Raw genomic sequence first — 72089 nt, 5'->3', positions numbered from 1 at the left:
TCAAGACAGCCTTGACCACATCCCTGGTATTGGTGTTGCCTTCGGGTCCGGGGTCTTATACCGTATACTATTATGCATCACGTATTGGTCTTGGCGTAGTGTTGATGCAGGACGACAGGATAATTGCCTATGTGTCTAGACAGTTGAAGGCGCATGAGAAGAACTATTATGTCCACAACCTCGAGTTAGCAGCTATTGTTCATACCTTGAAGATCTGGTGGCACTATTTATATGATGTCCCTTATGAGATCTACACTGATCACCAGAGTCTACAACATCTGTTCAAACAGAAGGATCTTAACTTGCGGCAGTGAAGGTGATTAGAGTTGCTTAAGGACTATGATATCACCATTCTATATCATCCCGGGAAGGCCATTGTGGTGACCTATGCCTTGAGTCGCAAGGCGGAGAGTTTGGGCAGCTTATTCATATCTACCAGTAGCAAAGAGGCCATTAGCTTTGGATGTTCAGGCCTTGGCCAACCAGTTTGTTATATTGGATGTTTCTGAGTCAAGCCGAGTATTGGCTTGTGTGGTTTCTCGGTTTTCTCTTTATGATCATATCAGAGAGCGTCAGTATGACGACCCCCATCTGCTTGTCCTCAAGCACACAGTTCAGCACGGCGATGCCAAGGAGGTCACTATTGGAAATGATGATGTATTACGGATGCAGGGTAAGCTGTGTGTGCCCAATGTAGTTGGTTTGTGTGAGTTGATTCTCTAGGAGGCTCACAGTTCCAGGTACTCTATTCATCCGGGTGCTACCAAGATGTATCAGGACTTGAGGCAGCACTATTGGTGGAGACGGATGGAGAAGGACATAGTGGAATATCTAGCCCGGTGCCTAAACTGTCAGCATGTGAAGTATGAGCATCAATGTCCTGGTAGATTGCTTTAGAGGTTAGATATCCCATAGTGAAAATAGGAGCGGATTACTATAGATTTTGTTGTTGGGCTCCCACCAACTTAGAGAAAGTTCATTGTAGTTTGGGTGATTGTGGATAGGTTGACCAAGTCAACTCATTTCATTCCAGTGGTGACTACTTATTCTTTAGCACAGCTGGCTCGGGTTTATATTCGTGAGATTGTGAGGCTTCATGGCATGCCGGTATCTATCATCTCTGACAGGGGTACGCAGTTTACATTGCGATTATGGAAGGTCATTCAGCATGAGTTAGGTACTAGGGTTGCGTTGAACACAATATTTTACCCTCAGATGGACGGGCAGTCCGAGAACACTATTCAAATATTGGAGGATATGCTTCGTGCATGTGTGATGGAGTTTGGGTGTTCTTGGGATCAGTTATTGCCGCTTACGAAGTTTTCCTATAATAACAGTTATCAAACGATTATTCAGATGGCCCTGTATGAGTATTTGTACAGTAGACGGTGTCGGTCCCAGTGGGTTAGTTTGAGCCTGGCGAAGCTAGGGAATTGGGTAAAGACTTGGTTCAGGATGATTTGGAAAAGGTTAAAGTGATTCAGGATTGACTTCATACAGCCTAATCCGAAAAGAAGAGTTATGCAGATCAGAAGGTTCACGACGTTGCATTCATGATTGAGGAACGGGTCTAGCTCCGAGTTTCTCCCAGGAAGGGTGTTATGAGGTTCGGTAAGAAGGGAAAGTTGAGCCCTAGGTATATCGGGATTTTTGAGATTCTTTAGAGGATTAGAGAAGTGGCCTATAGTCTTGCTCTACCACCTAGTCTAGATGCAGTTCATCTAGTGTTCCATGATTTTATGCTCCTAAAGTATCACAGTGATCCGTCTCATGTGTTAGACTTTAGCTCAGTCCAGTCTGACAAGGATCTATCTTATGTTGAAGAGCGGGTGGCCATTTTGGACAGGCAGGTTTGAAAGTTGAGGTGGAAAAACATTGCTTTAGTGAAGAGGTCAGCCAGTCGAGGAGGAGCTTCTTGGGGTTAGCAGGTTATTATCGTTAGTTTGTGGACGGCTTCTCATCTATTCCAGCATCTTTGAATAGATTGACCCAGAAGGGTGCTCCGTTCCGATGGTCCGGTGACTGTGAGGTGAGCTTTCAGAAGTTCAAGACCGCCTTGGCTTTAGCACCGGTGTTAGTGTTGCCTACCAGTTTAGGCATGTATACTGTGTATTGCGACGCTTCACGTGCTGACCTGGGTTGTGTATTGATGCAGGAGGGGTGAGTTATTGCATATGCTTCACGTCAGCTGAATCCCCACGAGAAGAATTACCCTGTGCATGATTTGGAGTTGTCCGCGATTGTTCATGCTCTTAAGATCTGGAGGCATTATCTTTATGGGGTGTCCTGTGAGGTCTACACCGATCATCACAACTTACAGTATTTGTTCAAGTAGAGGGATCTCAATAGCTTTGGACATTTAGTCCTTGGCTAACAGACTGTGAGGTTGGATATCTCAAAGCCCAGCCAAGTTCTTGCATTCGTCGTCGCCCAGTCTTTACTATTTAAATAGATCATGGCTTGCCAGTATGACGATCCGCACTTATTGGTTATCAGAGAGACAGTAATATATGGTGGTTCTAAGGAGGTTACTATCGGTGAGGATGGTGTTCTGAGACTCCAGGGTCATCTATGTTCCCCTAATGTTGATGGATTGGGGGAAAAGATTCTAGAGGAGGCCACAGTTCTCAGTATTCTATTCATCCTAGAGCTCAAAGATGTATCGCTACTGGAGGCAGGATTATTGGTGGCGGCGTATGAAGAAGGACATAGTTGAGTATGTAGCGAGGTTCCTTAATTTCCAGCAGTTTAAGTACGAGCATCGGAGTCCAGGTGGCCTACACTAGCAGATGGTTATACCTGAGTGGAAATGCGAGTGCATTACTATAGATTTCGTAGTTAGGTTGCCGCGGACCTTGCGGAAGTTTGATGCAAGTTTGGGTCATTGTCGACAGGTTGATCAAGTCAGTACACTTCATTCCGGTGATGACCACGTATTCTTCAGAGAGGTTGGCCAAGATTTACATTCAGGAGATTGTTCAGTTGCATGGTGTGCCTGTCTCCATTATATCAGATAGAGGCCCTCGGTTTACTTTGTATTTCTGGAGGGCAGAACATAGTGAGTTGGGGACCCGGGTAGAGCTCAGCACATACTTTCAGCTGCAGACCGATGGGCAGTCAGAGCGGACGGTTTATATCTTAGAGTATATTCTCAGAGAATGTGTTATTGACTTCGGAGGGCAGTGGGATCGGTTCTTGCCTTTGGACGAGTTTTGTTACAACAACAGTTATCAGTCCACCATCGAGATGGCTCCATTTGAGGCTTTTTATGGTCGGCGATGTCATTTTTCCATCGGATAGTTTGAGCCCGACGAGGCTAAGTTATACGGTACTGATTTGGTGAAGGATGCCTCGGAAAAGGTAAAGTTGATTCAGGAGCGACTTCGCACAACAAAATCTAGACAGAAGAGTTACGCAAATCAGAAGGCACGTGATTTATCATTTATGGTGGGCGAGAAGGTTTTCTTGAATGTCTCGCCGATGAAGGGAATCCTGAGGTTGGGGAATAAGGGAAAGTTGAGCCCAATGTTTATATGTCCATTTGAGGTGCCGAGACGAGTTCGGGAGGTTGTTTATGAGCTTGCTTTGCCTCCTAGTCTATCGGGAGTTCATCTGGTCTTCCATGTGTCTATGCTCCGGAAGTATTATGCTGACAGATCACATGTGTTAGACTATAACACGGTTAAGTTAGATGAGAGCCTGGGATATGAGGAGGAGCCATTTGCCATTGTTGACAAGCATGTTCGCCAGCTGAGATCCAAAAGCTTTCTGTGGTAAAATTTCACTGGAGGGGCCAACCAGTCGAGGAGGCGACTTGGGAGGCCGAGGAGGAAATGTAGTGCCGATACCCACACTTATTCGGCACTCCAGATATGATTCTAAATCTAATCGAGGATGAACATTTGTTTAAGAGGTGAAGAATGTAACGACTCGACTAGTCATTTTGCTTTCTAGATCCTCAGTCCCCTAATTAAGACCCCCACATATGTGCTTTTACTGTTTCAAGACTTGTGGGTATGGTTAGTTCGTGTTTTGAAGGGTTCAGGTTGAAATCGGAACACTTACTTTCTTAATATTGGCTTTAAAAGGGTAAGTTTGACTTGGGTCAACATTCCTAGTAAACGAACTAGAAGTCGGATTTGACGGTCCCAATAGGTTTTTATGTTAATTTTGGACTCGAGCGTGTGTTCGGATCACGTTTTGGATGACCCGGGAGCATTTCGGTGCCTAAAGTTTAAAGTTGGCTTATTAAAGGATTTAAAGTTCTTTAAATTTGGTTTGGAGTAGGTTTTGATATTATCAAGGTCTGTTTGGGATTCCGAGCCTGGAAATAGTTCAGTATGGTTATTTAAGACTTGCACGCAAAATTCGGTATCATTCTGAGTAGCTTAAGTATGATTCGGAGCAAGTTAGAAGAACTTGAAGTTCACAAGTTGATTCGATTTGGTTTGGAGTGTGATTCTTAGTTTTGGTGTTGTTTTTCGTGTTTTGTGAGGTCGAGAAGGTCCGTTTTATGATTTTGAACTCGTTGATATATTTAGTGAGGTCGAGGATCTAGCCGCAGGTGTGAGCTCATAGAAGCGAGCCAACGTCCGCAGAAGCGGCCGGGCGTGGGATGCCCAGGGATCGTAGAAGCGGAGCAAGAACCGCACCTGCGAAAGCGGAGTTGCGAAGAAGGCAAGTGCAGGAGAGGGCAAGGCCGCAAGTGCAGCACGTACGCCATAGACGCGGGTTCGCAGAAGCGGGCCATTGTCCGCAGGTGCAGAAGTATGCCAGCTGAGGTAGAGCCGCATCTGCGATGCATTTTCTGCAGATGCGGAGCCGCAAAGCGGCTAATCCTCCGCAGAAGCGGAAAACGCTAGAGGCAAAATGGTTCATTTAATACGGGACGTAGGCCATTTTCGCTCATTTATTTCACTTCTTGGGCGATTTTTGGAGCTTCTTAGAGAGGGGTTTCACCTAACTATTGAAGGTAAGTAATTTCTATCAAATGTAAGTTAAATACATAGATTATGGGTAGATTTTAATATGAAAAATTGTAAAAATTATGGGTTTAGTTGAAAAATCTAGGTTTTGATTAAAATGGGATTTAACCATGAAAATTATTATGGAATTGGGTAAAAATTAGATATTTGAGTTCGTGAGGTTATGGGTAACATTTATTTTCGAAAACTTTCGGAATCCAGGCATGTGGACTCGGGGGTGAATTTTAGGAATCTTCCAATTTAGGTTGGGTAATTACTCTAATAGTTAAATTATGAACTTTTGAACATGTATTGATTAATTTATATAACATTTGACTAGTTTCGGATGGTTCGGCACCGAGTTGAGGCTTTAGAACGAATTGTGGGTCCGAAAGTGAACTTTAAGACGAGGTAAGTCTCTTGCCTAACCTTGTAAGAGAGAATTTTCCCCATAGGTGGTTTAAATTACTATTTGCTTCTAATTGTGGGGGCTACGTACGCACGAGGTGACGAGAGTCCGTGCGTACCTACTAATTATGCTTATGTTCGAGTAGTTTATGATCCAAATCATGAAACACTTGAAATGTATGCACCCTACTCGTTAATTAAAGTGCCTAAATTATATTGGAACTTGATAGAGGAATTTAAAAAGACTGAATTTCACTTACTTGAATTTTGGCGTTTACTTGACCGTTAATAGAAATTCTGCTTCTTTGTGTATTAGCCTTGTAATAGCTTTTATATCTGATGTTCATAAAGTATCCTCTATTCTTGTGGAGCGGGTCGAACGCCTAGGTAGTATAATAGATACCTCTATGATTCGTGACACTCGACCCTCGATAGTGTACACATTATTCTGGTTCGGGCCGTACGACCTCGGCATAAATGGTGCGTAATAATATCCGGAGTCTAATTATACTTGATATTATTTTATGGCTTGAGAGGTTATAATTATTTAATGACAGAAACATGACTTGGGATTTACTATTAGTGAAATACTTGTTTATTCACTGCTTGTTATTGAGTTATTATTATTATTCACATAACCCATGCATATATAGAATTTATGTATTTTATTGTTAGCCCATAGTAAGTGTCGATGTCGACCCATCGTCACTACTTCTTCGAGGTTAGACTAGATACTTACTGGGTACATGTTGTTTATGTACTCACGCTACACTTCTGCACTAATCGTGTAGGATCTGAGGCAGGTGCATCTGACGGTCATATCAGTGTGCACCCCCATTACCCCGAGGCCTAGTGGTGAGCTACTTCCTAAGCCGCTCTGCAACACCTAGAGTCTCTCTTTTGCATCTATTTTCTGTCTACTTTTATTTCAGACAGTATTTAGAGTTTTGTATATTCTACTAGTTGCTCGTACACTTGTGACACCAGGTCTTGGAACACATACTAGTAAATTTTATGGCTTTAGAGTATTTATGTCACCGTATTTGTTTACTCATTAGCCTTCGTTTTACTTTATTAAATTTTTTTACTCCTCATTTTCTTAATAAATGGAATTCAACTACTTGAAAATTTTATTAAAAAGAGCAATTACATGATCAGTTCACCGTTGACTTGCCTAGCGACGACGTTGGGCGCCATCACGGCTTATAGGAGAAACTGGTCGTGACATCTACACTGGAATGCTATATAGTATGTTTGCTTCGTACCATGTAAAGGAATTTTATTTGCATAGCTATGATTTTATTTAATGTGAAGAGCAAATTAATCATATTTAGTTGTTGTGATAATCTATTTGTATTTATTTGTAGTGTCAAACATTTTACTACAAGGAAAGCTTGGTATATCTGGTCATGCTATACTTCACTTTGAACCGTTGTACTTGAGCAAGTCTACAACAATGATATTGGTTCATGGAGAGGATTAATTTATATTGAGTTTTTTTATGTGCTTTCGGGTAAAACATTGTCTCCTCCTAATATTCTTTTAATTAGACTTTGATGTTCCTCCCTATAAAGATGTTCATTCCGGAGAATTCATATAATACACTAATTATAGAAACAAAGTTACGTTTCTAAATAATTTCATCACCATACTCACCGGTGTTGATCTGAGATTAAAAGCATTATAGCTGTAAAGAAATATTTCAACGGTAACTGTTATTTGCACTCTATGCATGTGGTAAGAAATTAAATGTCAATTTTCACCGTTTGAACTCAACCGTTTTTAATCATCTTTATTTAATTATAGTTTCTTACTCTTCGGAACCTAATGATTGGTCTTAAATCTTCCTCTTGGCAGTGATAGAATTGATATTATTTTATCAGTCTATGGATACTTTTTGGGTAGTCAGGTAAAAAAATCATTTGGCTCTTTATGATATTTCGGTGATTCTGTCACTTGAATGTAGTAGTTATGCTACGGATTATTAATGTTTTTCACTGTTATTTGGTGCTATTTTAATTTATCGTATTTAATTCTTGATTATATGTATACTTATTTTTTTAATAAAAAAAGGAAATAAAGTCAACTACTCAATTTAATTTACTTGTATTATATATTTGTAGAGGCTAATCTTTTTCATCTGCGGTTTATCTTTCATAAACTGTATTTTAATTTAAAAATAAAATAAAATTATATTACGAAAAATAATCATCGTTCTCTTAATTTTATTCCTTTATAGTTTATGTATGGTTGTTTATCAAAACTAAGTAAAAGAAGTAATTTTTTATTTCTTTAACAACATGTGGAATTGGTCGGAGTACTCCATTGAAATATGGGATGCATAGCATATATTGCTTAGAATAATTATCGGCACATTATTGGATCGTAAAAGCAGGACCTCTTTTTACTACATATTAATGTATGAAAACTTTGAGCTGGTTTTTTTTAATGCAGATTTAGAAGATATTCCATCATTTTGGGTTCAACACCCATGCCACTAAAATGAGATTAACATTTCATCTTTTGAATTTGTACTTTTTCCTTTAAGTTCTGTTTAAACCTAACATATATTTTAATAATATTATGTTATTTTAAATATTTATACTGATTGATATGGAATACGTGAGCATAAACTAATCAATTAAAAGAAGCAACACAATCCCATCTACTGGATCATCAACGGTTGAAACCCATATTTGACCCATGTGCTGTCCATATTCTATGATAGATAATAATATGATTTGATTCGTATTTGATTCACTTTTTAAATAGGTATCCAACTCATTAAAAATGGGTTGGGTCGAGCGGATAATTATAAATTTTAACCATTTTGCTACTCCCGCTCTAGATCATCTAGACTAATACAATTGAAACTATCTCAAGTAAACCTAACAAATATTAGTTAATTGAAAAACTTCATACAACTAGGAACAATTGATAAACAACATTTAGGCCTCTGAACAACTATAGACTCCTTTAAGGTTGTTGTTTATCCGTAAAACGGTACAGATAAATTTGTTACATGGTTTATAGATAAGTGAACTGATTTGATCCAACAATGATAAAGAAATAAGATTAAAAATAAGATTTAATAATTAAAATTGAAGAAGATGACAAGCCTGACTCCGAGCGCAATGCCTCCGAGGACAAAGGTGAAAGCAATGATAAAGAGTGAGTAAAGTTATTTAATTGAGAGCAAAAGTAAAATATAGCATATGTTTGCAAAGAATTCCTTGCGTCTTACAATGGTTGTTGAGCCTACTATAGCCTTACCCAGGGAAACAAGATCCTGGATCAAACTCATCGTAAATAATAATAAAAGAGCCATTGATGAGCATATAACGGCATGCCATGAATGCAAATATTCTCTGCAACGGTCGCTCATTTAACGTTAGAAAATATTCCCTCATTGAATGTTATCCGATGGCAAATATTTGATCTTCTCACGTTGACCGTGCTCCCTTCGGAATTTTCCCGATGTCGGTTGAATTTGTTGTATCCGGTATTGGTCGTTACTTGACTTGACTTTTACTTATCTTTGGTTCCACGTGTCATGCTACCATTTGACCATTTATTATAAATCAATTTTACTCCATACAGATAATCCCCCTACTTTCGGGTGACATATTTTTGTGTTACCGAAAAGTTGGTGAAGATCCCTTTCTTGGCGGGAAAGTTCCTGAACAGTCTCTGATGCTTGAAAGGACGTCTTCTTACATTTAATACCCTGAACACGTGTTGCCCCATGATTCAGAAAATATTTTCGCCGATTTTCAAGGTAATCATGACCACGATTTTTATCATCTATAACTTCCCTTCTACTCAATATTTGCACTTCTTTACTTCCAAAAATTTTCATAAGCCATACTTCCTCTTTACATCTTCCTTAGAAAAAATTTCATCTTCTTCAACTCTCTTAGCAAAGTTTTACTGACCCTTTATTACCATGGCCTCTTTCACCGCACTATTTGTAAACTATGGCCTTCTCTTCGGTGGAGGTCCAAAGAAAAACAAGGACAAAGAAGCTGATGTCGGTTTTGAATCTCCCACTATAAGCACCATTATACCAAAACATCTCAGTACTGCTAACGGCTCTCAAGAGAAGACCACCTCTACATCTTCACGGACTTAGTCTGTTAGTAGGTATCCCTCCTTCATTCGCTCTTCTAGTATCCCAACTATAAAGGAAGACTGTAACTGTCCCAATCTTGAAATCCTCGGCCCGGATATGATAGAGCGGGTTACCTTCACCAAGGAGGTTTTTATGTATGTCTATATGTATCCCTTTTACCTTGGGTCCATTCTCCATACGGTCGAATGAAGGGCTCGACCCCATAATTTTAGAGTTTTGCCACCGGTATCGGGTCTGCTTAGCGCATGTAGGCCCATCTATATGGCGAATGGTGGCTTGCTTTCGCCAACTGTGCACGAAAATCGGGGTAACCCTTACCCTTGCACACATGATGAATCTTTACTCTCCCAAACTTTTCCGTGGGGGAGTAATATACTTCCGCAAACATAGACACCACACTCTTCTCACCAGCGTGGATGATGACAATAATAGCAGGTGGATGGAGCGATTCGTCATCATCGCTACTATGGACATCATGCCGGCCACATCTCCGTCTTTTCTTGAGTCGTGGAATCGCTTTCGTAAGTTTTCAATTTATTAATTTCCTTCCTTCATGAAAGATTATTTTTTGTTGTCGCTGATGTTCTTGTTTCTTTTGTTCCAGCTACCCGATGGAAACCACCATGGGTTCAAGGCCTGGAATAGTGGATTCAGAAAATTCTGGAAATCATGACACTAGAATTCCGCCGGTGGAAGAAAATGGCCCTCAAATACGGGTGAAAGGCCAAAAATCATAGTAAACCAAGTCCTTCTTCCGTTTATCCTTGTGCGAACACAGGCAATTTTATGAAAAAATTGCTAACTTGTTATTTTTTTCTCGATACAGGCCTTCTGTAAGGCTCTGTCATTTGCCTCAAAATCAATATTTTAGAGGACCCCGAGGAGGCTAGAAGGGTGTGGCAAGGTGCCCTTACCTGAAGCAGAGCTCGCGGATCTGCTTCCGGTGAGGGTGGCTCCTCTCGAAGTCCTAAGCCTAAGAACAAGAAACCAAAAAGATGACGCTCTTCCTCGATTGGGACTCAATATAATAAGATTTAAAAAAAAAAGCAAAAATTGAGCCAGCCGCAGTGGTCCTCATTGATGAAAGAGAAGCTAGTGGTGAAGAGGCTCCTCTTCAAAGGAGGAAAAGATCTTCACCAGCTCAATTGTATGCTCTGTCGGGAGATCTTCAAAACCCAACATCGGATGAAGTTGCCGCGCTTTGGTGCAAGATGAGCATGACTGAGAATGTTGATTCTCGTTGCCCAACCCCCTTTGTTGTCTCCGGTCTATGGGGTTTAGACCCTGGGCTTCTTCTACTTCCGACCACTAAGCCAATAACAATAAACACTTCTTCTGCCACCCCCACTTCTTCACCTTCTACACTGACGGGTTCACGCCCATCGACACCAGTTGCACCTTCACCACTAGCAGCAACCATATCTCCTTCACCGGCAGCAGACGACCGAGAAAGGAATGCTTCCCCTCCTCGGTCTCCTATCCACGGGAATTTGGGGCATGATTACTCAACCCTTTTCCCCGGATCCTTGAGGGAGGAGAAGTGTCACTCTTTCGATTTCAAAAGAGTATCATCTTTTGACAAAGCCGGTAGAGCTTGCAAACGGAAAAATATTGGAAGAAAATGTGCTCCATTTCGGGAGAATGCTTGTTAAACAATGCCATGCATAGCGCGACACAAGTACCGTACTTATTTTCTTACAACTTCTTTTCCATATAGCTGCTGCAATAGAAATCCTAACTTCGATATTCTCTTTTACATGCCAACTTTCTCGCTTTTGAAGGCCTATAGAGATTAATCCTCGATAATCAAGGACATGCTTCCGAGCGGGATCAACTGTTGGCCGAAAGGAATTAACTTTCTGTGCGCCTCCCGGTGTTGGAGGCAAAAGTTGCCGAGATGGGTGAGATTGAGGCTCGGTTGTAACAAAGAGAACAAGATAAACTAGCCCACAATTAAGAAGCCACTCAACTACACGAACAACTTCAAGAGACTAAGGCTAAGTGGGTTGAGTTCCATGATGTTGTGATTTTTGTTGTTGAGCGTGAGTCTGCCTTTGAGGAGCAAATACATAATTTGATGGCAGACTTAAGCTCCAAAGTCGAGGAGTCCAATGTTGTCGAGGAAAAGAGGTCCAAGATGGAGGAGAGCTCAAGAGGGCCATGGATCAGCACCGGATTCACTAAACTACAAATGTTGAGATCGATTCTTGCCTTAGTGCCATGAGATCCAAAAGGGATGGCCTTTAGGCCAAAATTGATAGGCTCCAAGCAAAGTTCCAGGACCAACAATATTCCCTCATTTTTGAGAAGACTTATGCTATATATCATATGAGGAGGAAAACCTTGGAAGAGGCCAAAGTAAGCATCGCTAATATAGATGATTGTATTGCTCAGGCCCGAGAACTGGAGTTATCTTCTCATGAACGCCTTCCCGCTCGGCCCGCTGTAACTGACTCCTCGAGTACTGGTTCTGAATATTCGGGGAATGAAGGGGAGATTGAGGAAGATGAAGATGAAGATCCCGAACCGGTAGCTGATATGCTTTCCTCCACTTGGAGGGAAACTGTGATCCCTCTCTCCCTTCGAATTCCGGTAGCAATGATGCATAGTTTCTTTTGTCTCTTCTTTTTCACCTTTTTGTACTTTTTAATTATGCAAAACATTTCCCCAAGTTTGGCACTTTGATAAATAATTTTTTTTTGCTTAAGTGTTGTGCAAAATATATTCCTTTAGCGTTGAATTGGTTAAAGCTTCGGGTATATTTTCATCCGATAACTTTTGATTCCGAGAACAAATTCTTTCGGAATCAACCCTTTATTATGAGGGTTTCATAAGAGAGTACCCTCTTATATTTACGGTACTCTTTAAGAGAATGTCTTATGTTCATTCTGGCACAAGCATTTGATGTTCTTGTTAAATTTCAAATGATAAAATTAACTCATCATTTAGACAACAGATAAAATAAAAATAAAAGGACTTTATTTTATTCCTTTTATCTTTATAAGTACATAAGCATTCAATTTCTATAGTAAAAACTACCAATATATGTGGCTAACTTATACAACTTATTTTTACGGGGCTGATCTTGCAGTCCCCAGTCCTGATGAAATATTGATCCCAAATCTCGTAGTCCTAGTTTTCATGGCACTCCTAGTGTCGTATCAGATATTATTCCCCCTCTAGTGTTCAAATGAGAAGCATGCGAATTTGAAGACCGGAAGTCTTACGTCACCGGTGGAAACGACTTATGAATGGTTAGATAATCCTTTTCTAGTGATGGAAGGCAAAGCTTGCCATCGAACGAAATATTATTTCACCATCCATATAGTCGTTCATCATCAATGTGAAACTTTTGGTGGCTTAGTGTCTAAAGGTATTACCTTTTGCCAATTGAGCTCCCTTCGTAGTATGTTTTCCATTGTTGTCTCATTAAAAACCTTACTATAAAAACCCGATTGGAACAAAAACTAGTCGAAGGGAAAAAGAGTATATCACATATTTTCAGTATTGGTAGCATCATCGGCAATAATACCTTTTGAGGTGAGTCACATTCCAATTGTTGGGAAACTTGACTCCATCTTGATTCTCCAACTCGTACGACCCTTTATCGGTAATAGATAAAACCCGATAAAAGACCTTCCCATGTTGGACCCAGCTTCCCGGCATTGACTTCTCGAGTGCTCTGAGTCACTTTTCTCAAAATCAAGTCTCCTACTTTGAATGTAACGGAGATTGGCCCTCCGATTAAAATATATTTCCATCATTTGCTTTTACGCCACCATCCTCACGTACGCCAAGTCCCTGTGTTCGTATAGCAAGTCCAGCCTAACCAGTAGCACTTCATTGTTTGATCAGAAAAACCTTATATTTGGTTCCCCTACTTCCGTCGGTATTAGAGCTTCCACTCCACATACGAGAGAGAAAGGTTTTTCTCATGTGCTCGACTTTGTCATTGTCCGGTATGCCCATAGTACATCTGATAGGCCATATTCCTTTAGCACCTTCTAGATTCTTTTTAAGGCTTTCGATAGTCACCAAATTTGTCGATTTCGCTTGTCCATTAACATTTGGATGGTACGGTGAAGATGTAATCCTCTTGATTTTCAAATCTTTCAAAAAGTTTGTGACTTTTAAGCCTCTGAACTACGGCGCGTTGTCACAAGCAATCTCTTTTGGTATTCCGAACCGGCAAATTGTGTGGTCCCATATGAAGTCAACCACTTTACGCTCACCGATTTTCTGGTAAGGACCTACCTCAACCCATTTGGTGACGTAATTAGTTAAAACCAAAAGAAATCTTACCTTTCCGTGGCCCAGTGGCAGAGGGCTGACTATGTCCATTCCCCATTTCATGAACGGCCCAGTGGCAGAGTAACCTGGCCAAACCAGCTTTAGAACTAACGAATCTGCACCGGAATAGTTCACACAAATTCCTTTGTGGACTTATTTCATCACGTAGTCCGACTCCGAGGCTCCCAGACAACGGTCCAATGGTCCTTGGTATGATCTTCTATATAATTTCCCATTTACAAGGCAGTAACGAGTTGCTTTGGTTCGTAGTGCCCGGGACGCCTTCGGGTCTTAGGTTAACTTTTCATACCGAAGGTACTCGACGAACTCACTCCTCTAGTCCCAGACTAAGTTGGTTGAATTGACCTTGCAGTAACCATCCACATCCAATATCGAGTGCAAAAGTTGAATGACTGTACCGGAGTCAGATCCCTTCATCTACGTGGATAAACCCAAATTGGCCAATGCATCTGCTTTCACATTTTCTTCCCTTAGGATATATATGATTGACCATTCCATGAATCGTGCAAGCAATGTTTGAACCTTATTCAGGTATTGTTGCATGCGCTCTTCCTTCACATCGAAAATCCCATACACTTGGTTTACTACCAGTTGGGAGTCACATTTTACTTTGATAACCTCGAAGCCTAGTCCTCAAGCTAGTTCAATCCTGCTACTTATGAGACCGCTAGATAGATTAGTAGTTGCTCGCCTTCTTTCGATATTGACAGTAACGGGGTTGATAGGTATCATTTTAGGTCTTTCAAGGCATGTTGGCATTCCGGAGTCCATTTAAAATGGTTCTTTCTATTTCAGCAGTGAAAAGAAGTGATGGCACTTTACGGAGGAACTCGAGATGAATCTACTTAGAGCCGCCAATTTTCCGGTCAGCCTCTGTACCTCCCTTACATTTGTAAATAGGTCAGGAATGTCCTAGATAGCTTTGATTTTGTCGAAAATTACCTCGATACCTCTATGCGAGACGAGGAACCCCAAGAATTTTTCTGAACCGACCCCGAACGCACATTTTTCCGGGGTGAGTTTCATGTTATACTTCCTCAAGATATCGAAAACTTCTTGAAGGTATTTCAAATGATCTCCTGCATTCAAAGAGTTGAATAACATGTCATTAATGTATACATCCATTGTCTTGCCTATCTGGTTTTCGAACATTTTATTAACGAGCCTCTGATAAGTGGCTCCGGCATTCTTAAGCCCAAATGAAATCACATTATAGCAATATGTGCCAATGCTCATTATGAAAGAACTATTTTCCTGATCCTCCGGTTTCATCTTGATTTGATTGTACCAGGAGTAAGCATCAAGGAAACTCTATAACTTGTGTCTGGTTGTAGCATCAATCATTTGATCAATATTTGGAAATGAAAATGACTCTTTGGGGCACGCCCTATTTAAATCCTTACAGTCTACGTGTATGGGGTAAAATTAGTTTATAATAAATGGTCGAATGGTAGCATGACATATGGAACCAAATATAGGTAAAAGCCAAGTCAAGTAACAACCAATACCAGATTCAACAAATTCAACAAAAAATGGGTAAATCCCGAAATGAGCACGATCAATGAGAGAAGATCAAGTATTTGCCATCGGATAGCATTCAATAAGGTAATATTTTCTAACATTAAATGAGCGACCGATGTGGAGAATATTTGCATTCATGGCCTGCCGTTACATGCTCATAAATGGCTCTTTTATTATCATTTAAGATGAGCTTGATCCTAGGATCTTGTTTCCATGGTTAAGGCTATAAATAATAGGCTCAGCAGACATTGTAAGACACAAGAAATTCTTTACAAACATATGTTGTATTTTACTTCTTCTCTCAATTAAACAACTTTACTCTCTCTTTATCATTGCTTTCACCTTTGTCCTCAGAGGTATTTCGCTTGGAGCCAGGCTTGTCATCTTCTTCAATTTCAATTACTAAATCTTATTTTTAATCGTATTTCTTTATCATTTTTAAATCAAATCAGTTTACTTGTCTATAAATCACGTAACAAATTTGACAGTACCGTTTTATGATAAATAGTTTGGCACCCACCGTGGGGCATAGGCAGCTGCGTAATTACTTTGATTCATTTATTTATCACGAACTTGTTTGATTTTTTCCTTAGTAAGAAATTAGATTGGCATCTAACACAGTACATTGAGGGATGTGAATATTTGCCTCAACATGATGACTTAATCATAGACACCCGTAATGAAAGGGACAAAACAACCTCGGTTTGTGAAGGGACGTACACTGGCATGTGCGGGAGCCAACTCCCGATGATGCAGAGGAGGAACATATTATGGAAACATTGAAAATCTTAAGAGAACAACAGAAAGTAATCATGAGTCACCTCTCAAGGAAGGATAGGGTAATGACAGAGTTAAAACAAGCATTGTCAGGTGTTTCCAATAACACAAACGGAAGGGTCTCTGTTCCTCCCAGTGTTCCTGCAAATCAAACAACACAGAGAGTCAACAATAACACCCCAAGGAGTGAGGTCAATTTGGACGGTGCCGGAGGGACCGGTGGCGGATATGGGAATGACAACGGGAATAACCCGTTCAAAACCGAGCTCATGAGGTTTATGAGGGAAATGAACGAACGAATGGATCAAAATGAAAAGGAATTTCATACTCGGATGGATCAGGTTACAGGCACACCACCAATACTAAAAGGCCTAGATTCAAAAAAATACATGCAATTTCCGTTTAAACCGAGCGCAGCACCAGAATTAATTCTAAAGAGGTTCATGACATAGACATACCAAAATACGATGGGACATCGAATCTGTAAGAGCACATCACAACCTACACCACGACTGTAAAAGGGAACGATTTGGCTTAGCACTGGATCGAATTGGTCTTACTGAAAAAGTTTGGTGAAACCCTCACAAAGAGGGCCCTAATTGACTCTTTTGATATTCTTGCCGATTCATTCATTAATGCCCATGCTGAGGCAAGGAATGTCCTATCCAGGAAGGCAGACATATTCAAGATTATGCAATGAGTCCGAATTGCTACGAGAATTCGTGATCCGATTCCAGAAAGAGATGATACTACTATCGGATATACCAAATGAGGGGGCAGCGGAGGCATTCACAAAGGGCTTGAATCCATAGAGCTTCGACGCCTCCCGAATGTTGCAGGAAAGCCTGCTCGACTTCCAAGCAACCACGTGGGTGACTGCCCATAAATGTAATAAGTGAAAAATAAGGATAGAGGACGATCATCTTAGGTTCCCAGTATTTACCAAGGGACGGGATCGAGGCAATAACCAGAATAAAGTTAAAAGCGACTTTGATGTGGATCATTGGTCTTCTAAAGGTCGTTTATTACCGTATGAAAGAACCCAAGATCATAACAACAAAGGGTTTCGATCCTCAAATTGGTTCGCTCCCGATAGAAGAACTGACCGTGGCTGGAACAGCAGGTCACTACAAGAAAAAGAGGTACCAGGGGCTCGGAACTCCATATATCCCAGGTTATCGGATTACAACTTCAACATCAACTTAGTGGACTTGGTATCGGCAATAAGGAATATCAAAGAAGCACGATTCCCGAAAACAATCTGATCTGATCCCAACCAGAGGGATCCCAACTCGTGGTGTGAAAATCATGGGATTCATGGCCATAGAACTGGGAACTTTCAGCATCTACTTAAAGAGGTGGCAACATTGTTGAAGAATGTCCATCTGAGGGATGTTTTAAGCGATCGATCCAAGAAAAACTTGGTCGGCAATGCAGAGCCTTCAAAGGTGGCAGATGAATCCCCTCGTTTGATTATCAACATAATTTTTGGATGGAGTGAAATCAATGGTGTAACCTTCTTGGCAGCCACGAAAACAAATATATCGGTGACTCGCAACAAGAGACTCCGAAAAGTTGCGAAAGATGATATCCCCTTCACGTAGGAATACGCTGACGGACTTCTTCTACCACATAATGACGCTTTGGTAAACTCCATTTATGTTTTGATTTCAAAATTAAACGTGCTTTGGTTGACCCAGGAAGCTCAGCCAACATCATCAAATGGAGAGCACTGGATCAAGAAAAGCTGACCGGAAGCACCATTCCAGCGAAAAACTCTTAGTTGGATTCAACTTGACAAGTGTGACAACCCGAGGAGAGATCCTGCTGCCCACAAACCCTGAAGGGGTAAAAAGAAACGCCTGATCGTGAAGGTCAGAAACATGTTTGTTAAAGAAAAGGTAATCGGATTACTCAAAATTGATTCAATCCGGGAGGTAAAATATCTAGAATGGTTAGCCGACATAGTTTTAGTACCAACAAAAAATAACAAGTTTAGAATGTGTGTAGACTATAAGGATTTAAATAGGGCGTGCGCCATAGACTCATTTCCATTGCCAAACATTGATCAAATGATTGATGCTACGGTTGGACACGAGTTAATGAGTTTCCTGATGTTTACTCCGGGTACAACCAAATCAAGATGAACCCGGAGGATCGAGAAAAAACTTCTTTCATAATTAACTTTGGCACATATCGCTATAGTGTGATGATATTTGGGCTTAAGAACACCGGAGCCACTTATCAGAGACTCGTTAGTAAAATGTTTGAAAATCAGATAGGCAAGATAATGGAGGTATACATTGATGACATGTTAGTCAAGTCTTTAAATGCAGGAGATCATTTGAAACACCTCCAAGAAACATTCGCTATCTTAAGGAATCATAACATGAAACTCAACCCGGAAAAATATGCGTTCGAGGTTGGTTCCGGAGCAATTGACAAATATAAAGGAGGTATAGAGGCTGACCGTAGGATTGGCGGCTCTAAGTAGATTCATCTTGAGATGCTCCAAAAAGTGCAATAACTTCTTTTCACTTCTAAAAAAGAAGAAAAATTTCGAATGGACTGTGGAATGCCAACAGGCCTTGAAATACCTAAAAAGAAACATATCAAGCCTCTCGCTACTGTCAAAACCAGGGGAAGGAGAGAAGCTTCTAATATATCTAGCGGTCTTAGAAGTAGCGGGCTTGAACTGGCTTGAGGACTAGGCTCTGAGTTTATCGAAGTAAAAAATACGACCCCCAACTGGTAGTAAACCATGTGTATGGAATTTTCGATGCGAAGGAAGAGAGCATGCAACAATACCTAATTACGGTTCAAACTACACAATTCAGGGAATGGTCAATCATACATATTCCAAGGGAAAAAAATAAGGAAGAAGGTGCATTGGCCAATTTGGGGTCATCTACGTAGATGAAGGGATCTGACTCCGGTATAGTCATTCAACTTTTGCACTTGGTACTGGATAAAGATGGTTACTGCAAGGTCCATTCAACCAACATAGTCTGGGACTGGAGGAATGAGTTTGTTGAGTACCTTCGGTATGGCAAGTTACCGGAAGACCCTAAGGCGTCCTAGGCACTACGAACCAAAGCATGTCGTTATTGCCTCATAGATGGGAAATTATATGGAAGATCATACCTAGGACCATAGGCCTAATGTCTAGGAGATTCATAAGCGAACTACGTGATGAGAGAAGTCTAGGAAGAAATTTGAGGGAACAATTTCGGTGTAGATTTGTTAGTTCTGAAGCTCGTTAGGGCAAGTTATTGTTGGCCCCGAATGGCGCAGGACGCAAAAGCATTCGTTCAGATAGTTAGTACATCAACTAGCAGAACTCTTGCATTGAGTATTGTCCCCATAGCCGTTCATGAAATAGGGAATGGACATAGTCGGCCTTCTACCACCGGGCCCTGGAAATGTTAGATTTCTTATAGATTTAACTGATTACTTCACTAAATGGGTTGAGGCAGGTCCTTACCAGAAGATCGGTGAGCGAAAAGTGGTTGACTTCATATGGGACCACATAATTTTCCAGTTCAAAATAGTGAAGGAGATTGCTTGTGACAACGGGTCGTAGTTCATATGCTCAAAAGTCACAAAATATTTGGAAGATTTGAAAATCAAGAGGATTACATCTTCATCGTACCATCCAAGTTCTAACGGACAAGTAGAATCAACAAATACGGTGATTATCCAAAATCTTAAAAATAAGATACAAGTAAGGAAGTCGAGCACACCGTACAATAGCGAAGTCGAGCACATGAGCGAAGTCGAGCACATGAGAAACACCTTTCTCTCTCGTATATGGTGCAGAAGCTCTGATACTGGTGGAAGTAGGGGAACCAACTTTAAGGTTTTCCCGATCAAACAAAGAAATAAATAATGAAGCATTGCTGGTAAGTCTAGACTTGATAGACGAACATAGGGAATTGTCATACATGAGGATGGTGGCTCAAAAGTAAAATATGGAAAAATATTATAATCGGAGGACCAATCTCCATTACTTCAAAGTAGGAGACTTGGTTGTGAGAAAGATGACTCAGAGCACTCGAGAAGTCAATGCTGGGAAGCTGGGTCCAACGTGGGAAGGTCTTTATCGGGTTTCAGCTATTACCGATAAAGGGTCATATGAGTTGGAGAATCAAGATAGAGTCAAGTTGCCCAGCAATTGGAACGTGACTGACCTCAAAAGGTATTATTGCTGACGGATGCTACCAATACTGAAAGTATGTGCTGCAGTATGTGCTGCACTTTTTTCCCTTCAATCAATTTTTGTCCCAATAGGATTTTACTAGCAAGGTTTTTAATAGGGCATCAACGGAAATCATACTACGAAGGGAGCGTCATCGGCAAAAGGAAAGACCTTTAGACACTAAGGCACCAAAAATTTCATATTGATGACAAACGGCTATATGGATGGTTAAATAATCTTTGGTTCAATGGCAAGCTTTGACTTCCATCACTAAAATATGATTATTTAACAATTCATAAGTCATTTGCATCGGTGAAGCAAGACTTCCAGTGTTCAAATTCACATGTTTCGCATTCGAACACTGGGGGGAATAATATCTGATACAGCACCAAGAGTGCCACAAAAACCGGGACTGCGAGAACCGGGATCAATATTTTATCAATACTGGGGACTGCATGATCATACCCGTAGAAATAAGTTTTATAAGTTAGCCAAATATATTGGTAGTTTTTACTATAGCAAATGAATGCTTATGTACCTTTAAAGATAAAAGGAAAAAAATAAAGCCTTTTTATTTTTATCTTATTTCTTGTCCAAATGATAAGTTAATTTTATCAATTGAAAGTAGCAAGAACTTCAAATGCTTGTTCCATAATGAACAGGAGACGTCCTCTTCAAGAGAGTCGTAAACATAATAGGGCCCTCTCTTGTGAAATCCTCATAGTAAAGGGTTTATTTAAGAAGAATTTGTGCCCGAAATCAAAAGCTATCGAGGAAAATATACCAGAAGATTTAACCAATTCAACGAAAAAGGAATATATTTTGCATAAACAAAGTTCCAAAAAAGGAAAAAAAGAGAAAAAAAGAAACTATGCATCTTTGCTGCCGAAAACCGAAGAGAGAGGGATTAGTGTTTCCCCCGGTGGAGGAAAGCGGATCAGCTACCAGTTCAGGGTATTTATCTTCATCTTCCTCAATCTCCCCTTCGGTCCACGAATACTTAGAACTAGTACTTGAGGAGTCAGTTGTAGTGGGCCGAACGGGAAGGCGTTCACGAGCAAAGAACTCTAGTTCTTGGGCCTGCGCAATACAATCATCTATATTAGTGATGCCTACTTTGGCCTCTTCCAAGGTTTTCCTCCTCATGTGATATATAGTATAAGTCTTCTTAAAAATGAGGGAATCCTCTTGATCCTGGAGCTTTTCTTGGAGCCTATAAATTTTGTCCTGAAGGTCGTCCCTTTCGAATGTCACGACACTAAAGCGAGAATCGAGCTCAACATTTGTAGTTCAGTGAATCCAGTTTTGATCCATGGTACTCTTGATTTCTCCTCCATCTTCGCCATCTTCTCCTCGATAGCATTGGCCATTTTGGCTTTAGAGCATAAGTCTACCTTCAAATTATTTATTTGCTCCTCGAAGGCAGACTCGTGCACGGCAGAAGCAAGCACAACATCATGGAGATCGGCCCACTTATCCTTAGCCTCTTGAAATTGTTTGCGTAATTGCGCGGCTTCTTGTCTATGGGCCATTTTATCCTGTTCCCTTTATCTGCAACCAGGCCTCAAGCTCGCCCAACTTAGCAGCTTTTGCTTCTAACACCGGGAGGCAAACAACAAGTTGGTTCCTTTCGGCCAATAATTGATCCTGCTCGAAAGTGAGTCCTTACTTATTGAGTATAAATCCCTGCAGGCCTTTAGAAGTGAGAAAGTTGGCATGTAAAAGAGAATATCGAAGTTAGTATTTCCATTGCAGCAGGTATGTGGAAAGGAATTTATAAGAAAATAAGTACGGTACCTGTGTCGCGTTGTGCATGGAATTGTTTATTAATCATTCTCCCGAAAGGGAGCGCATTATCTTCCAATCATTTTTTAAAGCCAATAGCTTCAGATAGTTCACAAGCTCCACCATCTTGAACAAAAGATGACACTCTTTCGAAACTGAAAGAGTGGCACTTCTCCTCCCTCGAGGAGGTGAAGCATTCTTGTATCAATTGTCTGCTGCTAGTGGAGAAGATATGGTTGCTACTGGTGGTGAAGGTGCAACTGGTCTCGATGGGCGTGAACCCATCGGTGTAGAAGGTGAAGAAGTAGGGGTGGCAGAAGAAGTGTTGATTTTTATTGGCTTAGTGGTCGGAGGTAGAAGAGGTCCAGGGGGTTCACAACAAAGGGGGCAGGGCAACGAGAATCATCATTCTCGACTAGCTCATCTAGCCCCAAAGCGCGTCAGCTTCATCCAATATTGGGTTTTGAAGCTCTCCCGGCTGAGCATTCGGTTGAGCTGGTGAGGATCCTTTCCTCTTTTGAAGGGGATCCTCATCACCACTAGCTTATCCTTCATCAACGAAGACCACTGCGGCCTTCTCGTTTGTTGATTTCTTTACCTTATTATTTTGAGTGACAGCCGAGGAAGAGCGTCATCATTTTGGTTTCTTGTTGCTTGTTCTTGGGCTGGGGACTCCGAGAAGAGGCACCCTCACCGGAAGCAGGTCCGTGAGCTCTGATTCATGCAAGGGAACCTTGCAACACCCTTCTAGCCTCCTGGGGTCCTCTAAAATATAGATTTTGGGACAAACGACAGAGCCCTGCGAAAGGCCTGTATCAAGCAAAAAATGTAGTTAGCAATGTGTGGTGAGGCCTATTGCACTCTTACCAACTGAGAGTGGAACCAGACTCCATGTATTATTAGCATACAATGACTTAAACTCTTGGTTTACAACTGCTTCTTCATATGAACCAGGCTCGTATTCTTGTGAAATATTTCTTACCAATTGCTGACTATCAGAACTTAACACATTAAAAGAGAACTATTGTGCATTAGCTAGATAACTTGCAAAATAAAGAGAAGGATTACTCCAGCTATTATTGGGGAAGTCAGTGTGTGGAGAAGAATGATGTCGTAGAGAATGCAGTTTTGGGAGAGAATATCCATAATCCTTTAAGTATGTAGGATCTCTGTATGTCCGAGAAGGTCTAATTTTTGTGGGGATTAACTGATGCTCTTGATGATTTGTACTATCTGAATTTTCAATGTATGGTGAGGCCTTTTGGTAATTATTAGGTGACAACTGTTCACTGAGGATGTGTGTTCTATTGGAGCTGGATTGAGGTGGCGTGTTCCGATGTGAAGGCTCAGGTGACACTGTATTGTGATATTGGTCCGGTGAGTTTGGGACAGATATTGTTTCTCTGGGAGGAAATAAATTTGATGCCAAATCAGTATTGACTTGAGCAAATTAAAGGAAACCCTTGTTTGATTTAGAAGGCAAAGCAAAGGGAAGACAACCTCATGAAATACTACATCTCTTAAAACATAGATCTTTTTGTTTTATGTAAACTAACACTTTGTATTCCTTTGTCCCAAAAGGATAACCTATAAACACATGAGGCAAAGATATAGCCTCAAACTCGTCTTTATGAGTCTTAAGTGTTGTAGGAAAACATAGGCAACCAAAACTTTAAAGATGTAAATAGCAGGGTTTTTTCTTATAGAGAAGTTCAAGAGAGCATTTGTTTTTTAGGGAAGAAGAGGGTAATCTCTTTATTGTATAAGTGGAGGTAAGGATGTATTCTCCCTAATATTGCAGGGGCGATTTTGATTGGTACAAAAATTCCCTTGTTGTCTCTAGTAGATATTATGTTCTTTGGTGTATAACTCCCCAAGATTGAAAGAAAGAGGTAGCTTCTAGGCTGGTGAATTCAATGCAATTGTTTGTTCATATAGTCTTAACAGAGGTGCTAAATTGATTTTTCACCATGACAAAGAAGGCTTTTATTATTTGTAAGGCATTGCTTTTATAGCTCAGTAAATGCGTCCATGTACATCTACTATAATCATCTACAAGGATGATGAAATATATGTGTTTATCATGAGTTGTAATATGGTATGATCCCCACAAATCAATATGTAATATTCTAAATATTTTGGTTGTGAAGGCAGTTGTTTCTGGAAAGGGTAGTCTACTTTGTCTAGCCATTGGGCAAAGGAAAGGTTGTTTAGGTGTGAACTTAGCTGGTATATGTTGGATTCCTTTCATTTTAGCAAAGGGCACATGTCCTAATCTATTATGCCACAAAAGTCCAACCAGGTTAATATCAAATGTAGATGCAATTGATATTGAAGCATTATGTCCACTACTTGAAAATGAAATATCAACCGTGGAGTATTTATGAGAATTGGCACCACTCTTATTACAAGCATGAGATGAAGCAGGTAAACTAGATGCAACAGAAGAAATGTGATGCAAACGAGGATGCACATTATTCTAATCATAGATACTAGATGGAACTTGAGTAGAAGCTCTCAGAAGCTTGCAGGGATATGAGGTGTGATAATATAGGCCATCAGTAGCCTTACCAATTTTCAGAGGCCTCTTTAGTGAAGGGGTCTGTATAAGATTACATGAAAACTAGGTAAAGATGACAGTGGATAGATATTAGGTTGAATTTCAAACTGGGCACAAAGAGAACTCTTTTGAGGCTGAACTTAGAACTCAAGAATGCATCACCAACTAGTGTCACATTCAACTTATATATATTAGGTAATGTGACTAGAAAAGGATAAACTAGGGTCTTAATGTTGGGTAAGATGGATTTTTTATAAGTCATGTGATTTGTGTCCCATGAATCAAGTATCCAAGAGTCATCATTTGGCTTTAAACATTCATATTAACGATTGCAACGGTCAAGAGAAGTAGAGAAAGCTGAAATACCTGCAAAGTTTACAGCTCCTGCTTTCATGCCAGAGTTGCTTCTGCATTTCCAGTCTGAAAATTTTCTAAAATACTGATGAACTGGTTGTATTGCTCTTTGGTGAGATTCTGCATCATCCGTCCCTCTTCTTAGGTCTATAGGTTTCCCCCATCCTCTACACCAGCATCTTTATCACCATAATCTCCAAATACAGTTGCATCCACTATTTTTCTTTTATTAAACTTGGAGTCTTGTGTATAGCCTTGAAGCTTGTAGAACATGTCCTTGGCGTGCCCTGGCCTCTTGCAGTAATCACAGACTGGTCGAGATCTGTTTGTGAAATAATTCCCCCGGAAACCATTATTCACAGTGTTACTCGACTGATTATAATTTGTGTAGGAATTCCCTCCAGGTCCATTTTCTTGCTGACCATAGCTTCTTCTGAAATTACTATTTCCTGGCATGTTCACGCTCAAAGCAGTGGAATCAATCATCAACTGATTATTTGGTCTCATCTCCCTTTATTTCTCCTCTTGAATGACAATGGAAAAATCTTGTGCCAAGGAAGGCAAGGGGTTCATCATAGGGATGTTTCCCCTCACACTGTATACCTCGTTCAATCCCATTAGGAATTGAATTAACCTCCTGTCCTATTCAACTTTCTGTATATTTTCCTTGGCACCACATGTGCACTGCACTTGCATTGGGCATGTGCTTTTAAAGTGTTTAATTCTTCCCACAACTTCTTCATCTTAGTATCGTACCCTGTGATATCGAGTGTTCCTTGACTCAAATCACTAATTTCTTTCTATAGTAGATATAACTTTTCCACATTAGTTTGATAATATCTGTCTTCCAACTCTGTCGGAGCTCCTTAGCATCATTGACATATTGAAAACTATCTGCCAAGTCTTTCGAAAAGCAATTTAAAATCCACGAGTCCACTATGTTAACACAATGCTCCTATAGATCAAAAGTGGGATCCTTTGAATCTGGTTTCCCACACTTCCTATTTATGAAAACCTGCTTTATTTTTCACAGAAAGAGCCTTAAGTATTCCTCATCTCCATGACATATACCCCGATCCATCAAAAGATACAGGTACGAGCATGGAACCTGCACTTTTAGATGGATGCATGTAAAGAGGGTTAATTGAATCGAGTACCGGATTAGCAGAATCTGATGTGCTTTCTTTAATTTCCATGAACCTAGTCGATACATGTGCGAAGAGAACTCTTAATCACCCGGTTTGTGTACTAAACGTAAATTTGGGGCTAACCTTAAACCATAAAATAAAACAGCACCGAACCTTGAGTTTTCTGGATTAAAAAAGAAATTGAGCTAAGGATTAGAACTTCCGCTCTGATACCATGAAAAATTCACGAGTAAGAGAAAACAAATCGAGCTCAGATGAGCTCCAATGGACGATGAGCAGAACACCTAGGTAAAAGAGGCGAAATAGAGAAGAAGGTTCGATAGAGCAGTAACATATAATTGGGAAAAATGAAATGAATATTCCAACTGCACAGAGTATCTAATCCTCCTACTTATACACATGACAGCTGGCAACAGCTCTGTCCACTTACTAATAACTTCCACTATAAGTAACTAACTAATAAAACTAACAACTAACAACTAGTAAAGGAAAGATAAATACACGTGTGTATAACCAATCTCAATATCGCCCCTCCCCCCCCCAAGTTGGAAGGGAGGAATTTATTGCCAACATGCCAATTAGATCTTAATGTTTGATCCCAGTTAGTGACTTTATGTAGATGTATGTGAGTTACTCATTGGTGGATATGTGATGCAAGGAAATCAACCCCTCTTAGAGCTTGTTTCTAACAAAGTGGCAATCAAATTCTATATGTTTCGTGCGTTAATGGAACACTGGATTTTTTTCTATTTGTAAGGCAGCTTGCCTATCGCAAAATACTGGAATAGGCAAGGTTAGGGCAACAGTCAACTCTTCAAGAAGTCTAGCTAACCAGACTAACTCACTAACAACCTGTCTAGTTGCCCTATACTCAGCTTCAGCTGATGATAAGGAAATAGTAGATTATTTCTTTGATTTCCAACTGATAGGACTGCCTCCAAGTAACATAGTTAGCCACTGACTGACTTTATAGACTCAGGGAAGGCTGCCCAATCTGAGTCACAAAAAGCCTTAACTCCATAATTCTTAATGTTGGAAAGGAAAATGCCCATACATGGATCACTCTTCAAATATCTCATAACATGGTATGCAGCTCTCAAATGGGCTTCCCTAGGTGACTGCATGTATTGATTAAGATGTTGGACACTGTAGGATATACCAAGCCTTGCATTTTTTAGGAAATTCAACTTCCCTATAAACTTCATGTAATAAGATGGATCAACCTGTAGTAGACTCTTATCTGCCCTTAATTTTGTGAAAAGATCAAGGGGTGATGACAGACTGGTATATTTTGTAGTGAACTTCCTCTAGGATATTAGCACTCCATCTTCCTTGTAAAGTACTTCCATCACTAAGAAATAGTTCAACCTTCGCAAATCATTTATGTGAAATTCTCATGCAAGAAACTCTTCAAGGAGTCAATCTCTTCCTAATGAGTCCCTATTATAATGACATCATCTACATAGACAGCCACAAACACCACTGAGGATCCATTCTTTTTATTAAACAATGAGTAATCCAACATTTATTGTGTGTATCCTCTAGAACACAAGGTTGTCGTCAATTTCTTGTACCACTGTCTGCTTACTTGCTTGAGTCTATATAGGAACTTGTTCAATTTATATACTAAGCCTGACTTGTCTACAACTAGGCCCTAAGGCACCTCCATGTAGACTTCCTCATGTAGATCTCCATAAAAAAGGTATTATTTACATCTAACTAGAAGATTTTCCACCCCTTCTTCACTACTATCCAAACTAGTGCCCTCATAATTGTCATTTTCACAACAGGTGAAAATCTCTCTGTATAATCTATCCCTGCCTTCTGAGTGTATCCCTTCACCACCAACCTAGATTTGAACCTTTCAACACTACCACCTGCCCTGTATTTTATTTTATACATCCACTTGCACCCTATTGCACTCTTACCAGCTGAGAGTGGCACTAGACTCCATGTATTGTTACCATACAATGCCTCAAATTCATGGTCCGTGGTTGATTGCCATGAAGGGCTTACAACTGCTTCTTCATATGATATTCATGTAAAATATTTCTTACCAATTGTTGACTATCAGAACTTAACATATTAAGAGAGACATACTATGCATTAGCTACATAAGTCAGTGTGTGGAGAAGAATGATGTTGTAGAGAATGCAGTTTTGGGAGAGAATATCCATAATCCTTTAAGTATGTAGGAACTCTGTATGTCCTAGAAGGTCTAATATTTGTGGGGCTTAACTAATGCTCTTGATGATTTGTACTATCTGAACTTTCAATGTGTGGTGAGGCCTCTTGGTAATTGTTAAGTGACAACTGCTCACTGAGGATGTGTGTTCTCTTGGAGTTGGATTAAGATAACATGTTCCTATATGAAGGCTCAGGTGACACTATATTTTGATATTGGTCTGGTGAGTTTGGGACAGATATTGTTTCTCTGGGAGGAAAGCAATCTGGTGCCAAGTCTATATTGACTTGTGAAAATGAAGGGTAAATCTTGTTCTATTTGGAAAGAAAAGCAAAGGGAAAGATATCCTCATGAAATACTAAATCTCTTAAAACATGGATCTTTTTTGTGACTAGAACTAACACTTTGTATTTCTTTGTCCCAAAAGGATAACCTACAAATACATGAGGCAAAGATATAGCCTCAAACTTGTCTTTATGAGTCTTAAGTGTTGTAGGAAAACATAGGCAACCAAAACTTTAAAGATGTGAATAGCAGGGTTTTTCTTATAGAGCAATTCAAGAGAGTATTTGTTTTTTAGGGAAGAAGAGGGTAATCTCTTTATTGTATAAGTGGAGGTAAGGATGTATTCTCCCCAATATTGCAGGGGCGATTTTGATTGGTACAAAAATTCCCTTGTTGTCTCTAGTAGATATTATGTTCTTTGGTGTATAACTCCCCAAGATTGAAAGAAAGAGGTAGCTTCTAGGCTGGTGAATTCAATGCAATTGTTTGTTCATATAGTCTTAACAGAGGTGCTAAATTGATTTTTCACCATGACAAAGAAGGCTTTTATTATTTGTAAGGCATTGCTTTTATAGCTCAGTAAATGCGTCCATGTACATCTACTATAATCATCTACAAGGATGATGAAATATATGTATTTATCATGAGTTGTAATATGGTATGATCCCCACAAATCAATATGTAATATTCTAAATATTTTGGTTGTGAAGGCAGTTCTTTCTGGAAAGGGTAGTCTACTTTGTCTAGCCATTGGGCAAAGGAAAGGTTGTTTAGGTGTGAACTTAGCTGGTATATGTTGGATTCCTTTCATTTTAGCAAAGGGCACATGTCCTAATCTATTATGCCACAAAAGTCCAACCAGGTTAATATCAAATGTAGATGCAATTGATATTGAAGCATTATGTCCACTACTTGAAAATGAAATATCAACCGTGGAGTATTTATGAGAATTGGCACCACTCTTATTACAAGCATGAGATGAAGCAGGTAAACTAGATGCAACAGAAGAAATGTGATGCAAACGAGGATGCACATTATTCTAATCATAGATACTAGATGGAACTTGAGTAGAAGCTCTCAGAAGCTTGCAGGGATATGAGGTGTGATAATATAGGCCATCAGTAGCCTTACCAATTTTCAGAGGCCTCTTTAGTGAAGGGGTCTGTATAAGATTACATGAAAACTAGGTAAAGATGATAGTGGATAGATATTAGGTTGAATTTCAAACTAGGCACAAAGAGAACTCTTTTGAGGCTGAACTTGGAACTCAAGAATGCATCACCAACTAGTGTCACATTCAACTTATATATATTAGGTAATGTGACTAGAAAAGGATAAACTAGGGTCTTAATGTTGGGTAAGATGGATTTTTTATAAGTCATGTGATTTGTGTCCCACGAATCAAGTATCCAAGAGTCATCATTTGGCTTTAAACATTCATATTAACGATTGCAACGGTCAAGAGAAGTAGAGAAAGCTGAAATACCTTCAAAGTTTACAGCTCCTGCTTTCATGCCAGAGTTTCTTCTGCATTTCCAGTCTGAAAATTTTCTAAAATACTGATGAACTGGTTGTATTGCTCTTTGGTGAGATTCTGCATCATCCGTCCCTCTTCTTAGGTCTATAGGTTTCCCCCAACCTCTACACCAGCATCTTTATCACCATAATCTCCAAATACAGTTGCATCCACTGTTTTTCTTTTATTAAACTTGGAGTCTTGTGTATAGCCTTGAAGCTTGTAGAACATGTCCTTGGCGTGCCCTGGCCTCTTGCAGTAATCACAGACTGGTCGAGATCTGTTTGTGAAATAATTCCCCCGGAAACCATTATTCACAGTGTTACTCGACTGATTATAATTTGTGTAGGAATTCCCTCCAGGTCCATTTTCTTGCTGACCATAGCTTCTTCTGAAATTACTATTTCCTGGCATATTCACGCTCAAAGCAGTGGAATCAATCAACAACTGATTATTTGGTCTCATCTCCCTTTATTTCTCCTCTTGAATGACAATGGAAAAATCTTGTGCCAAGGAAGGCAAGGGGTTCATCATAGGGATGTTTCCCCTCACACTATATACCTCGTTCAATCCCATTAGGAATTGAATTAACCTCCTGTCCTATTCAACTTTCTGTATATTTTCCTTGGCACCACATGTGCACTGCACTTGCATTGGGCATGTGCTTTTAAAGTGTTTAATTCTTCCCACAACTTCTTCATCTTAGTATCGTACCCTGTGATATCGAGTGTTCCTTGACTCAAATCACTAATTTCTTTCTATAGTAGATATAACTTTTCCACATTAGTTTGATAATATCTGTCTTCCAACTCTGTCGGATCTCCTTAGCATCATTGACATATTGAAAACTATCTGCCAAGTCTTTCGAAAAGAAATTTAAAATCCACGAGTCCACTATGTTAACACAATGCTCCTATAGATCAAAAGTGGGATCCTTTGAATCTGGTTTCCCACACTTCCTATTTATGAAAACCTGCTTTATTTTTCACAGAAAGAGCCTTAAGTATTCCTCATCTCCATGACATGTACCCTGATCCATCAAAAGATACAGGTACGAGCATGGAACCTGCACTTTTAGATGGATGCATGTAAAGAGGGTTAATTGAATCGAGTACCGGATTAGCAGAATCTGATGTGCTTTCTTTAATTTCCATGAACCTAGTCGATACATGTGCGAAGAGAACTCTTAATCACCCGGTTTGTGTACTAAACGTAAATTTGGGGCTAACCTTAAACCATAAAATAAAACAGCACCGAACCTTGAGTTTTCTGGATTAAAAAAGAAATTGAGCTAAGGATTAGAACTTCCGCTCTGATACCATGAAAAATTCACGAGTAAGAGAAAACAAATCGAGCTCAGATGAGCTCCAATGGTCGACGAGCAGAACACCTAGGTAAAAGAGGCGAAATAGAGAAGAAGGTTCGATAGAGCAGTAACATATAATTGGGAAAAATGAAATGAATATTCCAACTGCACAGAGTATCTAATCCTCCTACTTATACACATGACAGTTGGCAACAGCTCTGTCCACTTACTAATAACTTCCACTATAAGTAACTAACTAATAAAACTAACAACTAACAACTAGTAAAGGAAAGATAAATACACGTGTGTATAACCAATCTCAATATTGCCCCCCCCCCCCAAGTTGGAAGGGAGGAATTTATTGCCAACATGCCAAGTAGATCTTAATGTTTGATCCCAGTTAGTGACTTTATGTAGATATATGTGAGTTACTCATTGGTGGATATGTGATGCAAGGAAATCAACCCCTCTTAGAGCTTGTTTCTAACAAAGTGGCAATCAAATTCTATATGTTTCGTGCGTTAATGGAACACTGGATTTTTTTCTATTTGCAAGGCAGCTTGCCTATCGCAAAATACTGGAATAGGCAAGGTTAGGGCAACAGTCAACTCTTCAAGAAGTCTAGCTAACCAGACTAACTCACTAACAACCTGTCTAGTTGCCCTATACTCAGCTTCAGCTGATGATAAGGAAATAGTAGATTATTTCTTTGATTTCCAACTGATAGGACTGCCTCCAAGTAACATAGTTAGCCACTGGCTGACTTTATAGACTCAGGGAAGGCTGCCCAATCTGAGTCACAAAAAGCCTTAACTCCATAATTCTTAATGTTGGAAAGGAAAATGCCCATACTTGGATCACTCTTCAAATATCTCATAACATGGTATGCAGCTCTCAAATGGGCTTCCCTAGGTGACTGCATGTATTGATTAAGATGTTGGACACTGTAGGATATACCAAGCCTTGCATTTTTTAGGAAATTCAACTTCCCTATAAACTTCATGTAATAAGATGGATCAACCTGTAGTAGACTCTTATCTGCCCTTAATTTTGTGAAAAGATCAAGGGGTGATGACAGACTGGTATATTTTGTAGTGAACTTCCTCTAGGATATTAGCACTCCATCTTCCTTGTAAAGTACTTCCATCACTAAGAAATAGTTCAACCTTCGCAAATCATTTATGTGAAATTCTCATGCAAGAAACTCTTCAAGGAGTCAATCTCTTCCTAATGAGTCCCTATTATAATGACATCATCTACATAGACATCCACAAACACCACTGAGGATCCATTCTTTTTATTAAACAATGAGTAATCCAACATTTATTGTGTGTATCCTCTAGAACACAAGGTTGTCGTCAATTTCTTGTACCACTGTCTGCTTACTTGCTTGAGTCCATATAGGGACTTGTTCAATTTATATACTAAGCCTGACTTGTCTACAACTAGGCCCTAAGGCACCTCCATGTAGACTTCCTCATGTAGATCTCCATAAAAAAGGCATTATTTACATCTAACTAGAAGATTTTCCACCCCTTCTTCACTACTATCCAAACTAGTGCCCTCATAATTGTCATTTTCACAACAGGTGAAAATCTCTCTGTATAATCTATCCCTGCCTGCTGAGTGTATCCCTTCACCACCAACCTAGATCTGAACCTCTCAACACTACCACCTGCCCTGTATTTTATTTTATACATCCACTTGCACCCTATTGCACTCTTACCAGCTGAGAGTGGCACTAGACTCCATGTATTGTTACCATACAATGCCTCAAATTCATGGTCCGTGGTTGATTGCCATGAAGGGCTTACAACTGCTTCTTCATATGATATTCATGTAAAATATTTCTTACCAATTGCTGACTATCAGAACTTAACATATTAAGAGAGACATACTATGCATTAGCTACATAAGTCAGTGTGTGGAGAAGAATGATGTTGTAGAGAATGCAGTTTTGGGAGAGAATATCCATAATCCTTTAAGTATGTAGGAACTTTGTATGTCCTAGAAGGTCTAATATTTGTGGGGCTTAACTAATGCTCTTGATGATTTGTACTATCTGAACTTTCAATGTGTGGTGAGGCCTCTTGGTAATTGTTAAGTGACAACTGCTCACTGAGGATGTGTGTTCTCTTGGAGTTGGATTAAGATAACATGTTCCTATATGAAGGCTCAGGTGACACTATATTTTGATATTGGTCTGGTGAGTTTGGGACAGATATTGTTTCTCTGGGAGGAAAGCAATCTGATGCCAAGTCTATATTGACTTGTGGAAATGAAGGGTAAATCTTGTTCTATTTGGAAAGAAAAGCAAAGGGAAAGATATCCTCATGAAATACTAAATCTCTTAAAACATGGATCTTTTTTGTGACTAGAACTAACACTTTGTATTTCTTTGTCCCAAAAGGATAACCTACAAATACATGAGGCAAATATATTGCCTCAAACTTGTCTTTATGAGTCTTAAGTGTTGTAGGAAAACATAAGCAACCAAAACTTTAAAGATGAGAATAGCAGGATTTTTTCTTATAGAGCAGTTCAAGAGGACATTTGTTTTTAGGGAAGAAGAGGGTAATCTTTTTATTGTATAAGTGGAGGTAAGCATGCATTCTCCCCAATACTGCAGGGGCAGTTTTGATTGGTACAACAATGCCCTTGCTGTCTCCAGTAGATACTTATGTTTTCTCTACACCACCCCATTTTGTTGCGTGTGTATGGACATGTTCTTTGGTATATAACTCCCCAAGATTGAAAGAAAGAGTTAGCTTCTAGGCTGGTGAATTCAGTGCAATTGTTTGTTCATATAGTCTTAACAGAGGTGCTAAATTGATTTTTCACCATGGCAAAGAAGGCTTTTATGATTTGTAAGGCATTGTTTTTATAGCTCAGTAAATGTGTCTATGTACATCTACCATAATAATATACAAGGATGATGAAATATATGTGTTTATCATGGGTTGTAATATGGTATGATCCCCACAAATTAATATTTAATATTTCAAAAAATTTGGTTGTGAAGGTAGTACTTTCTGGAAAGGGTAGTCTACTATATCTAACCATTGGGCATATGGGGAAAATGAGAGGTTGTTTAGGTGTGAACTTAGCTGGTATCTCTTGGATTCCTTTCATTTTGGCAAAGGGTACATGTCCTAATCTATTGTGCCACAAAAGTTCAACCATGTTTCTATCAGATGTAGATGTATTTGACATTGGAGCATTCTCTTCACTGCCTGAAAATTAAATATTAACAGTGGAGTATTTATGGGAATTGGCACCACTCTTATTACAAGCATAAGATGAAATAGGTGAACTAGATGCAACAGAGGAAACATGATACAAACGAGGGTGCACATTATTCTTATCAGAGATACTAGATGGAACTTTAGTAGAAGTTGTCACAGGCTTGCAAAGATATGAGGTGTTATAGTATAGGTCGTCAATAGCCTTACCAATTTCCATAGGCCTCTTCAGTGAAGGGGCCTGCAGAAGAATACATGAAAACTTGGTAAAGATGACATAGCAATCAAATTGAACTGTCGAACAGTCGATAGATATTTAGGTTGAATTTAAAACTGGGCACAAAGAGAACTCTTTTGAGGCTGAACTTGGAACTTAGGACTGCATCACCAACGAGTGTCACATTCACCTTTTATATATTCGGTAATGTGATTAGAAAAGGATAAACTAGGGTCTTAATATTGGGTAAGATGGATTTATTATAAGTCATGTGATTTGTGGCCCCTGAATCAAGTATCCAAGAGTCAGCATTTGTCTTAAAATATTTTTATTAACGATTGCAACGGCAAAGAGAAGTAGAAAAGGCTGAAATACCTACAAAGTTTAAAGCTCTTGTCCTCATGCCATAGTTGTCTTCTACATTTCCAGTCTAAATATTTTCTAAAATACTGATGAGCTATTGTTCTTTGGTGAGATTATACATCATTCGTCCCTCTTCTTGGGTCTGTAGGTTTCCCCCATCCTCTACGCCAGCATCTTTATCACCATAATCTCCAAATATATTTGCAGCCACTATTTTTCTTTTATTAAACTTGGAGTCCACCCATGAAGGTTGTAGCACTTGTCCTTGGTATGTCCTGGCCTCTTGCACTAATCATAGACTTGTCGAGATCTGTTTGTGGAATAACTCCCCCTGAAACCATTGTTCGCAGTGTTACTCGACTGGTTATAGTTTGTGTATAAATTCCCTCCAGGTCCATTTCCTTGCTGACCATAGCTACTTCTGGAATTATTATTTCCTAGGATGTTCACGCTCTAAGCAGTGGAATCAATCATCAACTAATTATTTGGTCTCATCTCCCTTTGTTTCTCCTCCTGAATGATAATTGCAAAAGCTTGTGCCAAGGAAGGCAAGGGGTTCATCATCAGGATGCTTCCCCTCACAATAGTGTATACCTCATTCAATCCCATTAGGAATTGAATTAACCTCCTGTCATATTCAGCTTTCTGTGTATTTACCTTGGCACTACATGTTCATAGGCACTTGCATTGGGCATGTGCATTCAAATTGTTTACTTATTTCCATTACTTTTTTATCTTAGTATAGTACCTTGTGATATCGAGTGCTCCTTGACTTAAATCACTAATTTCTTTCTGTAGTTGATATAATTTTGCCCCATTAGTTTGGTAACATATGTCTTCCAACTCCTGCCAGAGCTCCTTAGCATCATAGACATATTGCAAACTAAATCCATGTCCTGTGAAAGAGAATTTAAAATCCACGAGTTCACTATGATAACACATCGCTCCCAAATATCAAAAGTGGGATCCTTTGAGTCTGGTTTCCCACACTTCCCATTTATGAAACCTGCTTTGTTTTTCACAGAAAGAGCCCTAAGTATTCCTCGTCTCCATGACCTATACCCTGATCCATCAAAAGGTACCAGTACGAGCATGGAACCTGCGCTTTCAAATGGATACATGTAAAGCGGGTTGGTTGAATCGAGTAGCGGATTAGTAGAATCTGACGTGCTTTCTTCAATTGCCATGATCCTAGTCGATATATGCGCGAAGAGAACTCTTAATCACCTGATTTATGTACCAAACGCATATTTGGGGCTAACCTTGAACCTCAAAATAAAACAGCATCGAACCTTGATTTTTCTGTATTAAAAATGACTTTGAGCTAAGGATTAGAACCTCCGCTCTGATACCCTGAGAAATTCACGAGTGAGCGAAACAAAATCGAGCTCAGATGAGCTCCAATGGAGGAAGAGTAGAAAACCTAGGTAGAAGAGAGGAAATAAGAGAAGAAGGTTCGAGAGAGCAGCAACACAGAATTCGGAAGAATGAAATGAATATTCCAACTGTACAGAGTATCCAATCCTCCTACTCATACATATGACAGCTGGCAACAGTTGTGTCCACTAACTAATAACTTCCACTATCAGTAACAAACTAATAAAACTAATAACTAACAACTAGTAAAGGAAAGATAAATACATGTGTGTATAACCAATCTCAATAGAAGGCTTCAGAATTGACCTCAACATGCTTCTTCAGTGAATGAAAGGATTAGGTCAAAAAGGAGAAGCTGAACCTTGAGTTTTTTGGATTAAAAATGACTTTGATCTAAGGATTAGAACCTCCGCTCTGATACCCTGAGAAATTCACGAGTGAGAGAAACCAAATCGGACTCAGATGAGCTCCAATGGAGGACGAGTAGAAAACCTAGGTAGAAGAGAGGAAATGGAAGAAGAAGGTTCGAGAGAGCAGCAACACAGAATTCGGAAGAATGAAATGAATATTCCAACCGTACAGAGTATCCAATTCTCCTACTCATACACATGACAGCGGGTAACAGTTGTGTCCACTAACTAATAACTTCCACTATCAGTAACAAAGTAATAAAACTAACAACTAGTAAAGGAAAGATAAATACACGTGTGTATAACCAATCTCAATAGAAGGCTTCAGAATTGACCTCAACATGCTTCTTTAGTGAATGAAAGGATTAGGTCAGAAAGGAGCAATTCTATGACAGAAATTAGGTATAAAGAACAAAGATTGTGAAGGAAATTAGGTGTTGAAGCTTTTGTATAAATGTACGTTCACTCCATCTTTTCCCTGCATCTTTCACTACTTTCTAGTTTTTAAAAAAAATAATGATTTTAGTAATTTTATTTATCTTTTTCAATTTGTTTTACTTTTCAATTTCTACCAGAGGAAGCCCCATGAGATATAATATCATGCTATCGGTATTTGGATCGGAGTCAGCTACTTTGTTCATCAAAATAAATTCTTGTATCGTACTGAATGCAATCCTTTCTCAGCGGATTGCATTCGATACGATACCAGATTTTATTTTGACGGCCTTTAGGCCGCTGACAATCTTGGAAATACATTAGAGAGCTGTCCACCGACACAAAAGCGGTATTGAGCTAATGTTTATATATATATGCTCAACGACTAAGTTAAAGAAATGAAGAAAAATGATTTTACTGTATCTTTATATGCCGTCAACATTCTACCAGATAATAGGGCTCACAATCGTCAGGAAATATTGCTGGGGCTGAGGGATTCGGTGGGCGTAGATGTTTTAATTTCATGTAAAACACTGAATGACACTCACGATCTTCTTGAGGGTGTTTATTATTGCCTGCATGTACTTGCTAGAGAATTTCAAAATTGTCCACTCAATGCGAGGCCACGTGGATGTAGAAATGTAAACAAATTTTATGGCCTGCTTATGAGCTTTAGACGACAATTTGTGAGATGCAGAAAGTAACTTTTCTTTAGTTTTTTGTTGGAATAAGTGTTTTAATAAATTTGAATAATGTATTTGATAAATTAATGTTTCTTATCAAAAGGTTTTTTATTTTTAGAAGTAAATGAATGTGAATTTATTCTTGATTTACTACATATATTTTTTTGCTTTAACAAATACGGCTGATTTTCTTTGAAAATTACAACTAATTCACAAAATACCTTTTTATTAAAATATTAAAAGAGATATTGATCAATTGTGAAAAATATAGATTCAAGAATAGAAGAGCAACATTCTTGAATGCTACTTGTTATGTGGCTTAGTTAAATCCCGAAGATACAAAAAAAAACCCGGAGATAGAGTTATCATTTATTCTTCCGTTTGTTCGTGGAAGATACTCCAACTATCTTCAAGAAATATTTTCTCTACGTGCCTCTAAGCCAAGCAAGTTTATTTTGGTTTTTTAATCCTTGTTCTAACATTTTGTTCCTCTATATATCATGTTCTCTTTAATTATAAACAAGTTAGAAGAAGTAAAGGACAGAAGGCAAAGTTAGAGCCTTTGCTGCAAAAGGCATATATAGCATCAAGAAAAGGAAGAGGCGACTATATAGCTTCGATGATTTGAAACATCTACTCAGATATAATCCTTAAATATTAGTCAAAGTAGAGTTTCTACTAGAAAATATATTTCTTCATGTACAGAGGAAATTGGGTTCCTTTAAGAAAAGCCTATGTATTTTCTGTTAGTTTATTGCTCTCTGTTTGGTTTTTCTGTTAGCGAGACTAAAATTGTTAGCAAAGTTAGAGGACGATAAGTGCTGAAGGTAATGTACGGGGTAAAATTGGTTTATAATGAATGGTCGAATGGTAACATGACACGTGAAATCGAAAATAGGCAAAAGGCAAGTCAGGGAATAACCAATACTGGATACAATGAATGTAATCGATATCGGATAACGGGAGCGTAGTCGACGGGAGAAGATCAAGGGTTTGTCATCGGATAGCATTCAATAGAGAAATATTTACTAACATTAAATGAGCGACCGTTGCAAAGAAAATTTGCATTCATGGCCTGCCGTTACGTGTTCATCAATGACTCTTTATCATTTAAGAGGAGTTTAATCCTGTGATCTTGTTTTCCTAGGTAAAGCTAAAAATAGCTGGCTCGGCAGCCATTGTAAGGACATAAAACATTCTATACAAAACGGCTATATTTTACTATTTTGCTATGAAATTAACAACTTTCTTTCACTTTGTCGTTATTTCAATTTGTGCTCTCGAAGACACTGGGTTCGGAGCCAGGCTTATCATCTTCTTCAATTAAATCTCAATTTTAATCTTATCTCTTTATTATTTTTGGATCTAATCATTTCGCTTATCTATATATCACGTAACAAATTTAATTGTACCGTATTACTGATAAACAGTTTGGCGCTCACCGTGGGGCTTAGACAATTGCGTAATTGCTTTGATCCTTACGTTTATTACTAACTTTTTTTATTCTTTCCTTACTGAAAAAAAAAGGTTGTCTAATGATATCACATCACACGCAACGGTGAGAGGCACGAAGAATTGACGCAACATGATGACTCAATATGTAAGACTCGCAACGAAGGGGGTGAGGCGACCCGAGTTCGATATGGTCAGTATCCTCGGCATGTGCGGGAACCGACTCCCAATGATCCGAAGGAGGAACATGACATGGAAACGGCTAAAATCCTGAGAGACCAACAAAAAGCAATCATGAAACACCTCTCAAGGCAGGATCGGGTGATGCCAGAGTTAAAACAGGCATTGCCATACGCCTCCAATAATGCAAACAGAAGGGGCTCGGTTTCTCCCATTGTTCCTGCAAATCAAACGGCTCAGAGGGTCGATAATAACACCCTAAGAGGTGAAGTTGATTTTGGTGAAGCCGGAGGAACTGGTAGCGGATCTGGGAATAACAACTGGAATGATCCCTTCAATACCGAGCTCATGAGGTTTATGAGGGAAATGAACGAATGAATGGATCGAAATGCAAAGGAGTTTCGTACTCGGATGGATCAGAGTCCAAGGGCTCCACCAATACTAAAAGGCCCATATTCAAAAAAAATACATGCACTTACCATTTAAATTGAGCGCAACAACAGAGATAATTCCAAAGAGATTTAAGATGCCAGACATACCAAAATACGATGGGACTTCGGATCCGTAGGAGCACATCACAACATATACCACAGCTGTGAAAGAAACAAATTTGGCTCAACATGAGATCGAGTCGGTCTTGCTGAAGAAGTTTGGTGAAACCCTCACAAAGGGGCCCTGACATAGTATTATCTCTTACCCGTGCATTCAATTGACTCTTTTGAGATGGTTGCAGACTTGTTCATTAAGGCCCATGGTGGAGCAAGGAAGGTTCAAGCCAAAAGGGCGAACATATTCAAGATTGCAAAGGGCGAGTCCGAACTGCTACGAAAATTCGTGATCTGATTCCAAAAGGAGAGGGTATTATTACCGGCGGTACGATATAAATGGGAAGCGCAGGCGTTCATAAAGGGTCTAAATTCGCGGAGCTCCGAAGCCTCCCTAAAGCTGAGGGAAAGCCTGCTCCAGTTTCAAGCAACCACATAGGTGGATGCCCATAACCATTATGAGTCAAAAATAAGGATAGAAGATGATCACCTCAGGTTCTCGGTATCAACCAAGGGACGGGATCAAGATAAAACTGAGGACAAGTTTAAAAGCGACTTTGATGTGGATCGGTGGTTCTCTAGAGGTCATTTTCTGCCATATGAAAGAACCAAAGGTCGCAGCAGAAAAGGGTTTCAGTCATCGGATAAGTTTTCTCCCGAGAGAATAATAGATCGTGGTCAGGGCAGCAGGTCGTTATAGGAGAAGAAGGTGCCTGGGTCCCGAGACTCTACATATCCAGGTTATTATATTACAACTTTAATATCAGATTAGTAGAGTTGGTATCAACAATGAGGAATATCAAAGAAGCACGGTTCCTGAAACTAATCAGATCTGATCCAAGCCATAGGGATTCTAGTTTATGGTGTGAATACCATGGGACTCATAGCCATAAAACTGGGAACCGCCGACATCTTCGTGAAGAGGTGGAGACATTGTTGAAGAATGGCTATCTTAGGGAAGTTTTAAGTGATTGAGTCAAGAACAACTACGACCAAAGTCGGGACAATGCAGAGCCTTAGAAGGTAGCATAAGGCTCCCCTAGGCTGACTATCAACATGATTTTCGGAGGAAATGAAGTCAACGATGTAACCTTTTCAACAGCAAAGAAAATGAAGATATCGATGACTCACAAGAAGAGACTTCAGGAAGTCATAGAAGATGACATAACTTTCACGGAGGAAGATGCTGACGGACGTCTTCAGCCACACAACGACACTTTGGTAATCCCTCTCAATGTTTTAGATTTCAAAATTAAACGTGTTTTGGTCCATCCAGGAAGCTCTTCCAACATAATACAATAGAGAATTTTGGATTAAGAAATATTAACTAGGAACATTGTTACAATGACAAAACTCTTAGATTGCTTTAACTTGACAAGCGTGACAACCCGAGGAGAGATGTTTCTGCCCACACACGCTGAAGTAGTAACAAAGACCACTCTATTCTAAGTGTTAAATGGTGAAACGGGTTACAATGTAATCCTCAGAAGGCCATACCCTTAACATATCATCAATTGCTGAAATTCCCAACACCGGAAGGAATAACGCAAATAAGAGGAGATCAACCGGTGGCAAGGGAGATGAACACGGTGACTGTTTCTAGCAGCAAAGTGAAAGAGTCCAACAAATAGAAATTACAAGAATTAATACCTTCTCCCTTTCCCAAATAAATATGATAAAAACGAGCTGTCATCGGAATGGTATCAGGTTTCACGATATTTTCAGGTACCAGAGGGGACAAATGCGACCAAGTCGACCACAAAGGAACTCTAGTAAGTGGCCTTATTCGAAGAATGTTTGGAGAGGAAGTTTCACCTGGGGACATGATTAAATCCCGAGCTCAGGTTAGGGTTTATTAATTTTCTTAAAGCTAACGTAGACTGCTTTGCATGGTCGCACTCAGATATGACAGATATCCTATTGGAGGTAGTCATTCACAAACTGAGTCTGGACACAAATTTTCCACCAGTAAGGCAAAGAAATGCTCGATAGCAGAGATCATGAATAGGTTTGTTAAAGAAGAGGTAACCCGATTACACAACATTGGTTCAATCCGGGAGGTAAAATATCCATAATGATTAGCCAACGTAGTTATAGTGCCAAAAAAGAATAAAAAGTTTAGGATACACGTAGACTATAAGGAGTTAAATAAGGTGTTCCCTAAAGACTCGTTCACTTGCCGAATATTGATCAAATGATTGATGCTACGGCCGGATATGAGTTAATGAGTTTCATTGATGCTTACTATGGGTACAATCAAATCAAGATGAACTCGGAGGATCAGGAAAAAACTTCTTTCATAACGAACTTTGGCACATATTGTTATAATGTGATGCCATTTGGGATTAAGAATGTCGGAGTCACTTATCAGAGGCTCGTTAATAAAATATTTGAAAATCAGATAGGCAGAACAATGGAGGTATACATTGATGACATGTTATTCAAGTCTTTAGATGCAGGAGATCATTTGAAACACCTCCAAGATACATTCTACATCCTAAAGAAGCATAACATGAAACTTGACCCAGAGAAATGCGCGTTCGAGTTTGGTTCCGGCAAATTCTTGAGGTTCTTGGTTTCGCAAAGAGGTATCGAGGTAAATCTAGATAAAATCAAAGCTATAGAGGATATTTAAGGCCAATTGACAAGTATGAAGGAAGTAAATAGGCTAACCAGAAGGTTAGCAGCTCTAAGCAGATTCATCTCGAGATCCACAGAGAAGTGCCATCACTTCTTTTCACTAGTGAAAAAGAAGAATAATTTCGAATAGACTCTGAAATGCTAGCATGTCTTGAAAGACCTAAAAAGGTACATATCAAGCCCCTCATTACTGTCAAAATTAGGGAAGGTGGGCAGTTATTAATATATCTAGTGGTCTCAAAAGTAGCAGTAAGTGTCGTTTTGGTCCGTGAATAAGAAGGTACGCAATTTACCATTTACTACGTTAGTAAAATATTGTCGGGAGCAAAAACCCGTTATCCGTACCTCGAAAAGCTGTCCTTAGCTCATATAGTTGCTTCTCGAAAGCTCAAGCCTTATTTTTAGTGCCACCTGATAGCCATTATGACAACTTTTCCCTTGAGGAATGTCCTTCACAAGCCTGAGTTGTTAGGCCATTTGGCTAAATGGGCAGTCAAAATTAGTGAGTTCCACATTGAGTACAAACCCACTGCGATCAAGTCAGTAATTTTGGCCAACTTTGTGGCTGATTTCAGTCCCGGGTTAATGCCCTTGCCTGCTAAGGAAGCAGTGCTAATATCGAAAATGATATCGGGATTTTGGACCTTTTTTACGAATGAAGCTTCCAACTGTAAGGCCCTGTAAAAGTTTACCTAAGACCCGGGGTTTCGTGCTGCCGAAGAAGATTTATGTATTGATGATTATAGAGATTCTTCACGGTGAGCTTGCTCATCGCGGTACAGACTTTTTGGGTTGATCAGTGCGCTAGGGAGTAAAAAAAAAAATTTGGCCAAAAAAAGACATTCTTGCGGCCCACTATGCGGCCGCAGAATCACTCTGTGGGCCACAGAATGGCCGCAGAGTGAAGCAGAAAACTGGACAAGTTTGGATGATATTTTGCGATCAACTATGCAACCGCAAAACTATTTTGCGGGCCGCACATCAACTGCGGAACCAGCATGGGATTTTCTAGAGGGAAGTTCTGTTGTACATTATGCGACCGTAGAACAGGTCTGCGGGCCGTAGAACTACCACAGACCCAACCCGAATGTCCCAATTCAGGGGCACCAATTGTGCGGACGATTTGTGGATGCATATTCATTCTGCGGTCACTCTGCGACCGCAAATTTCGTTTCGGAGCTTTATTTTTCTAGTTTTATAAACCTGACCCTATTCTTATAAAACAATGTTGGGGGTCATATTAGAAGGTTCAAACTTACATTTTAGAGAGAGATGAAGGTAGTCTAGAGTGAGAAGAGGAGTTCTAAGTTATTTGTTCATCAATCTTTGTTCAAACCCTGAAGATTTCTCTAGGGTAACTCACAAGGTCTTCAACCAAAAGGTAAGATTCTACACCCTAACCCTTAATTTCAGATTTGAACTAAACATGGGTAATTAGTAAAGCAATTCTTTGGTGTGGGAGTTATTTATTTTACATGCATGTACCATCTAGGGTAGTGGGAAGATTGTTGAGCTGTTTTGGGTGAACTTTGGGTAGTGGGGGTGAAAGAATCCACCATAGGAGGACCTTGAAACCTTAATGCACGCCTAGTGTTTGGTAAAATGCTCATGTGAGCTGGAACTATGAACTACTTCATAATTTGTGTTCAATTTTGCTATATCTCTAAATAGATCAAAGTGGCTTGGATTTTCGGAACATTATAGTAAACTGATAATCTTGAGGCAAGGTATGTTATCTAAACTCTTCTTTTAAAATTGAACCCTGCAATGTCCTTGTAAGTCGCGTGTTTCTCTTTATAAATTGAATTTCTGTCAAATAAGCCTTGTATCGATATAATTATGCGTTCAATATGTATTCCAAAGATTCGTGTTATGTTGAGTTAATATTTAAGAATGTGGTTTAAGTATGGGTTGTGTATTACTATGCTATGATTTAAAAGTGTGATTTTTTTTTATGAAAGCTATCATGTCAATTGTGTAAGAAGTCACATGTGCCTAAGACCCTAAAATTTGCTCAAGTATGTGTTTAAAGTCTTAATTTGAGAGGCCTTGTTGTTGATTATCAATGATAATGATAGAAAGTGAAATAGCGAGCATGAATTAAGAAATACGACCAATGTGCCAAGAATGATATCGCGTTATGGCCAATGATGCCAATAAAATGAATGACATGTAAAAGAATACGAATTGAGTGGTAAGTACTTTTAATAATAAATGCCTTGGGAGTATCATTTAGCTACCGAGGAAGGGTATGTCGGAACAACCTAACCCTGAAACTACACGTGCCGGTGTAGAAGTGATTGTGGAGCAAATCCCTGTGCTAATGTGATGAGACTGTTTCCCCTTATAAGGGATGAGATTGGTGTGATGAGACTGTTTCCCCTTATATGGGATGAGATTGGTGTGTTGAGATATTTCCCTTTAAATGGGACGAGATTATTGCTAGCGAGATGTGATGTGATGTCGACCCACACGGCATTGTAGTGAAACGGCTTAGTCTATCGGGCTGAGATAGGATGCCATGCCGCACACATGGTGGTATTGCGAGTGTACGTTTCAGGGTGAGACAGCTTAGCCGGTCGGGCTAAGATCGGACTCCGCGCTAAAACACGGTGGTGTATCGGTGCTAAATATCTCCCAACTTATATTACTGAATCCTATTTGAAATTTACCTTTCCCTTGACTTGACACCTTGATACTGTTTGAATCTCTTATTGATTCCATGTTTTATTCTCCTTTTACTGTTGCTCGTTCTATTAAGAGGGTGTTTAGTTTTACATACTAGTACTATTCCATATGTACTAACGTCCCTTTTTGCCGGGGGTGGTGCATCTTTAATGGATGCAGGTGGTTCCATAGTAGGTGGTATTAACCAGTGATAGTAGCATACCCTCTCCTCTGCTGATTTGGTAAGCCCCACGTCATCTCGGGGTCCTATGTCTTTTATCCTTTGTACATAGCATTTTGAGGTATTGTCGGGGTCTTGTTACCGGCACTACCATAGCACTCTTTTGTTCATGTTAGAGGATCCATAGACATAGTGTGGGTTGTATCTATTTTTGGGAAGGTTAAACTAAAAATGTTGTAGTCGTATCATTTGTTCCACTTTAACTATTATTGTACTATGTTCTGTTTCAAAGACTTGTTAATTACGTAACTAATGGAAATGAACTGGTATTGTTCACATGACCTCTTCCGGTCCAACTAACGAAGATTATTCTTCTCTTTATTCATGGGTGAGTTGGGTAGACGACATTGTGCAGGCTTGCTCGACCGGGATAACTCTGTTGAACGCTGGTTGCGCTCCTCGAGGTCGGGATGTGACACCAACGTAAAAGTCCAGTCTCGGGATAGTACTAGTCACGCCCTCGAGGAAAACCCCGAGGTAGGCCATTAAAATTTTTCTGTTAACTAATAATGAAGCCGAGTTTGAAGCTTTAGTTGTAGGACTTGAACTAGCGCGGAGACTAGGCTCTGAGGTCATCGAGATAAAATGTGATTCCCAGCTGGTAGTAAACCAAGTATACCAGATTTTAGACACAAATGAAGAGCGCATGCAACAGTATTTGAACAAGGTTCAGGCATTGCTTGCACGATTCAGGAAATGGTCAATCATACACATTGCAAGGGAAGAAAACGTGGAAGCAGATGCATTGACTAATTTGGGGTCATCCATGAAGATAAAAGGATCTGACTCTGGTACTGTCTTTTAACTTCTACATTCGGTATTGGATGTGGACGGTTACTATGAAGTCAATTCAACCAACTTAGTTTGGGACTGCAGGAATCAGTTCGTCGAGTATCTTAGGCATGGTAAACTACCCGAAGACCCGAAGATGTCCCGGGCACTACGAAACAAAGCAGCTCGTTACTACCTTGTAGATGAATATTTATAAAGGAGATCATACCAAGGACCATTGTCTTGGTGTCTGAGGGCCTTAGAGGTAAACTACGTGATGAGGGAAGTCCACAAAGGAATTTGTGGGAATCACTCTGGTGTAGAGTCGTTGGTTCTAAAGGTGATCAAGGTAGGTTACTATTGGCCTCAGATGGTACAGGATACGAAGACGTTCATTCAGAAGTGTGACAAATGTCAACGCCATACAAAATTGGTGCACCAACCAGCAAAACTCTTCCATTCGGTGTTGTCCCCATGGCCATTCATGAAATGGGGAATGGACATAGTTTATCCTCTGCTACCGGGCCCCGAAAATGTAAGATTTCTTTTATTTTTAACTGACTACTTCACTAAATGATTCGAAGCAAGTCCTTACCAGAAGATCGGTGAGCGTGAAGTGGTTGACTTCATATGGGACCATGCCGATTCAAAATATCGAAGGAAATTGCATGTGACAATGGGCCACAGTTCATAGGTTCAAAAGTCACAAAATTTTTGTAAGATTTGTAAATCAAGAGGATTAGATCTTCACCATACCATCCAAGTGCTAACGGACAGGAAGAGTCAACCAACAAGATAATTATCTAGAAATTTAAAAATACTTTAGAACATGCTAAGGGTAGATGACCTGATGAGCTACCGGGAGTGCTATAGGCATATCGCACAACGGCAAAATTGAGCAAAGGAGAAACACCTTTCTCTCTCGTGTATGGCGTGGAAGCTCTGACACCGGTGGAAGTAGGTTAACCCACTTTAAGGTTTTCCCGAAAAAACGAAGAAGCAAACAATGAAGCGTTGTTGGTGAGGTTAGACTTGCTCGATGAACACAAGGACTTAGCGTACGTGAGGATGGTGGCTCAAAAGCAAAGGATGAAAAGATATTATAATCGCAGGGCCAATCTCCGCTACTTCAAACTAGGAGACTTGGTTTTGAGAAAGGTGACTTAGAGCACTCTAAAAGTCAATGCCGGGAAGTTGGGACCAACATGGTAAGGTTCTTACCGGGTTTCAGCTATCACCAATAAAGGGTCGTACGAGTTCAAAATTTATATGGAGTCAAATTGTTCCGCAATTGGAATGTGACTCACATCAAAAGGTATTATTGACGATGGATGCTACCAATACTGAAAGTATGTGCTGCACTTTTTTCCCTTCATCCATTATTTGTCCCAAACGGCTTTTCTGGCAAGATTTTTAACGAGGAAGCAACAGAAAGCATACTATGAAGAGAGTGTCATCGACAAAGGCAAGACCTTTAAATATTGAGGCATAAAACTTTTCTCATCGATGGTAAACGGATATGTGGATAGTTAAATAATCTTTAGTTTGGTGGCAATCTTTGCCTTCCATCACTCAAAAAGGATTATTTAACCATTCACAAGTAGTTTCCACCGATGAAGCAAAACTTCCAGTATTCGAATGAGCATCCTTCACATTTGAACACTAGGGGGATAATATTTGATACGGCACCAAGAGTGCCACAAAAATGGGGGACTATTAGAACCGGGATCAAATATGTCTTATCAAGGTGAAAGACTGCATGATCAGCCCCATAGAAATAAGTTGTATAGGTTAGCCACATATATTGTTAGTTTTTACTTTAGAAAATTGAATGATTATGTATTTTTAAAGATATAAGGAATAAAATAAAGTCCTTTTATTTTTATCTTAGTTTTTGTCCAAATGATGAGTTAATTTTATCGTTTGAAAATTAACAAAAACTTCAAATGCTTATGCCAGAATGAACAGGAGACGTCCTATTCAAGAACACTGTAAACATAAGGGCTGTCTCTTATAAAACCCTCAAAGTAAAGGGTAGATTTCGGAAGAGTTTATTCCCGGAATCAAAAGCTATCGGATAAAAATATACCTAAAGCTTTTATCGATTAAACGCAAAAGGAATATTTTTGCACAACACTTAAGCAAAATTTTTTTATTTATTTATCAAGTTCCAAACTCGATGAAAGGTTTGGTATATTTACAACAAAAACAAATTATGCATCATTGCCGCCAAAACCAGAAGGGAGAGAGGGATCTACGTTTCTCCCGGCAGAGGAAAGCGGATCCACTACCAGTTCGGGGCCTTCATCTTCTTCAATATCCCCTTTGGTTCTCGAGTACTCGGAACAAGTACTCGAGGAGTCAGTCATAGCGGGACGGGTAAGAAGATTTTCACGAGCAAAAAACTCCAGTTCTCCGGCCTGGGTAATACAATCGTCTATGTTGGCGATGCCCACTTTGTCCTCCTCCAAAGTCTTCCTCTTTATATGATATATAACATTGGATTTTTCGAAGACAAGTTAATTTTCCTAATACTGGAGTTGAGCTTAGAGTTTATCAATTTCGACCTGAAGATTGTCCCTTTCATATCCATGGCGCTGGCGAGAGTCAAGCTCAATAGTGGTAGTCAAGTGGATCCGGTTTTGCTCCATGACTCTCTTAAACCTCTCTTCCATTTTGGCCCTTTTCTCCTCCGCAACATTGGCTTCTTCGATTTTTGAGTGTAAGTCTGCCTACAAATTTTTGATTTGTTCCTCGAAGGCAGACTCGCGCTCGGCAGCGGCAAGTACAATGTCATGAAGCTCGGCCCACTTGGCCTTAGCCTTTTGAAGATTTTTGTGTAATTGAAAAGCTTGCTAGTTGTGGGCCATTTTATCTTGTTCGCTCTGTTGCAACCGATCCTCAAGCTCGCCCATTTCTATAGTTTTTGCCTCCAACACTGGGAGGCGCACCGTGAGCTGGTTTCGTTCCGTCAAAAGTTGATCTCGCTCGGAAGCAAGTCCTTGCTTATCAAGGATCAACCTTTGTAGGCCTTCGGAAGCAAGAAAGTTGGCATGTAAAAAAGAATATTAAAGTCAGGATTTCCATGCAGCATGTAAGTAGAAAAGAAGATACAAAGAAACTAGTATGGTACATGCATCGCGCTACGCATGGAATTGTTCATTAGACACTCCCCGGAAAGGGAGCACATTTTATTCCAATCTTTTTCCGATGCCAGCAGCTTCAGATAGTTCACAAGATCTACCGACTTGGATGGTTTAATAACTCTTGTGTAATAAAATGTTTTCTTCTAGCTAAGTGTTTTATAGTTTCTTCCTCCAAAATATGCGGATATGGTTGGTTTATATTTGAGTGTGGAGTCTCAAAATACTTTAGTAATTGATGAAGATTGCTCTAGTAATTGAGGAAGATTACTCTAGTAGTTGAGGAACATTGTTTTAGTAGTTGAGGAAGATTGTTTTAGTAGTTGTTGTAGTAGGAGTTCAAAAGTTTTCCGAGTTCACTATTGACGGCCTAGTTGTGGCGAGGGATGCCTTTTGTGAGCCTCCAGTACCCCCTTGTAGGAAGACTTTTGTGTGAATAATTCAACTGATGCTAAGGTGATCCAATCTCTATTAAGGTAATCCAATCTCTACAAAAGTAATCCAATCTCTATTCTAATAATTCAGTCTCTACTCCAGTATTTTACTGATCTCTACAATTCCCGGTACTACACCCACCCCTATGGTATCAGAGCCAAGCCTACTATTTTAGAGGAGGGAGCGACTTTCTCAAATTATGTTTGACGTATCTTCATCTTCCAGTATTGTACGCTCTAGTGCAGCTGTTAATATGTCTCTTACTCTATCAAAAATCCTTGCAAAAAATATGATTACTTGTATGAAATAGAAGTCTTAGACGAAACACTCATAAATCCTTATTCCGCTTTTTTCTATAAAAAAAACAATTGTCTCCATGGTATCAAATCTACTCTTTGGTCCGACAAAGGCCTAAAGGCGTTAGAGAATATGTTGTTATTTCTACACTTGGCCAAAATGAAATACAAGAAGGCCATATTGAATGTTCCTCCCAAAAATGCCTTGGGTATCTAGCAGAATACTACCGGTTGCCCGGAAAGAAACACAAGAAGTGCAGAAAGAAAAAGTTCAAACCATCTACAGAATGCCTTTGAGAAAGGTATGAAAGAGGCGGCCCATCAGTTGGATCGCACAGCCGCCCAGGTAAGTATGAATACCTTGTCATCTATAACCCTCAGGAATGGCCAAAACTTCCAGAAAAAGATGCCAGGCCAATCACCCCTAATTGGGAAGAGAACGAGGCAACCCTTTTGTCCCAAAATACTAATGTATAGCCCCGTTAGCGCCGGTTATACCCATAATTTTTCACCTCTTGAACATTTCAATAAAGATGTTGCATATCATGCTCACTAGATTCCCAAAAAGAATGTTGTTTAGCCATCAGGAGAAAAAAAAAACCATCGAGTGACATTAAAGCAATAATCAATTGGCAGTCCGAAAATTCTATTTCTCAAAATAGAATCTTGAACAACATTGATAGCATTGTTAAAAATGTTGCACACACTCAGAATAAAATGCTTAGCAGGGTGGAAAATATTGAGAGGAAGGTGGATCAGGTTGTAGAGAAGTCTTTTTAGTATGTAGGACTCATCAAAGCCTTGGAGTACAAGTTAGCAACCTTGCAGTACGATATTTGTCCGTCGGGTACTTCTCTTTTCCATTTCTTCCAGCAGCAGAAGAAAGAGATGGTGTCTCTAAGAGAACAAATACACCTCTTGAAAAGTGATCACTTTGTGCCCTAGAAATCCAGAAATTCTAAGGTCACTTCTCTTCCTTCCACAAGTACATTCTCATCCCAAAGTTATTCAGAAGAAGAACTTCCTCCCATTTTTATGAATCAGCCCAGGGACCCAGAGTTATTGCGTTGCTGATGTTATCTTTCTTGCTTCCTCTGCTATTACTGCTCCACTGTCTCTTTTCATCTTCTTGAGTCGGGGTCTATCGAAAACAGTCTCTATACTCATCTGGAGTAGGGGTAAGGTATGCGTACACACTACCCTCCTCAAACCCCACTTGTGGGATTTCACTAGGTTGTTGTTGTAGCCCAGGGACCCAGAGGTCTCCAAAGTTGACGATGATCGGGATGTGATGACTACTGAGCCCATTCCAGAAAGGAAATATGACTCTGCCACATCCAAATAGGTAGGTACTAGTTTCCATACCTATATGATATAAAAGTCCCAAGATAGCCTCAAAGAATCCAGTTTTCTACACTTGGATGGTGACCAAGAATTTCGCGGAGCGAGAAAAGTATGTAATCCTATCAGAATTCACTTCTCGTGTCTCAGGTATTCTTCGAGACTGATGAAATTCACTTGATTAGCAGGACAAAAAATATTTCCTTACTTCCCAAGATTTTGCTTTTAGCATTAGAATCTTGCATGAAGTTTTCTGTGGTGATACTGGCCAAAGGCATGAAAAACTTCGAAGACAAATTTTTTAAATGAAGTGTTTGTCTTTGGATAGAGATATCATTGATAAACATTTTCAGAAAATAGCAAAAATCATTTTTGAGCTGGGTGGGGATATCAATCTTTAAAAAGCATTTGTTTCATCCCTATCAACGATGTTGGCTGGTCGAACCATGACTATCATAGAAGATAAATACTAGTCAATAACTGCTCTGAATATTGGTTATATTAGGCAAGCCATTTTTTATGCTCTTGATGATATCTGTGCAAAAAGATATGTTATGAAACAGATAATGAAGAATGATCCAGCACTAGATAGAGCTTATCGCAAGTCAGATTTAATTACAGGAAAAAAAGACTGCTCATGCCAGGCGCCAAGGAAGAAATTCAAAAGATTCAGGTTGCCAAAATTCTCAAGCGACAGGTCCAGTTTCAAAAGAAAAACAAAATATTTTAGAAGGAGAAAGACGGGCAATGCAAGGATATAGCATGTTTTATTCGTAATAAAACAGGACATTTTGCATGAAACTGCCTAGAGTCCAAGCAGTCTATTAAACTTCTCTCTGAAATTACAGATTACACAGGCATTTATTTCAGTGAGGATGATGACCTTGAATCAGTTTTCTCACTTGAAGATGAGCCCAAAGAAGAGACTCTATTTTTCCTGAATGTTTATGAGGAATATGGTGATGATCATTACCAAATTTCATAATCAAAGCTAAAGGTAAAAGAGGAGATCCACGGCATCATAGTGATCCCGCAAGCAGAAATCAAGGCATATACATCCGAGCGGGACAAACCAACTCATGTCATAGCTTTCTTTGACACGGGAGCAGCCTCCTCGCCCATTAATCCTATGGTCTTTCCATATGAGTATTGGGTGTCGTACTTCAAGAATTTCAACACAACCTCAAATAGAATTCTTACCACAACTGTCATTACCAAGCATCCGATCACTATTGAACTCTTCCCCCGACTAAAGTACACGACCAAATTGATTGGGTCAGATGTCCCAGGTAAGGATTTGATTATTGGTTTTGATATATACAGGGTTTTGCAAGACAAACTCCAGATCAAAGCCAATGGGATAGCATTCAAAAAATAATTTAAGCCATATTGTGCAGTCCCGAGATTGTTCCAGCTCACAAAAGAAGATCAAGTCATGGAAATTGAAGCACAAATCACACAACACTCTTGTGCAGAATCTCACACTGAATTCTTAACCAAATGTGACAATCCTTTATGGTAAAATGAAGAGTTCTTCATCAAGTTGTCATTCAAGAAAAATGATAATATCAATCCTACAAAGGTAAGTCACTTTGGTATGAATCCCGACCACCTTCAGCTTGCAAAAAAAGGAGTTCGAAGAACTAGTAGATTTTGATCTCATTGAGGCATCAAATTCACAATGGTATTGCGAAGCATTTTATGTCAACAAAATAGCCGAGCAAATAAGAGATAAATTGAGATTGGTAATTAATTACCAACCACTCAATCATTTTCTTTTGAATGACAAGTTTCCCATCCCAAATAAGCTCACCCTTTTCTCCCAACTTGCAAAGGCAAAATATTTTTCTACGTTTGACCAAAAATCAAGATTTTGGTAATTGGGAATCCAACCGGATGATAGAGAAAAACTGATTTTTGCATTCTTGGTCATCATTTTCAGTGGAAAGTCATAACTTTCGGTATAAAAACTGTTGCATCTTTGTTTCAAAAATTCATGATAAAAATATTTCAGCCAATCCTCCACACATCACTTGTTTATATTGATGATGTTTTACTATTCAGTGATAGTTGGGAGGAGCACATACATTTGCTCAATCATTTTGTATCTTTAGTACGAAAAAATGACATCATGCTTTCAGCCAAAAAAATGATTTTTGCAAAAAATAAAATTGAGTTTTTGGGGATACATTTTTTCCATGGAAAATACACTCTTGGTCCTCATATTTATCAGGAAATTCTCAAGTTCCCCGATACCAGTTTCATGACGAAGCAAATCCAACAGTTTTTTAGAATAATAAATTATGTGAGAGATTGTATTCCTAATATTTCTACATATATTTCTCCTCTCACAAAAATATTAAAGAAGAATGCCCAGTCACAGGACAAGGAGCAAAGTGATGCAGTTAGAAAAATAAAAGAGGTGTCCCAAAGTGTCAAATCTTAGCACATTCCCTCCAATAAAAAAAAATATTTTAGACATATGCCAGCAATAAATATTGGAGCGCGATTTTATCTGAGGAAGAAAAAGGTCACAAAAACATATGTGGTTACGCCAGTGGAAGATTCAAGGGTGTTGAACAACACTATCATTCTACTTTCAAGGAGATTCTTGTAGTGAAAATGGGATTAAAAGGTTCAATTTTTTCCTAATTCACTCAGAGTTTCTTATTGATATAGATATGAAAGCTTTTCCTATGATGATCCAGCTGAATCCAAAGAACATTCTGAATCCGAAAATTCTAAGATGGGCTCAATAGTTCTCTCCCTATAAGTTTCAAGTCAAGCACTTGAAAGGAAAAGATAATTTTCTTGTTGATTTCCTTTCAAGGCCAGGTGAATTTTCCAAAAGGTTTCAAAAAGGTTCCACCCCATGCGGTATCATACATAGGGAGAAGAGGTCCACAAGTTAAATGTTCATATTTTCAGAGGCCCAGTGGCCAAGTCCCTCATCAATGTCATCACATCACTTGCCGAAGCTATTAGAATTTTCAGATCCTCTTGATCTGTTAATCTTGCTTAGAAGCAAGAATATTTATGAACTCCAAGTTTTCAGGGCAGGCATTATCCATCAGGAGTATCCATATTGCCAGGTTTTCACAACACATGCTAGGAATTTTTCACATGAGCTCTTATGGTTCTTTTGGTATCTATGTCATAAATACTAAATTCTTATGGAATTTGAATGTGATGACTTCTGGAATTTTAAAAATCTTGAACCCTACCTAAAAATATTTTTGTTATGGTTCGGTTCAAACCTCAAAAATATTGGGTTCATCATTTTAATTCTAGTGGAGCCAAAATATTCATGTTCCACGAGCCATTTGATAATGTCCGGAGCTCCATTCATGTGGTCCCTACAGTTTCTCTTTGCTATCATTATCCAGACACAATTCAAGCAAGGGAAGAAAAGTTCACTGAAGCCCAAGAGTTGATTTTTCAGCAGAACAGACACTTTCGAAAGGTGATATGGCCAGGAGAAGAAAAGAATTTCAATTATTCTTCCACCTACCATCTTTGTGAAGATGTTAAAGAAGAGCTCGAAGAATACATGGCATTGCTTGGAAACTCACAAGACCCATATGAAATTAATCCAGCAGAAATTGCTAAGATTATTTTAAATGAAAAAAACAACACTCCATCGCAGAAGAGGACAGGTAAAAGAACAAGAGTTATGGAAGAAGATCATCCACATATAAAGAGATATTTCACAAGAGCTGAAGACCAAAGGCTAGAAGTGTAAAAGACAAGCATAATGCGTAATCATGAGCTAGGAAATAATTTGCATAAGTATTCTAAACCTTTTTAGCCAATTTCCCTTCCATAATTCCCCTTTTTCCTAAAATAAAAAATTTCACAAGTGTCTTTAACCATTTTCACCTCTTAACCCCTTAGGCAAGTACCCATTTGGAAAAAAAATGTGCATATCTTCTTTATCCTTTTCACTGCTCTGCCCCACAAGAAATTATATGGAAAAACAAAATTTTGCACAAGTCTTTCACCTTTTAGCCACTTTGACCCACTAAAGATTACCATAAAAATTCAAAATATATCAATAAAATTGCCTACCCATGTCTTTTCATAAAGTTCCCAAAGTTCTATGACACGCAAATACTATTCAAGAGTCCCTCATGTCATCAAAGAAAAGTCATACATGCCAAGCCATAAATTTACCCAAACCAAATGCCATGCAAATACTATTCATGGGTCAATTTACCATCATCCATGTCTTGTCTAAACCAAAAACCAAAACCCAAGGCCATGTAATTTATTTTTTAGTTGATGATTATGCTTTTATGCTTTGTCTATTAGCCAAATTAAGTGTCTTACATTGTAAGACTTTTTATGTTCGTTGTACTTATTTTATGCCACTTGTAATATGTAATTAAATAAGGGTAGTACATGTACTAGCTTTCCATCTCCTATAAACAAGAGCCTACTCTTTCAACACAGAAAGATTGGCGTTTCTCCTCCCTCGGGGATCTGGAGAAGGGGTTGAACAATCATACCCCAAGTTCTTGTGGTCAAGAGATCGGGGATGAGAGGTGTCCCTTTCTTGTTCAGATGGTACTGGTGGAGGAGATGTATTTGTTGCTGGGAGCGAAGGAGCAGCTGGTGTCGATAGGCGTAAACCCATCGGTATGGAAGGTGAAGAAGGAGTGGTGGAAGAAGAAGTGTTGATTGTCATTTGCTCAATGGTCGGAGGCAGAAGAGGCCCAGGGTCCGAACTTCTTGGACCGGAAACAGTAATGGGGGCCGGGAAGAGAGAATCATCATTATTTACCAGGTCCATCTCACCCCAAAGTGTTTGGGTCTCTTCTATAGTCGGGTTTTGAAGCTCCCCCTACTGAGCATCAGGTTGAGCCGAATAAGATCCTTTTCTCCTTAGAAGGGAAGCCTCTTCGTCACTGTCTTCCCCTTCATCGGCGAGGACCACTGTGGTCGGATCGGATGGCATTTTCTTTCATTTCTTCTTTTGAGCCCCAGCCGAGGAAGAGCGTCTTCTCTTCGATTTCTTGCTCTCGGGATGGGGACTCCGAGAGGAGGCACCCTCACCGAAGGCTTGTGCAGATCCATGAGCTCTACTCCATGCAAGGGAATTTTCCAACACCCTCCCGGCCCCCTAGGGATCAACTAAGACGTCGACTTTGGGGAAGATGATAGAGCCCCTCGGAAGTCCTGTATTAGGCAAAACAATAGAGTTACCAACTTGTTCATGAAGATTTCTTATGTTCGAACTAGGGTAAAAGAAAGGGTGTTTTGACTTACCATGGTGCTTGGCCTTTCACCCGTATTTGGGAGACATTTTCTTCCACCAGCGAGATTCTGGAGTTGTGATTTCCAGAATTTTCTGAACTCACTGGTCCAGGTTTTGAACCTGTGGTTGTTCTCATCTGGTAGCTGAAATAAAAGAAACAAGAAAATCAACAACAACGGGAAGTAATCTTTTCACGAAGGAAGGAAGTGAATGACCGAAAACTTACGAAAGCGATTCCACGACTCGGTAAAGGTTGGAGTTGTGGTCGGGATAATGTCCATGGTAGCAATGATGATGAATTGTTCCATCCATCCACGATCACTTTCATTGCCTACACTGGTGAGGAGAGCATGGTGGCCACGCTTGCTACAATTTATTACTCCCCCACGAAATATTTTGGGAGAGTAAAGATTTATTATGTGTGCAAGGGAAGGTTTTCCCGGTCTCCATACACAGTTGGCGAAGACAGGCCACCGTCCTCCATATAGATGGGCCTACTTGTGCTAAGCAGATCATTTATCAGTGGCAAAACTCCAAAGTTATTGGGTCGAGCCCTTCATTCGACCCCAAGGAAAATGGACCCAAGGTAAAGAGATACGTATAGACATACATAAACCCCTTCTTAGAGAAAGGTAACCCGCTCTATCATATCCGAGGCGAGAATTTTAAGATTGGGGAAGTTGTAGTCCTCATTCACAGTTGTGATACTGGAAGGGCGAATGGAGGAGGGATACTTACTGACTAGCCAATCTGTGAAGATACAGAAGGAGCCTTCTCCTGAAAGTCGTTCACGGTGCTAAGATGATGTGGTATGATGGTACTAACAGTGGGAGGTTCTGAATCGACTTCGACCTTCTTATCCTTATTTTTCTTCGGGCCTCCCCCGAAGAGAAGACTAATGTTGCCAGAGAAAGCAGTGTAAGAAACCATGGTAATAAAAGGTTAGTAAGATTCTTGCTGAGAAAATTGAAGGTTATGAGAGATTTCTAAGCAAATGCATAAAAGAAGAAAGACTTATGAAATTTGTAAAAGTGAAGAAGTAAAAATGATAAACATCAGAGAAGTTATCGACGGCAAAAATCGTGGTCATGATTACCTCAAAAACCTGTGAAATTATTTGTTGAATCATGGGGCAACACGTGTTCGGAGTATTAAATGCGAGAAGATGCGCGTCCTTTCAAGCGTCAGAGACTGTTCAGGAACTTTCCCACCAAGAAAGGAATCTTCACCAACTTTCTGGTAACGCTAAGATATGTTACCGAAAAGTAGGGGGACTATCTGTATGGGGTCAAATTAATTTATAATGAATGGTCGAATGGTAACATAACACGTGGAACCGAACATAGGCAAAAGGCAAGTCAGGGAATAACCAATACCGGATACAACGAATTTAATCGATATCGGATAAATTCCGAAAGGAGCGTAATCGACGGGGGAAGATCAAGGATTTTTCATCGAATAGCATTCAATGGGGGAATATTTACTAACAGTGCTTTTTCTGCTATGAATGAATGACCTCTCCATTAAATGAGTGACCGTTGCAGAGAATATTTGCATTCATCGTCTGTCGTTACGCGTTCATCAATGACTCTTTTATTATCATTTAAGATGAGTTTGATCGTATGATCTTGTTTCCTAGGTAAAGCTATAAATAGCAAACTCAGCAACCATTGTAAGGACATAAAACATCATATACAAAAAGGCTATATTTTACTATTTTGCTCTTAAATTAACAACTTTCTTTCACTTTGTTGTTATTTCAATTTGTGCTCTCGGAGACGTTGGGCTCGGAGCCAGGCTTGTCATCTTCTTCAATTAAATCTCAATTTTAATCTTATCTCTTTATCATTTTTGTGTCAAATAAATTCACTTGTCCATAAACTGTTGAGGTTTTTGTTATTTAAGATGAAATAGTCTTAAAATGAGGGTGAATGGGAAATGGAGGGAAAATAAAAATTTTGAGTAAAATTTTAAGTTTCCCCCTCTTGACAATGAGACATTGTCCCATATTGGAAGAGGAAAAGATTTTTAGTGGGTATATATATAATTGCTCTTCTTGTAGCTCTTAAAGAGTTAAGAAGAAAGCAAGCCTCGCGCCGTCGTCGTCGTCGCTCGGCTTCGGCTTCGGCTTCGGATTTGGTTAAATGATTGATTGATTAATTTTTTTGGACCAAATTTATTTGTTAATAGTAAATATTAACGTAAGATTATCCGCATTTGTAACGGATATGTTCCAATCCGTGTATTGACCACCAGCTGCAATAGCAGCTGCCTAATGCTCTTCCCACCATGGCCAAGTGCTTGCTCCACAAACAAGCTAGTGCATGCTCCACCATGGAGGGTGGAGGGTCGTTCATCTTCAAAGCTGACTGCTATAAATATGTGCAGCAGCTGTTGAAGAAAGATATACAAACAAAACTGAAAATGCTCAACTTTGACTATACATTGCACTCCTTCCTCTCAACATTTTCATACGATTTTTTGAGTTTCTACTCCTTTTTCTGCATTGTTTTAACTTCAAACAAAGCAACTGTAAGTGTGATTTGCTACCGAACTTTGTGTTCGCTGAAACACTGGGGTTTGAGGTACCGCTACACCAGTGTGTGATTCGTTCTATCCTGGGAGGAAATAATTCATAACCTTGGGTACTAGGAGGGGATTAAATTCCTTAAGGAAACACTGTGAATTCAGTGGGCTCGAATTAATTACTGTTTCATTACGATAACTTATATTTTTTAGAATTATTACTTACAAATACAGCAATATTGGCGGGACTAACATAAACCACGTAACAAATTTAATTGTACCGTTTTACGGATAAATAGTTAATATATAAAGGACAAAGTTAGACCTAAGGGCCTCATGAAAAGCGCATAATGCGCAATACGAATTGCAAGATCCAAATCCTGACGCATGATTTATTTGGCTCACTCCAAAGTTAGAGATTTTCAGTTCCATCTCTCGATTTATTTACCAGAACGTTTGAAGGTTTTAGATCTCAGAGAATGATAGAGATCATTGTCGAAGTCTACTGATTAGTGCAGGTAAGCAGCCTGAATTTGAGGCATATCAGTTGCAGTAATAATATGTAGGAGACACTTCCTCCGGAACCATAAACATAATTGGGAAATAGGTAGTCAAAGAAGCACTATGCATAGTATATATTAACTCACGGACGTGAAGATTCCTATCCTTCAACATATGCAACAGTTGCAACATTGATCAGTTGTGGATGTGTTTCACTATATGGAAATTTAAAATATTTTGGTGGCTGCAGGATAAACAATAGCCAAATGTGGTATTACTTTGTAGGCATATGTAGCAAGTGCCTTTAGTTTTGAGATTACACTTTCGCTAGCTTGCATTTCATCATACACTTACTATGCGTGTGCAAATTCCAATAGAAACAAAACTTACGCTAAGTGACTTCTTTCCATCTGCCTAAATTTTGGTGGGCAGAGTAACTAGATATCAAAAATAGTGAAAGTAATAGGTATCTCATGAAATAGTAAAGGTGTGCACAAACTGACCCGAACACTATCGTTATAACATAGAGCTATTATTACTATATAAATAAAGTTGTGTGGTGAGAAATCAGGGCAGCTAGCGCAATTGAGTCGATACTTGACCTATCAACTCTTGCGCACTATTAGTGGTCTCTTGGAACTGTTTTGCAGCTCTTCTGCACGTATTGGTCATTCTAGAATAAACCTTTTTGGAGGAAGCATCTACTTACAGTATCATGTAATTCAATAGTAGAAGTGAACATCCCTTTCACTGTTTCGAAACAATTTAAATGGAAAATGAACACATTAATTGAGAATAAATAAATGTGTTAATATGAATAAGATGCACCCGTCAATGCTTCATTACTAGTTTGTCATATAATACGAGATATCAATGCATATAATTAGTTTTCCAACTAAAAGAAGCAAATATCATTGACTATTCATTTTTTATATTATCAAAGGTAATTTCCTCTTGCAATAAGTTAGTCAAAAAATAGTCAATATCACATAAAAATATTAATATTATACTATCAATAATAAAAATAGATTTTTATATGGAAAAATATGAGAGAAAGAAGACATAAAAGTGGTAACATTATCCACAAGAATGGGATATGGGTAACATGTGGCATTGCGTAAGTGGATGGAGCAATGGCGTGTGGTAGCTAAGTTGATCTTTAGTCCAGGAAAAAGATATCCCATTAACTCAAAGCCTCTCAAATCCTACTTGTGTTTTTGCCCCAATACATTAATTTTTCTGCTTCATCATTTCTTTGCAGCAGAGACAAAGACATGGCAAGTAGCAGCATGGCTTCTGCTGCATCCGGTTTTATGGTGTCCACCCCCAATATTGCCACCTCTAACAGTACTGCTCCTCGCACCTCTATGTTATTCTTTTCTTCCTCCAAGAACAACAACACCACCACCAACTTCCCGAGACTCGTTGTTAGGGCCGCGGAAGAGGCTGCGCCGCCAGCTGCTACCGCCACTGCTGAAGGTGAAGCTCCTCCTGCCAAAGCTGCCAAGCCACCTCCAATTGGACCCAAGAGAGGAACCAAAGTAAGTACTCCCGTAACAGTTTGACTGAGCACGGACTTTAAGAAAAAAAGATGATTTTGATACATATTAGGATCTTAAACATTTGTGTGGATATAAGAGTATGGAAAAGTTTAAAGTCACAATGTTTATAAATAGGAAGATCTCATTTTCTTTCAAGTGACTTAAAAAGATAGAGCACCATGTGGAATGAAACAGATGGAGTAGTTCAATAACATAACATATCTGGTACAGCAGCAAGAAGTGAATTCATAACTTTCAGTCTGTATTTTGTGGCCAACTGCACCTACTATACAATAAGTTGTAGCTTAATATAAATATATGTTCAACTCTATAAATGTAATTTGACTTGGAAACGGTGAATAAGGTAATTCAAGTTGAAGACAGTGGGTGTGTCTGCATCTACTTCTTTCTGTATTTAACCACGAATTATAGCAGCTAATCATCAAAGAGTATTCTAAACTGTTACAAAATACAGGTGAGAGTTTTAAGGAAGGAATCTTACTGGTACAAAGGTGTTGGTTCAGTTGTAGCTGTTGATCAGGTAAGTAACTTGATTAGAGTCCATGTCTTTTGTTAGTGTGAAAGTTTAAGATGTTAACTTGGTGATGGACGCAGGATCCGAACACACGCTACCCAGTTGTAGTGAGGTTCAACAAAGTGAACTATGCTAATGTATCTACCAACAACTACGCATTGGATGAAGTCGAAGAAGTGAAATGAAAGAGTGGAAGTAATTAATTAGTTCATGGTTTTTCATATTTGTAATATGCCCGACCCTGTGCTTTCCGTGTTTAATCTCTAGTTATATACTGGCTTTGAATGTGAATCTGTATCATAATTTCTCGCAAATTTCTCCTTCCTTTTCTTATTAAGCTTGTTGCCATTGTTCAATCCAATTCTCTCGAACCATCTTTGGGAACTTTATTTTGGAAAGGTTACCTTGTACAAATGGTTACTGTGTGGATCAGACATCACAGTTTGAATCATGGTTCAGAATCCGAAGCGAGGAAATGAATTCTGGCTCAATTGCAATCGTAGAGTATGAGATCTATACACAGATTCTCGACCCTGTCTTTTGGCTTATCAAATTGACGTCTCTTGTTCCTATGGTAGTTCTCCGACCAGCAATCAAAAAGATTTGTTCCACTGTGAGAAGATAGAGAACGAATTAGCAAGTACTCGAAATTTACCAGGACACAATCTTGTTATGGAAGCAAACATATAATTCATTCCGGAAAATACATATGTATGAATGTGTTTGATCAGATATATTGACGACAGCAATGATCTATGGAACTATGAAAAACTTGAGGACTTCAATTTTACATATCAATAGACAACTTTCCTATCAAATGAACGTAATACTGGAAACTACAGTACCTAATTTCACATTCTCATCTTCCATTATAGACTTCGTTAAGCAACACCATGGCCTGGAGACACAGGAAGTCAACCTTACCGACAAAGAAAACAAAAGGGAAGAAAGAAGTAAACTAAAGCAAATGAAAGATTGGTGAATACTATAATGATGAATTTGAGAGGGAAAAAAACTATATTGTCAACATCATTTAATCTAATTCTTCAGTAAATAAAAACGGAAAAGAAGAGAATATCTGATCTCATAACTTAAAGAACTCTTCCATCCATGCCATCAAGAAGACCAGACCAAATTCCCTTTACTGGTGGCAATTGCATTACAAAAGCATTCCAAGGAGGATAACCAACACCGCTGCCACGCACACGGCCATCCAAGCGTAAAGATAAATACCTGCACATGATAAAAATTGCAAAAAAGTCAATCGACATCTTACATTTAGTAAACTCGTTTATGATAATGGCTAGACTCGTATTTCATAAGATTTGTTAACAGATTCAAGTAAAACCATGATAAACGTACATTTTGCTGAACACACTAATGCTAACATTTTTCATATTTGACACACCCCACAAAGAAGTCAATCAGCCGATCTATCTTTTAAAAAACCACATATACTACTAAAGTTGTAGAATACTTACACTGGAGATTCAGGAGAGACGTTGGCTAGTTTCTTTTGTTCATCTATCCACCTATCACGGGTGAGCCAAATATGAGTATCTTTGTTTTCACTTCTTAAAGTCAATGTAATTATCGTTAATGTCAGCAGCACAAGTGAGAGAAGAAACAGTTTCAAGTTAGACAACGTTCCGTTTTGTTGATAACACACTTACTTGGTCCACTCAGTGGCATAAAGAGGAGCAAGCTGCCACAGCCTTTTTCTTCTGGATATCTTCTCCTCAAGTTCTTCATTCTCTTCAAACTCAAAACTAGGAGAAATTCCATCAGTTGCAAAAGGGACCACAAGCACTCCTCTTTCAAGAAGGCCATCGGTAAATGGTTCGCTGAGTCTGAAACATTCTGAAATGAAAGCCGAAGGGCCAGCAAGGATGACCAAACGAGCAATTCCTCTGAAAGCACTCAGGGGAACGATTTTCTTCTCATCCACACGAAGCTTAAGATTTGCAAGATTTTCTTCTCTTACTAATCTTGCCACCTGAGCATTCTTTGCTCTATTCTCCCTATAATACAGAAAAGCAAATACAGAGACTGCGCCGAGGTCTATGCCAAGGCCTTTTAGGATCTCAGGAACTTCAGCTGCTCTTGATGAATTGGCCAATGCCGCAATTAGTCGTGTAGAGGCAATAAGTCCTCCAAGACCACCACTTGCAATGAAAGCGAGATAGAAGAACATCCGAACAGACCGAAAGGGAGTAAGAACTTCACTTCTTATCTTGGCTGTGGAACTAAATAACAAATAAAACCAATATTGTAAGATTACTTCACTTTAAAAGAGAACCTGATATCATACTAAATGAGTCTGAAATTGGGGGTACATGTACAGATAACACATCCACACTAAAAGTTAAAACTAAGCTCAGCACATTCCGAACAGCTGTCAGAAACTCGGAAAGAAGCAGACTTGTTATGGTTGAATCTGTAATATGAGGAGCTTAATGCACACAACACTATGTCTTAAAAGAACAACAATAACACTTATTCCTATCATTCAGCTACAAGAAAAAATCATGACCAAAGCATATCAATTTCATATTCTTATTATCGTCTCTTGATTTGAGCCACAGCATTGATGCTCTTGTGGAGCAGCAAGTTCTTCTCTGTTTCTCCATCAGCAAAACAAGGCCTGAATAATAACCTTTTAATAAGTGATCTTCCTCCAAACAAGTTCTGCTACAGAGGTAAACACGTATTTGTAACAAACTTTCTCTCAATGGAATTCCATTTCTAATGATTCATTTGAGACATTGGAAAGGAAGATTATGGTTGACCCTAAACTACCACTAGAAGGAACGCCTAAGTAGCTAATACATCTATACCCTGAGACTTCTTTCCATTTTTGATAATTAAAGTAATTTTATTGAAGTTACCAGGGGGGGCGAGGAGGATATTTACCCTGAGGTTTATATTGAACAAACTAATGTTTCCCCCAACCAAAAGTTGTGTGATTAGTTATAAGTTGCTTCATATGTTACGCTCTGCTTTGCCAGCAGCATATTTCTGTTCTAACTAAATAGATTCTTAACAGATGTCATAAACACATCTATAATATTGGAATTAGCCAAAATAAACAAAACGGTAAACTCCATTCCAACAGAGAAGTGAAGAAGCAACCAAACAAGCCAATACCCATATACAACTTGGTGCTTGCAATAAGCTAACAATTATAATTTATATACAAGGCATGACATTGGGCATGCGTAACCTATAACTCACCAACTTAAAATCAGCATTCACATAAATTGCAGGTATTTATTTTGGATAGATTTAGCCTACATGTCAAATGATTTTGGAGTTAAATTCTTGTAAATTAAAGGGAATATGTACCAAAAAGAGATCTTTAAGCAGATTGCTTTTGAATTGGAAAAGAAATAAAAAAGAATGTAGCACTAACATGTGGGACTTTTGTTTATACTATATGCTCTATGGCATTTGCACGTCACATTCTGAAAGCACAAGATACTCATTCCCTGCATCTAACAGACTAGATTCATGACCAAACTCTTCTTCACAATCTAGCAAATGATAAGCAATGAGTGGAAGAGTCTACTATTTATAAAAGAAGCTCTATTTACTCTTGTGCATTCGCTAGTGATATGATACACACATCACAATAAACAGGTTACTAACTGTAACTAATGAAGTTAATACTAAGTGATACATCTGTTTCAATTTATGCGAACTAGAGAGTTTAAGGGGGAAAAAATGAAGTCTTTTGAAACTTGTGATCTTAAGCATGTCATATCATTTTTGTGGTTGCAAGAGCTTCTCATATTGGAACCCAAAATTACGAGTTTTCTTAGTAGGAAGGGATTCATTATTTTCGGAAACTAACTAAAAAGGAAATAGGTTACACATAAATTGAAATGGAGAGAGTGTTAGTTTTAGAATTTTTGCTTTTCAGAAAAGAGACAAGGTAATTAATATCCTTCCTTGTTATAATCCTCGCAATTATAACAAAATCTAACCAACAGAAGCATCTAATTTCAAAAGACGAGTTGAAATGATACCTTATACTATCAGAAGAAGGACTCGAATTGCTACAAGCTACAGAGAGCAATTTGGGTTTACGTCTGGAGCTGGTGACATCAGTATAGAATTCCGCACCATCTTTCAATTGGCGGGAAAATGCGAACCGTTTATTAGCGCTAGGATAGAAGTTGGGTGAATTGACGGTAATATAGGAGAATTGCGCCGCCGTAGCCATAGCTCAGCAACGATTTTCCGGCAGAAGTGCAGTGGTTTTTGAAGGTTTAAACATGGCTGCTACCACCGCGACTTTGGGGGATGGCGGATATTAATTTTGGATGATCCAAACACTGCCACGACGATTTTGGCTTTGTTTATGGATGTGGCAAAATTACTTACCAAAATGATTTTAAGATAAACCTTAGAAAATACTTTTCAGAAATTCCTAAATGGGAGTATGAATCAAAATACAGCTTCTTTCAGTTTCTTTTATTTTACTCCTATCACTTTTTTATAATTTGTTATAAATAAACTGCCACATTTTATTTTTTATTTAACTCTTTAATTAATAGTTTAATTTATCCCTTGATTAGGGGCAACTAGAGGCCCAAATCTTTTTTTTTTTAAAGTTTATATATATTTTTATTAAATCTTTTTTAGCTTTTTGACATGCAAAGTTGAAAATAGTACTTTTAAATCAGTCTCTGTAATAATTGTTTTTCAATTAATAATATACCTAACCGATTAAATTGTTCTTAAGACGTTGTTGGTCTTAGGTAAGATTTTATCCATTTTTATTTTGAAGAATTTATTTCCATTGAGGTAACTGTTAGGCATTTGAAAAAGAGTAATTAAGTATATAGATTAGAGTATTATCTTCTAATTGTACTAATGTGTCACACCAAATCGAGTAACAGGAACATTGAATTTGTGTACGTGTTAACACTAGCAGAAATTTTGCAGAACGTGCTTCGATCAATTGCTCAAGTCCGACTTCGTCTCTTTGAAACGAAATAATGTTTCACAAACTAGATGCCTTCTTTTTCTTTTGGTATGTTTCTTTCTTTTTAGGGAGAATTGTACAGAATCAAATATCTGTCAAAGGTGAGCCTTGATTATATAGAGAAGAGAAGTTGTGAGAGAAAAAACTACCGATTAGATAATTTCATCCCACGCCCCTGCTTTTTTTTTTGCAACGTGCGGTAGTTTTATTTTTAGGAGTTAAACCTTTCCTAGGTAACTTTCTTTAAACATATCTCCTTTAAAATAGGTCGTGTCAGTCCATATGGGCGACCCAAACCCAATATCCACATGGTGGACTTGACCCAAACTAGTACCATGACAATAACACACGTAATTCATACTGGCAAATAGTTCGTGCGACCTGCAAGCTCGAGAGCTATAATACTTTTAACCTTTTAAGTTAGTTTAATAGCTCCATGTAGAAATTCAATCACATGCAGAAGGGATTTATTACCAACATGAGGATCTTATTACTCGCAATACCTCAGACATCATATGCTATTCCAGTAGCTATTTATCTAATCCCTCATCCTCGAAAGAGGTGAACTTGAGTTCATGTTTAACTTTGTATCCATAACTACATTTGATAACCTCATGGTAAGTGTAATGGTCGACCTATGGATACAAGTTAAATTACTAAATTTTTAGTTGTCTTCCCTTTCTACTCGAATCTTTTCATTCCAAATCAACTGCTTTCCTAAACATGCACTGCATTGCGGAATCACTCATGGCTATTAGTGACATGCTAAAGTAGCAACATTGATTGGCACTTCAACAGACAGTAAAAGGTCAAAGTGTATTTCAATAAAAGTTAATATAACTTCTTTAGGATCTCACATAATGAAGAAGCACAGATTCATTTTTTCATTATCCCGCTGGTCGATAGAACACGTGGTATGAAACACATGTATTGGCGCATGTATCTTATTCTTTTAATCATTCAACACCGTACAAATCTTGGTCTAGACACCTTCAAATGTCTAACCCGAGTTTCTCCCGAGTTTCTTACTTCAATAATTCTCAAATCTAACTTTTTGGAGAAACTCGCATCTGACTTACAATACAAGTCATAATCGAATGGAAAAATTCATAAGTCTGACTGGTTGTCAAGAGCGAAATTTACGAGCAAATATAACCTCGCATTATCCAAGGTTCCATATGATCTTATCTCTTCACGATTCTTAACATAAGAGGCAATTGCTCGTGTGAGAGAGCCAATCTCGCAACTTGTTCAACATACCTTATCAACAAAATATCATCACATGCATACTAGATATGAACATAAATTCAAGAGCCAAATATTGATGAGAATATTATAATAATTAAGTCATTTTACAATACATAAAGATGGTCATATCCTACGCAAACCTAGAGCCATAACATATTTCTCAAAAAGGTCTCTAGATATCGCCTTTGTAAAAGGATTAGTGTAACGACCCGGCCGATCATTTTAAGTATTATAGCCTTATTCCCCCATTTATTAACTATTATGTGCTTATTTGTTGTTATTTACCTTGCCGGGTGGTTGTTTTGATCTGGGAATATTTCGGAATGAACTGGAATATTTAGTCCAAGGTTGGAAGCCTAAGTTGAAAGAGTTGACCGGATATTGACTTGTGAGTAAAAGACTCTGAAATGGAATTTTGATGGTCTCACTAGATCCGTATGGTAATTTTGGACTTAGAAGTGTGTCCGGATATTGATTTGGAGGTCCGTAGGTGATTTTGGCTTGAATTGGCAAAAGTTAAAAAAGTTGAAGTTTAGAGAGTTGAGAGGTTTGACCGAGAGTTGAATTTATTGTTACTGGACTCGAATTGTGGTTCCGGAAGTTAGAATAGGTCCGTTTGTGTCATTTATGAATTGCGTGTAAAATTTTAGGTTAATCGGAGTTGGTTTGATATGTTTCGGCATTAGTTTTGGAAGTTAGAAGTTCACAAGTTCATTAAGCTAGAATTGATGTGTGATTCATGATTTTAGCATTGATTGATGTTATTTGAGGCTTCGAGAGAGTTCGTATGATGTTTTAGGACTTGTTGGTATGTTTAGTTGAGGTTCCGGGGACCCTGGGTGGATTTCGGATGGTTAACGGATTACAATTTGACTTAGAAGGTTTGCTAAAGTTGTTGTCATGACAGTTGGTGGTTTGCTTATACGCAATCGCAAGTGGAAGTCCGCAATCGCGAAGAGTTGATTGGGTGATTGGGGAAAACTTTTCTTTGCGATCGCGAGAAAAGGTTTGTGATCGCGGAACTTTGGCATTTTATGAATCGCGAATGCGTGTGTCGGGTCACGTTCGCGAAGAAGATAGGAGGAGGCTGAGAGTCCACGCGATTTGTTTTTCGCGATCACATGAAGGGGTCCGCGATCGCGTAGGTTGATGAGTCTGTGAATCGTGTTTGCGATGGTTTGTTCGCGTTTGCGAAGAGTACTTTGAGGGCAGCATAATTTTTACTCTTCGCGATCGCGAGGGAATTTCCGCAATCGCAAAGAGGAGCATCTGGGCAGAATATAAGATTTCAAAAATAAGGGTTAGTGTATTATTTCATATTTGGACTTTGGGAGCTCGGATTGAGGCGATTCTTGGAGGGATTTTCAAGGAATTGATTGGGGTAAGTGATTCTAACTCGGATTTGGTTAATATATATGAATCTATTATTGGGTTTACCATTTAATAAGTGTTTTGGGTTAGAAAAATTAGGGGAAATTGTAAAAAATGCATAAACTATAATTCAAGGATTTGAAGGTCGAGTTGAGGTCGGAATTGAGTAATTTTGGTAAGGGTGGACTCGTGGTTGAATGGGTGTTCGGATTTTATTAATTTTGTTAAATTATGAGACATGGACCCGGAGTTCACTTTTTGGGTTGACTTTTTTACTTTTGTTAAATAACCTAGTTTTGTTAATTTTACTTTTGTTGTTCGGTGGCCGATTCACGAGGCAAAGACTTGTTGGAGTAGATATTTGCGCGTTTTGAGGTAAGTAGCACTTATAAACTTTATTCTGAGGGTATGAATCCTTGAAATATGTGGTATGTGGTTGGTGTTGGGGTGACACACATACTTGGTGACGGGCGTGTGGGCGTGCACCATAGTAAATCTGACTCGGTTGATTCTGTGAAGCTGTGTAGTTATCAAATCTTGATATTATTCATGTATTCTCTATGTGTTAGAGAAATTGAGTTGTAATTCATGTTAGAAATCATGCGTAGGCTATATGCTGGTACTGTTGGGACCCAGAGAGGTTGTTCTTTTGTTGTTCAGTTATTTTCTTAAATTGCAATTATGTACTCAGTCGCATTCATCATTTGTATATCATATCTCAGTCTCTGTTACCATTTATCGTTACATCATGTATAATTGTTTTGGGTTGATTGACATGAGTGTTGTGAGCCCGAGAGACTGGAGAGATTAATGACTGAGTGAGCCGAGGGCCTGATTGTGAGTGAGATTGATAGGATCGGGTTGCACACCGCAACAAGTTTTATTGATACATGATGGGATCGGGTTGCACGCCACAACAGGTATTATTGATTCATGATGGGATCAGGATGTGCGTCACAACAGGTTTTATTAACGCTTGGGCAGGATCCACCCCTCCGGAGCCTGACATACCAACAGTGAGCGTAGGTACCGTACAGTGCTGAGTGACTGAGTATGATGAGTGAGAGTTGAGACAGTCAGATTGAGTACTCTGAGAGTGTGAGTATATGAGGTTATCATTGTGATGCATTACATGTGACATGTAGATATAGAGATGTAACATTCCTCATATCAATCATATTTGGCATATTTTATCCGTGTTGAGCTTAAACTATTAAACTTCAAAGCATGTCTACATTTATGTACTGTGTACAATTGATTATGAGTTTTCTCTGAGGTATTACAGTCATTTTTCCTTTCATATTTGTACTGTTATAATCTGGATTTGGACTGTACCTTTTTGAGCTCGTCACTGCTTTCAGCCCAAGGTTAGTCCTGTTACTTATTGAGTACATTGGGTCGGTTGTACTCATACTACACTCTACACTTCGTGTGTAGATCCAGGTATTTTTGGACACGACGGTTGCTAGATTTGGAGTTGCATATGGTCAGAGACTATTGAGGTAGCTGCCTTGGCATCCGTAGATCTCGACTCTCCTTCTTTTATTTTATTTTAGCAATGTTCTATCCTTCTAAACAATTGTTTTTAGCAGTTAGACTGTATTGTCATTTAGATGCTCATGTACTCAGTGTCACCAGAATTTTTATGGATTCTCTATTGAGTTGCGGTATTTCATTATAGGTTATTTATGAGGGTTATTACTGTTAAACCTATTTTACCTTGTTTTCAATTTAAAAATATGTAGTTATTTGTGGATGTCGGCTTTCATAGTACCATGATAGGCACCATCACGACATGTTGAGTTTTGGGTCGTGACAAGTTGATATCAGAGCCTAGGTTACATAGGTCTCACGAGTCATGAGCAGGTTTAGTAGAGTCCTGCAGATCGGTACGGAGACGTCTGTACTTATCTTCGAGAGGCTACCGAACCCTTAGGAAAACTTCACTGTCACTCCCCAAAATCGAGGAGTGCGACCGGCGCTCAACCGAGTGAACCCGACCGAGCAAGCTTATTAGATTCCTTCTGTCCAAACTCATTTATGAATAAAGAGAATATATGTTTTCCTTAATTAAACAATAAAGTGGTCATGTCTGAAATTACCAATTTCTTACCATAAGTTTCGCCATTTTTAAAGTCTCAAATGGACAAGTAATACAACCACAACATAGCATAGTTTGTCCTTTCCAGTACCAATACACAACCCACGCTATGTCTACAGAGCCTCTATAGA

The 72089-nt window shown here is 39.0% G+C and overlaps 3 protein-coding genes and 1 long non-coding RNA gene across 4 annotated transcripts; 1 reads left to right on the top strand and 3 right to left on the bottom strand.

The window, feature by feature from the left end:
* Positions 1 to 35749: 35749 nt before the first annotated feature.
* Positions 35750 to 36459, bottom strand: LOC138908836 (uncharacterized). The gene is made up of 3 exons (XM_070199460.1): positions 36279 to 36459; positions 36021 to 36168; positions 35750 to 35936 (listed from the first exon to the last, which is right to left on the bottom strand). Exons 1-3 carry the CDS (start codon positions 36457 to 36459, stop codon positions 35750 to 35752), a joined length of 516 nt encoding a protein of 171 aa, XP_070055561.1.
* Positions 36460 to 61299: 24840 nt separating this feature from the next.
* Positions 61300 to 62604, top strand: LOC104113893 (photosystem I reaction center subunit IV B, chloroplastic). Its single transcript, XM_009624209.4, has 3 exons — positions 61300 to 61713; positions 62189 to 62254; positions 62329 to 62604. The coding sequence occupies exons 1-3, from the start codon at positions 61447 to 61449 to the stop codon at positions 62431 to 62433; spliced, it is 438 nt and encodes a 145-aa protein (XP_009622504.1). The 5' UTR covers positions 61300 to 61446; the 3' UTR covers positions 62434 to 62604.
* On the bottom strand, positions 61543 to 62778 carry LOC138902071 (uncharacterized). The gene is made up of 2 exons (XR_011412466.1): positions 62653 to 62778; positions 61543 to 61748 (listed from the first exon to the last, which is right to left on the bottom strand). It is a non-coding gene; the product is annotated as an uncharacterized lncRNA (long non-coding RNA).
* A 429-nt stretch (positions 62779 to 63207) lies between these two features.
* LOC104113892 (protein LOW PSII ACCUMULATION 1, chloroplastic) lies at positions 63208 to 66704 on the bottom strand. Its single transcript, XM_033660708.2, has 4 exons — positions 66277 to 66704; positions 63922 to 64494; positions 63730 to 63780; positions 63208 to 63481 (listed from the first exon to the last, which is right to left on the bottom strand). Exons 1-4 carry the CDS (start codon positions 66471 to 66473, stop codon positions 63340 to 63342), a joined length of 963 nt encoding a protein of 320 aa, XP_033516599.1. The 5' UTR covers positions 66474 to 66704; the 3' UTR covers positions 63208 to 63339.
* Between the last annotated feature and the right edge of the window lie 5385 nt (positions 66705 to 72089).

The sequence above is a fragment of the Nicotiana tomentosiformis genome, chromosome 1, assembly GCF_000390325.3.
Source record: "Nicotiana tomentosiformis chromosome 1, ASM39032v3, whole genome shotgun sequence".
Classification (NCBI taxonomy): Eukaryota; Viridiplantae; Streptophyta; class Magnoliopsida; order Solanales; family Solanaceae; genus Nicotiana; species Nicotiana tomentosiformis.
The sequence above is the reverse complement of the archived record's forward strand: the minus strand, read 5'-3'. Positions and strand labels throughout refer to the sequence as shown.

What these genes read in the sequence shown, in the direction of transcription:
- LOC138908836 (XM_070199460.1), bottom strand. Translation starts at nt 36,459, where the DNA reads ATGGCAATTGAAGAAAGCACGTCAGATTCTACTAATCCGCTACTCGAT. An exon ending in TTCTGTGAAAAACAAAGCAG is followed by an intron (nt 36,169 to 36,278) that starts GTTTCATAAATG and finishes TCTCTTTCACAG; the next exon opens with GACATGGATTTAGTTTGCAA. An exon ending in GGAGCACTCGATATCACAAG is followed by an intron (nt 35,937 to 36,020) that starts GTACTATACTAA and finishes ATGAACATGTAG; the next exon opens with TGCCAAGGTAAATACACAGA.
- LOC104113893 (XM_009624209.4), top strand. Translation starts at nt 61,447, where the DNA reads ATGGCAAGTAGCAGCATGGCTTCTGCTGCATCCGGTTTTATGGTGTCC. An exon ending in GACCCAAGAGAGGAACCAAA is followed by an intron (nt 61,714 to 62,188) that starts GTAAGTACTCCC and finishes TACAAAATACAG; the next exon opens with GTGAGAGTTTTAAGGAAGGA. An exon ending in CAGTTGTAGCTGTTGATCAG is followed by an intron (nt 62,255 to 62,328) that starts GTAAGTAACTTG and finishes TGATGGACGCAG; the next exon opens with GATCCGAACACACGCTACCC.
- LOC104113892 (XM_033660708.2), bottom strand. Translation starts at nt 66,473, where the DNA reads ATGGCTACGGCGGCGCAATTCTCCTATATTACCGTCAATTCACCCAAC. An exon ending in TATGCCACTGAGTGGACCAA is followed by an intron (nt 63,781 to 63,921) that starts GTAAGTGTGTTA and finishes CACCCGTGATAG; the next exon opens with GTGGATAGATGAACAAAAGA. An exon ending in GTCTCTCCTGAATCTCCAGT is followed by an intron (nt 63,482 to 63,729) that starts GTAAGTATTCTA and finishes TATCATGTGCAG; the next exon opens with GTATTTATCTTTACGCTTGG.